This window comes from Capsicum annuum, chromosome 10 (genome assembly GCF_002878395.1).
Source record: "Capsicum annuum cultivar UCD-10X-F1 chromosome 10, UCD10Xv1.1, whole genome shotgun sequence".
NCBI lineage: Eukaryota > Viridiplantae > Streptophyta > Magnoliopsida > Solanales > Solanaceae > Capsicum > Capsicum annuum.
In genome coordinates, this window is record NC_061120.1 from 93039206 (window position 1) to 93111294 (window position 72089).

General features: G+C 34.8%; 1 long non-coding RNA gene across 2 annotated transcripts; it reads right to left on the reverse strand.

Moving 5' to 3' along the window:
* Positions 1-34833: 34833 nt before the first annotated feature.
* On the reverse strand, positions 34834-43203 carry LOC124887931. Of its 2 annotated transcripts, none has more exons than XR_007045573.1 (3): positions 43063-43203; positions 38201-38258; positions 34834-35201 (listed from the first exon to the last, which is right to left on the reverse strand). It is a non-coding gene; the product is annotated as an uncharacterized LOC124887931 (long non-coding RNA). The 2 variants fall into 2 exon arrangements; XR_007045572.1 differs by having other exon boundaries at positions 42842-43203.
* Positions 43204-72089: the final 28886 nt, after the last annotated feature.

The window sequence follows — 72089 nt, forward strand, 5'->3', positions numbered from 1 at the left end:
CACTAAAACTTGATGGATTCAAGAACTCTTAGCTTGTATTACCTCAAGTGACTCATATGAACATGCTTAATGCATCATAAGCTATCCTATCACTAGGATATTCGTTGTAAGTCATGTACTCAAGTATGAATCATAGGATAAGAGATTTCATACGTAGGAATACTTATTCACTTCCTAGCTTAGAAACATGCGGGGTATTACATAGGACAAGCCCCCAACTAAATGTACTGAGTTACTAAAATAACTGAAATAATCAATCCTACCCTAAATGATTGAGGACTTACCAATACTACTTCTAATTATGCTAACTTTCTAAGTGCGGTCAAGAAATTAAGCATCTGAATTTATGATATAAGACAGCATAGCATAAAGTAAAGTATACGATCAATACTTTGAATGAACTGGTATATGAGATGAGGACATGGCTGAAATACATGGGGTAACTGTGCATGAATCTGTTATGTTACTGAGATAATATGTAATCTAAAAGACTGAATGTTGTAAAATTGAGTATCTGAAAGTATGTACACTTAGTTAAGCAAACCTGAACTAAAGATACACTGAATATTGCACTGAGACTGTGAGAGCTAGCTATAATTGACATGCCCCAATCTGAGCTTCGGGGTCAAGTCTATAACCCTAGTTAGAAGGGTGTTGGTACCTTTCCAAGGGTACTAACACCGACTAACGATGTGGATAAACAAGGCAGATGTCCCGTAGGATAAGGGTGTCATACCTAAATGATGGGGGACCCCTCAAAATCTATAATAGTGTTGTAGTTTTGAAAAATAGGGACTGTTACTAGTGCCTCATGCCTAACTGACGGGGGAGACACCATACCTATGTTCACTCAGTGCTAAGGGTTACTCCCAACTTAATGACACAAATACTGGACGGAACTAAATTAAACTTAACTAAACATGATTTCATAACTTATAATATTCATCATGATTACATCAATTGAGTAAATAATAAAATTTGTGGTTTAACTGAATCATGATTGAAATGATATGAATTCATGTAAAAACACTTAGGTATCATGTATTTATAACCCACCAGCACAGAATGATCACTAAATGAACTAACAAGCTTAAAACTATAGTAAAGTATTATGGTTCAAAACCCATAAGCATAGACATTCCATCAAACAAGTGGGGATCATGAATTTAAACTTGTGAATACTTTAAATAGGGGAAAACAACATGATCACATGACTGAAGTCATAAACTTATGGATTTAACATGGAATTCACTTGAATAAAGCAAGGGAAACTCGAATTCATAGCATGAGGAATTCAAAATCTTTCATGGAATCATACATGAGCTGAATTGAATTAAAATTACAATGAAAACATGAATTTAAACCCATCTAAAGCAATATAAAATACCATAGCAATAGAAAAATCCATTCTTTAATTGAAAAGAGAGTTTTTGGTCTCCATGGGTGAAAGGAACCCATGAATGAACACCCAACATACCTTAAACTTTTAACTAGAAAGATAAACACTAATCTTGATGATTTTTTGAAAGTTCTTGAAATTAGGGAACTTGAATTCTTGATTTCTTGGGAATAAAGGAATTGAATTTGTGTTCTTAAGGAAAGGGAATGGTTTTCTTGGGGGGATAATTGGAGAAGAATGATAAAATTATGCCCCAACTGATGCCCAAGTCGTGTTATGAATGATTGGGTTGAGGGGGAAAAGACCTAGTTGTCCCTCTGACATTAAAATTCATAACTGGACATAACAAACTTACTATGACACAGTCTTATCATGGTAGTGCATTTTCCTTACCTCGACATGGTCTACATGCCATCGAGACTAATGTCATGTCGTAGGATTATCACGGTAACCCACTAGTTTCAAGATCCAAACATGACCCAAACCCCATCCAAAAAAATCCAAAACTTCTCCAATATATGCTCCTTACATCCCTAAACATCAATTAACTCAAAATCCAATATCTCAGGGTCGGGAAGACCAAGTTAAAAATCCTCCAAGTTTAGAAGCCTAAAAAATGACTAAGTCCCCAACACTTAGTGAAAATTTTGGGCCTTAATCCCCTTATACATACAACTAGAACCTAAACTGAGCTAAGAATAGTATGGGGTATTACAATACCTCTCTAAATCAAACACAACTAAGACCAACAAAAGAAGTATCATAGTAAACTACAAACCCCTCTGTACTGTCTGGCAAAGTCAAGACTAGGGATGAAGTCAGTCGAGTCTCCACCTTCTTAAAACTCTTCTCACGTGAATTTGACCACTGAAATTTTACTTTCTTCTAAGTGAATCGATACATGAGGGATGTAATAGAAGAAAACCCTTCAACAAACCATCTATAATAGATAGCCAAACCAAAGAAACTCCTAATATTTGATAGTGAGATAGGTCTGGTCTAGTTTCTCACTACTTCGGTGTTTTAAGAGTAACTCAAATGCCATCGATAACAAAAATATAGCCAAGGAAAGCTACTAATCTTAGCCAAAATTTGCACTTACTAAACTTGGCGAACAACTGATGGGCTCTAAGTGTCTGCAATACAATTATAAGATAGTCTTCATTAGCATTCTCAGGTATGAGAATAGATAAGAATATCATCAATGAAGACTATGATGAATATGTCCAAGTACTGCTTAAACACTCTATTCATCAGATCCATTAAAGTTGTTGGGGAATTCAATAGTCCAAAATACATAACTAGGAATTTGAAGTGACCGTACCAAATTCTGAAAGTTGTCTTTGAAATGTCACATTCTCTGACTCTGAGCTGATGCTAAACTGATCTAAGGCCTGTCTTAGAGAAGTAACTGGCACCCTAAAGTTGGTCAAACAAGTCATCAATCCTAGGGAGTGGATACTTATTCTTGATTGTGACTTTGTTCAACTGGCGTTAATCGATGCACATAGAGAATCGTCTTTCTTACGCACGAAAAAAATTGGAGCACCCCATGGGGAAATACTAGGCCTGATGAATCCCTTATGTAAGTGATATTTCAACTGTTCTTTCAATTCCCTAAGCTCGGATGGAGCCATTCTATAGGGAGGAATAGATATGGGATGGGTAACTAGAAGATCTAGTCTGAAGCATCTTTCTTATGCACGAAAAAAATTGGAGCACCCCATGGGGAAATACTAGGCCTGATGAATCCCTTATGTAAGTGATATTTCAGCTGTTCTTTCAATTCCCTAAGCTCGGATGGATTCATTCTATAGGGCGGAATAGAGATGGGATGGGTAACTAGAAGAAGATCTATTCTAAAGTCAATTTCCCTTTCGGGAGGAACTGTGGGGAGGCCTTTAAGGAACACATTAGAAAATTCTCTTACTACTGAAACTGACTTAAGTCTTGGAGTCTTAGTACTAGAGTCTTTAACTCAGACAAGATGGTACATTCACCCTTTAGATATCATTTTTCTTGCTTTTAGGTAAGAAACAATCTGACCCCTAAGAACTAAAGTATACCCCTCCATTCAATGACTGGTTCATTAGGAAACTAAAATTGAATGACTCTATTTCTATAATCAACTAAGGAATAATAGGAGTGGAGAAAATCCATGCTGAGAGTGACATCAAAATCTATCATCTATAACTCTACAAGATCTACTAATATGATTTTCTAAGATACTGTGATCGGGTAATTTTTATATACTCATCTGGATATAATAGATTTACCCACTGGGTAGACATTGAGAAAGGCTCTGTTAATGATTTAGGACTGACACCAAAAGTTAATACAAAGGAGAGTAAAGCTCCAAAGTCTAACATTGCATAAACATAAAGATGAAAAACCTATAACGTACCCGTAACCACATCAAGAGAATTCTTCTGATCCTGTCGAGTCTGAAGGGCATATAACCTATTTTGGTGTAGCCTACTGGCAGTAGTAGAAGTAGTGCCTCTGTGTAGGATGACTTTCTGGTGTTGCTTATGATTTAGTCTGACCCTGCTGGCGATCATTCCTACCTTTCTACATACCTACAGAACACTCCCTTATCCTGTGGTCTGGCTTACCATATCTAAAACACACATCACTGCCAGCCCTGTTTTTACCTGGATGATTTCTACCATATTTTTGACAAAGAAAATTAGTATGACCTCTATTCACACTACCTTGGGACTTAGAGCCTAGCGTTCTATCCCAACTATCCTTCCTGAACTTTGGCACTGGTGCACTAGCTGAAAATCGAGCTGGGGCTGAAAATTGCTAACAAAACTAAGAACAATTACCACCCTCTAACCTCGATTGAAAAAAGTTGAAACTATTTATTCTGGCCTTCTTATTCTCTCTTTCTCTTTCTTCTTAAGCTTCTCCTCCTCAATTTGCTGAGCATGAACCATAAGCCTAGATAAGTCTATCTATTTAATAAACATGGTAGTCCTACACTCCTTAAACATACTATCAGCTACACCAGACACAAACTTACTCATTCAAGGCCTATTATCAGTACTATCGAAGGAGCATACCTCGCCAACTGAGTAAACTTAAGCAAGTACTCCACACTTATACTGCCTTGCTTTTAAATTTATGAACTCCTTCACTTTATCTTCTCTCAAATCTAATGGGAAGAATCTATTTAAGAAAGTTGTGGTGAACTCCTCCTACTCTACAGGCCCGACATCATCACCACGGTCCTCCTTCCACTACTTGAACCAAGTGTGATCCAATCCTGCAACTGATAAGCAGCTATTTATGGATGCTTACTTGACGTAACCACCATATATCTGTTACCTTCTAAACTATATAAAAAAATTCCAATAGATCATCCTCAGACTGGGATCCCTAAAATGAAGGGGGATTCATCCAGGTGAAATCTCGAATCCTCACTGCAGCTATATTTACCATTGGATTATTGGGTCAATAGCTTGCTAGTTGTTCTAAGCCACTAATGAATGAGCTAAAGTAGTAAAACTAGCTCTGATCTAGGTGTAAGAGACATGTTCATTTAGGGGATCTCCTGAACAGGCAGAGGTATAGGTTGGTCCTCATTCCTTCTTTCCTTATTTGTTCTGGGAGGCAAAGTCTGTAAAAAAAATAAAGGATGAGTCAGAAAGAGAGTTTAGATATAGCTTATGCTTATTCGCACGACATGAATACTAAAAGAAAGGAAACTTTTCTTTAAATGTCTTATAACCTCTTGTCCATTAGTGTGGCACGCTTTACGACACTATATAAGAATCCATAATACATGGAATTCAGACTCCCTAGGATACCTTATAACCTTATACTCTAATACTAAGTTTTATCATGACCCGAGTCTACACCCTAGTCGCAACAATAGTGTTTATGGTCATAAATGACCACAAGCTAACCCATGAGCTAGTACCTACTGTGAGCAGTGAATAAAATAACAATAGTACATATGTGCAGAAGAATTTGCTAAATTAATACTAATCTAAATACTGAAAATAAGGTTCAACCACAATCAGATGAAAATACTGAAAATCTAACTATCTATTTAAAATACATGCAAACTCTGAAAAGACTGATAAGCTAGAAAATGTCTAACTGACTGTTTAATTGTCTGAAAAGACTATAAGACTAACTGAGGAGTTAATGGGAAAATCCCTCAACTAACTCTGACTGACAAAATATATTGAGCTACTAGAATAAGTGAAGTAATCAATCCTGCCCTCAATGGATGAGGACTCACCACTACTGCTGCTGAGTATGCTGAACTTTCTAAGGGCGGTTAGGAAACTACGCGTCCAAACCTATGATATAAGACATTATTGCGAAAAGAAGAATATAAGATCAACACTTTGAATGTACTAGTATATGAGATAAGGAAATGGCTAAAATACATGGGGTAATTGTGCATGAATGCATGAACATGTAAAAATCTGAGAATGGAAGACTACGTGTATATCTATTATTTTACTGAGATAATCTATAATCAGAAAGATGTAATATTGTAAAACTAAATATCTGAAAGTTTGTACACTTAGGCAAGTAAATCTAAACTGAAGATACACTAAATACTATACTGAGACTATAGGAATAGCTATAACTGATATGCCCCAATCTGAGCTATCGGGGTCCAACCTGTAACCCTAGTTAGAAGGGTGTTGGTACCTTACCAATGGTACTAACACTAACTAACGATGTGGATCCATAAGGCTGATGTCCCCTAGGACGAGGGTGTCATGCCTAACTAGTGAGGGACCCCTCAAAATCTATGGTGGTGTCATAAGTCTTGTACTTAGAGAGTGCTACTAGTGCCTCATATATAACTGATGGGGGAGACACTATCCCTACGTTCACTTGATTCTAAGGGATACTCCAAAATGAATGACACTGATACTAGACTAGACTGAATTAAACTTAACTAAATATGATTTAATAACATATATTATTTATCATAATTACATAAATTGAGTAAATAATAGAATTCATGGTTTAGAATCATGACTGAAATGATCTAAATTCATGTAAAAACACTTAGATATCGGGTATTCATAACCCACCAGCATTGAATGACCACTAAATAAAATAACAAGCTTAAAACTATAGTAAAGGATTATAGTTCAAAACCCATGAGCATAGAAATTTCATAAAACATGTGGGGATTATGAATTTAAACATGGGAATGCTTTAAATATGGGAAAACAACATGATTACATGACTGAATACATAAGGTTGCAGATTTAATGTGGAATTCACTTGAATAAAGCATGGGAAACTCAAATTCATAGCATGAGGAATTCAAAATCTTGATTTAAATAATACATGAGTTGAATTGGATTAAAATCACCATGACAACATGAATTTAAACCAATCTTAAGCAATATAAAATACTATAATAATAAAAAAATCTATTTTTTAATTGAAAAGATGTTTTTTTTTTGCTCCATGGGTAAAAGGGACCCATGAATAAATACCCCACATACCTTAAACTTTTAACTTGAAAGAGAAACACCAATATTGATGCTTTCTTGAAGGTTCTTGAACTTTGGGAACTTTAATTCTTGATTTCTTAGGGATAAAGGAATTGAATTTGTGCTATTGGGAAAAGGGAATGGTTTTCTTCTTAGGATAATTGGAGCAGAAGGGAAAAACTATGCCATAACTGATGCCCAAGTCATGTTAGGAACTATTAGGTTTAGGGTGAAAGGACCCAATTTCCTCTCAAATGTTTAAATTCGTTACTGGATGTAACAAGCTTACCGCAACATTGTCTTATCACGGTAGTGCATTTACTCACCACGATGCGATCTGTATGCCATCAGGAATAACACTGCAAAATGAGTTTATCACATTAACTCACTAGTTTTAAGATCCAAACATAACCCAATCCCTGTCTGAAAAAATCCAAAACTTCTCTGAGACATGCTCCTTACATCCCTGATCATGAAATAACTCAAAAGCCAGCATCTCAAGGTCAGAAAGACCAAGTCAAAAATCCTCCAAGTTTAAAATCCTTAAAAATAACTAAGATTAGAAGATGAACTAAGCTAAGAATAGTATAGGGTATTACAGTTACTCTTTCCCAAATCTTATTTTATGAAAAACAAGTGTTTAAATGGTTTGTTTGTATGGATTTAAATGTGGGTTTTGACATGGCTTGAGGGTTTTGGAATGGATAATTCTTGAATTATTTTCCCATAGTTTTATGAGTTGTCCATGCTTTAAATTGAATGTTTTGATCAAATGGGGTGCATAGGTGTTGGAATTAGAATGGGGGTCGAGGTAATCCCCCAAATTGATATTTTGAACTTAAAATTGGTTTTGAATAATTGTGTTTCCTCAAACCACTTATGTAAATGCCTTTGAATTATGGAAATTATCACTGGGTTTGACTTATTCACCTATATTATTGCATTGCTTAAATGGTTAAACAATGAAGATGGATTTTGAAGACCACGTTGGCTATGTTTTGATTTGATGATCAAGGGGGGTCAAGGAATTCCCCCTAATTGATTTGATAAACCTAAAGAAGGTTGAGGAATTCCTATAACTTGATTTAATGAACAAAAGGGATCGAGGCATTCCCCCAAGTTAATGGAATTGTAATGACATACTTATGTGCTTGCAATGTAAATGGTATGATGATACCTGTGATGTGCCTTGGTGTATAATTCATTGGTTAATGAATGAGTTGTGTGAAATTTGTTTTAATTAGGTTTAATAGGGGTTAAGTATCTAATCCGTGAAGGTATGGGTCTCGAATGACTTATATAATAAACTCACAATTGCCAACATGAGATTTGTCTTGATGGCTGTGTGCATGGTTTACACTATTGATATATTTGTATCTAGAATTGACATAGGGTTGGGGCATTTCTTGGTCTTTATTGATACCTCTGGTTTTTTTTACTAATATGCACTAGGGCCCTTTCAGTGGGGGGATGAACCCATATAGCCCATGGGTGCCCATTTATGATGGTTGAGCTACATAGTCCTGGATAATATTTTATTATTATGCTAAGCCTTGTCCCCTACCCCGGAATATATTATATATTTGTATGTATATATGTGAACATGTACGGTGAGTTTGGTATTATACCTTTGATTGACATTATTTTATCCTTATCTTGAGCTACATGCTAGTGCTCACCCCACTAATCATATTCGAACATTGTATCCCTACGTGATGAAGGGTCCTAAGGCACTTCTATTTTTCTTGGACAGTGATAGGTGATCTCAGAGATGGTTGTTTGCAGTGAAGTGGTGAGATTTTATTCTCCAAAAGACTTGATCATTCATTAGATTTTATTTCATAAATTAGAACTGAAGACTTCACATTTACATTGTCATTGTCACTGTCATTGACAGAATCAAGGCCTTGTCCCAACGTAGGTTATTTTTTTGGTGTAGAGTCTTTGTAGATATTACTGTGGATTGGGTATTAATTTTAACACTCTTAGATTTATTTGAACTTATTACTTTATATCTTTTTATATGTTTAGAATTTATCCATTGTCAGGTGTTTTATGTTCTGTTTAGCTAGGCGTAAAGGGAGTGATCTCTGGTCCTTAGTAGACTTGAGATATCTGTCATGGCTAGGACCTAGTTCAAGTTATAACAAGTGGTATAAGGAGTAGAGGCAGTTAGGGGGTGATGATGTCGAGCCAACATTATAGGATTAGTTTTTTGGTGTTTTTTTTGGGTATTTTCTTACCTCAATAGTTGAGGAAGGCAAAGGCTGATTAGTTTGTGAATTTAAAGTAAGGCCGAAACACCTTGGCTTTTGACCCTTAGAATTTTCCTGAGTTTGAGCTATTTGATCATTATACGACTCATATTTACTTATCGTATGATGTGGGTACGATTTAGGGGTTTTGGTCATATGTTACTTAGTGTAGGTTTGGTTGTTTTCTATAGAAGGTAATGTTGATGGTACGAGATAGGAGAGCCACTCATATGTTTCTCAGTGTGTCAAACCATTGGTTGATTTCCTAGGGTATGGTTCTAGGGTACTAATCATATATTATGGATATAAGTTGGTCTATGAAGTCATATGTTGGACAAGATTGGAGTCCAACTTTTTATCTAGGGTACGAGTAATGGGTACCACTTGTATATTGTGTGTACGAGTTAGGGGGCTAGTCGTACCCTCATGCGCATATTTTCAGTTTTTAAGTGAAGGATATTTTAGACATTCCCCACCTCAAAACCTTAATATCCCATATCCTATAACACTAATTGGTCTCTTAATACTCACTTTACAAGATCAAAACTCTCTTAAAATCCTCTCTAAACTCTTTCTTGAAGATTGGACTAGGGCTTTTACAAGGTGTTTATCTAGAAGCTTAAAGACCAAAATTTTTCTGTGGATCTTCGTGAATAAGGCATGTAACTCTTCCATCATTGTAATTTCATGAAAAATCATGTGGTTAAATCTTTGATTATGAATCATTAGTGGTGGTTTGAAAATCAATGTTGAGGTTTTTGTTGCATATTGTTGAGTATTGTTTACTCTTGGTTTCAATTGTGTTTATACCTATTTTAATGATAGTTTTGCACATATGGATTCTTGGTAATTGTGTTTTAACAATTGGGTCATGGTTAACCCTAAACTTGATGGTTTTTACTTTGGTTTTAGTCTTGGTAATGGTATGCCCTTAATGTGTTTGCAAAAATCTCTAAGAAAATAAGCTAGTCACATGTTGAATTATGTTTTGAACTAAGGCATTGGCCTAAATTTTGTGAATCACTAGTAATCGGTTTTGTGAATGCCTTGTTGGCTATACATTGATTTGAGTTGTAACCTTGGTGTTTTGATTGGTTAAACGGGTTTGAGTCACAACACATTGAATTGAGTTTATGTCTTTGTTAGACTATGGGTTTGAGTCCCAAATGAACAATTGACTATAACGGTAATGGAATGTGGTACGCTTGCAAGTGATATTTTTATGATGATACTAATAGGATGCCTTGGTAATAATTGGTTTAATAGTTGTGCATATGGAATGGATGTTTTAATTGGGATTTAAAGCAGGATGTATAGTCGGGTTGTGAACGTGGGAGTCCAAAAGACTAACACTAGAAACCACACTAGCTGGTGTGGATGTATTTGTGACCGGGTGGTTCAAGTCTCCCAAATGAATATATAAATAGGAGGTTCGAGTCCCTTATAACACATGTATTGGTGCCTAAGTCACCTTGATTATGCTGGGAGGTTTGAGTCCCCATATAGGCATATGCGGTTATGGATATTCTCTTGTTTATGTGGCTATACTCACTGGGGCCCTTCCATCTTGGAAGAGTTGGTCCTATACATCCCGTGGGTGTCTTAATATATGATGGCTTTGCTACATCGTCCAGGTCAATATTTTCAAAGTTCATGCTAATCTTGTTTCCTATCCTGGTTTAGTATATATATATATATGTATGAATTGCATCAGTTATATGTACTGGTTGATTTGTTTTAAATTATTGGCATTATATTATCCTTATCCTTGAGTTACATGCTAGAGCTTCAACCGTTAACCATCTTCAAATGTTGTATCCCCATGCAATCACAACTCTGGCTCAGTGACTTGGATCTAGGGATAACTTGCATTGACTTGGAGTGGTGAGCTTTCCTATTTTGAAAGGTTCTATTTCTCTTTTTGAGTTTTCTTATGTCTTTATTGGATTAGACTTGGATAATGGTTTTGGCTATGGTCGCAGAAATATCCTGACCTGATATTCTTGGATTGTTTTAGAGGCTTTGTATGGACAAATGATAGACTTGGGTATGTTATGGAATGAATATAGATTTGGTTATTATTCTATGTTTGTTGTTTTGGTTTGGACGATTGACTTGGTTAGGTTGGTCTTGGTTATAGACCTATCCCAAAGTCATTTACATTCTAAATGATCTTCATCTTGTTACATGTTCAGAATTCTTCTGACTCAGGGTATATGTTGGTTGGTTGGATTGGGTATTAGGGGTGATTTCCGATCCTTGTTGGACTTGAGAAGCCCATTACAACAAGGCCTTGGTTTGGGTTGTGTCAAGTCAAAATTAGAGCCTAGGTTCATGGTCAGTTGAATGTCCACAAAGCCGTATATAGTAGAGTCTCTTTTATGGGTTTGTAACGTGCCACACTTATAAGAGAATGGCTATGAGACATTTAGGAATGTTTTCCTTTCTTGTTGTCTTAATTTTGAGCTATAGAGTCTAAGGTATTGGATTCCTCTAAATCCTGCTTGTTCACTTTTCAGATCATGCCTCCAAGATGATCTAAAGCTCATGGGAATTCTGCTGTTCCACTTGGGAACACTGATTATAGGACATGTTCTACTTATGGGATTCAGACTCGGTCTTGGGGTTTATATCCAGATTGTCCCAAAGTTCCACAGGTTACCTCTAGTCCATCTCAAACTCCTTAGGCTGAAGTGATGAATGCCAAGTTTCATCGATTTATTCATATGTTTGCACAGTTGGTAACTACTCAGTCTGGGCGTTGTGTTCATGTTACTCTATTTTCTGAGGCCACAAGGTTTGCCCAGTTCATGAGGTTGAACTCTTCGACTTTTACTGGTGTTAAGGTTGAGGAGGATCCTCAAGGTTTTCTCGATGATATGGAAAAGATCTTTCGTGTTTTGCATGCCACTAATGTGGAGGGCGTGGAGTTTGCCACCTACCAATCAAAGGATGTGGCGTACCAATGGTACGAGGAATGGGATCAGGCAAGGGGTAATAGTGCTGATTCATCTTTCTAGGAAGATTTTTCTAATGTATTTCTGGACCGCTTCTTTCCTCAGGAGTTGAGAGAAGCTAAGTAGGAAGAGTTTGTTAATCTAAGGCAAGGCAGGATGTCTATCAGTAGTATGCCTTAAAGTTTTACAAGTTGTCTCAGTATGCTTTAGAGTTGGTTTCTAGCATGAGGTCTAGAATGAGAAAGTTCACTTCGGGATTGTCTTGTGAGTTGATCCTTGAGAGTAAGGCTTAATATGAATCCCTCAGAGACTTGTGTTAAACAAATATCAAATTCTAGTTTTACTATTGAGATGAAATTGGTGCAAACGTAACCAGAAAGTTTTGAAAGTTTATAAACTAAAAGTAAACTAAAATAATGCAAAAAAGTAAAGACTTTGGACAGTCAATGGATGAAAACTCAGGGTTAAAGCACTACAAAAAATCATAATACTCTATTGAACTTCATTATTTAGATTACTTATCTTGGTTGTTGATTCGCACGGTTTATCATACTACTAGAAATTACTCCTATGGTGACGGTAGCAAAAACCAATGAAATAGACAACAAAACCATTGCCATAGCTCAACCGTAATGGTTCAGCAACCATTCTATAGGTGGGCATTAAGATAGGTCTATGGCAATGGTTTATGCGATGGTTGTCTGAACTATCGCCATAGGTTAAGCTATGGCGATGGTTTCAGACAACCGTCGCCATAGCTTAACCAATGGTGATGGTTATTTTTTGAATTATTGAGATGCCTATTTTCATCTAATGCAACGGTTGCGAACCGTTACAATAGAATATATTGCAACGACATTAAACCGTTGCAACATCCTCTATTGCGATGCTTTTGTTATTCTATTGTAACGCTTTTTGAGTACGTATTACAACTATTTCATTACTTATTGGGATGCCTATTCTCATCTATTACAACGATTACTAACCGTTGCAATAGATTCTATTGCAATAACTTTAAATCATTGCAATAACATCTATTGTGATGCTTTTGTTATTCTGTTGCAATGGTTTTTGACTATCTATTGCAATGGTTTATTGATCTATTGCAATAATTATTGTCACATGTTATTAAATTAAAACGATTTATATAAATAGTCACTCAGATTATTGTAAATTTGTATTTAAATACATAATAAATTATAACACAATATATACATATCACAAAACAAAATCATTCATTAATAATCTCATAATTCAAAATATGCAACAAGCTTATACATTAGATGCGGTGAACTTCATCTCACTACCAGCCCATGAGAGCTGCTCATTGGGATTCTGCAACCTCTATGCATCCCTGATGTGGTGAAATCCAACTTCATATCTTGTTGCTAAACAATTAGGTTCAATTTTTCCTACCTACTCATTAAAGCAAAAGAGTATAATTTACTTACACATTAGATAAAAGAGAGGTTTCAAGCTTGAAGAAGAAGCACCTTTTCCAAGAATTTAGCAGAGTTCCTATGATCAATCATCAAGTAATAAGCATTAGCTAGATTTGTCCAAATGTGTGCTACTTTCGAGTCTGCTTTCAAAGCTGCTAGTAAACACTCTTTGGCATAATTAGCTGCAGTGATTTTATCTGCAGAGGTTACATAAAGAGAATTTGCTCCTGCACCTAAAATTAACAGCTAATGATTATTGGTTGGTCTCTGTTTTCTTTTTTTTTCTTTTTATATCCATATTAGAAAACAACTAATGAGCACTACTGGTCCTCAGGGATTTCTCAATTTGAAAAAAAAAACATTGCAGAGACTGAATAGGGGAATCATAGCTTTATTAGAAAAAGCAAGTTAAGGGATGACACGTTAAAATATGTACAAAGTTAAAAGTGGATTTCTTTCTCCTTTTGCCGCCTAGATTAGACATCATATGAATCAAACATCAGGATTTAAAGAATTCCATAGCAGAACCTACATCAAGTAACTCTATTTACAGGGAAGAAAAAACAAATATCAATGTGTTTCCAGGGACTGATAGTTTCACAATGGCGTGTTGATCAACGTGATTCCCACATTTGCCATCCAATGCAGCCAACTCATTTAAGTAATAAGGTGTACGCGATAAAAAGTGTATGATTCTGAAAAAAGTCATCACAGGAAGAAAACGTACCAGGCAATTTCTTTCGTTTTCTCAAAGGGACAAACTTTGCCCCTATCGCCAAAGGAATTGGTGGACCAAATATAAATCCTCGAGCCTCTATTCCTAGAGATATTGAAACAATGAAGTTAAGATCAAGTCAGCTAAAAGATAATAAAGAAATAAACATTTACAAGTTACTCACTAAAGCAGGATTGATTATAATAGTATGGGAATACACATGACAAAGAGTTACATCATTAGGTCACTCAAAAACAACATATTAAAGGAAATACTTCAGATTGAGGAATAAAATCCCGAAGGAAAGGAAATAAGTCACAATGATATCTCAATAATATGACAAAAGCAATTAAACATATGACCAAAAGAATCATCTATGGGAATTGATTATTCAAAAAAAAAGATGTATAACATCTGAACAAGAAGAATTGATTATTCAAAAAAAAGATGTATAACATCTGAACAAGAACACTGAGCAAGTTGAGAACAAATAACTAATAAACCTTTAACATAAGAAATATAAAAGGTCATAAAGCAGTCATATGACCCTTGCTAGTCGTTATCCATCTCGAAATATGGTTTTCTTTTCTCTACATGCTGGATAGAGTCAAAGCACGTAAGATACATCAGGATCTTACCAGCAAGACCCTCTTCAAATGAGGATCAATCCACTAAAGAAACATTTCTGATATGCCTTGTCCTTACAGTAATTTGCTTACTATATCCTTGGTAAGAAGAGCAAACCATCGTATTATATTTCTTTGATATTCTCTAACCCCCTCACAGGATCCTACATACTTCAACCATTTCCATAAGTTGTCTGAATATTATTTGATATTCACAGCTAGTAGTTGTATAAATATGATACATTTGTATGGCAAAAATTGCAAGAGGAGATGCTCATATAAGTCATGAGGCTCTTCGTGTCCATAGAACAAAAAGGTAAAGTCTTTATGTACCTTATACCTTTAGATCTTTTCCTTATTTATGCCAGCAAAATACCTATTCACATCCCTAGTCTTTTTTGGAAACTACAACTTCTTTGATGCAATATGCTGCTCTAAACTAGCCAAACCTACAATTTTATAATGCTTAGAGGCATGATTTAGACATATAGGAGAATATTTTAACTATAATCCATCTCTCATGCTTATTTTCTTCTTTTTCCAAGGCGATATATTGCTCTGATTAGGACACTAGCAATTTTTACAAATTGCAGTTGCACTCCAATTTTTGTATCCACATGGAACTCCTGCTGACTGTAGGCTTACTTGTTCCAATCTATTTAGTCTCTTTTAATCCTCTCTCATATGACCATACACGATAAAAAAAGAAAACAATAATATGGTATAGAAGAGAGTCTTAACACATCTGGTGGTAAGAAAGAAACAACAAATGTAGAAAGACAAATGCCAGGAATCACAATCTTCTCCATGTTAAACCATAAATAAAGTTCCATTATATCCATATGATGGAAGAAAATATTAGGTGGAACCAGGAACAAGCCAGAGTAGCATAGGATTTCATATGAGTAATAAATAGAAACAAATATAATTTCCCACACATAAGATCATCAGTTTGGACTACCACGTCCTAGACATAGTTAGGCCCGACTTAAGAATTTCAGGAATACATTGACATTGCTTTACCTAATAGACTGATACACCAAGACCAAGTAGTAGGATATATGATGTAGCCAATGGTTTATCAAATCATAAAAATCACCAGATACTCATAAATTATCTAACAAAGTAAGTTTTATATCTAAAATCATTATAACTAAAGAAAAAGAAAAGGCAAAGAAATATAGTGGAATGATAGACTACTTGCATATAGTAACAGTATACTATAATTAGGTGAATACACATAAAAGAAACTACAGCTTCATTGACCGAATTGACTGTCAACCCTACCTTGAAGTGCTATTTAAATAAAATCATCTTGTTTGGTGAATTTCCTTGCATTTTGTTCACTAGTCAACATTTAGAAACCTATTAACTTGTCCAACAACCCTGATATAACTTTACAGGCTTATAATCATTCCATAAATTGCCGAGGGTCTTTTGGCAACAGCCTCTCTCTACCTGACAAGGTAGGGATAGGGTTTGCGTATGCTCAAGTTAGCTCAACCATCCCTAGACCCCACTTATGGGATTATACTAGGTATGTTGTGTAGAATTATTCATCGGATATATCATAAAAATCTTTTTGTAATACTAGTACAGGAAAAAACAAAAAACATATGAAAAGGATTAGAAGTACCTACAACATAAACACTTCTTATTATGGTTTGTAATACCTAGAGGTTCTCCCATTTATTATGGTGGAATAACTAGGTTACTTCCTAAAAATGGTCTCCCTGCCTACAACATAAACACTTCTCTCTTAATGGAATGACCATGACTGCCATTAGAATACAATATACTTTTTAAGCGCCCAAAAAATGTGACCAAGTGGTCATCGAAGTGGGAGAACTATGAGGTCTCAGGTTCAAATCCTAGAAACATGTGATTTTTCCAATCTGCCTAAGCCTCATCTACCAGAGTTACCAGGTACTTATCCTGATAGGAGGAAAAAGGTGTCGGGGAATACTCGAGGTGCAAAGAATCTAGGCCAAACACCACCGTCATAATAAAAAGTATTTTTTTTAGAAATCTAAGATACGCATACTTTGTTTTTGAGTGGTAAGTTTCTAACAATATCATCTTCAAACCTCATCTTTCTAAAGCCATTGCATTATTTTTGCCATTGATGCAATAGAGTGAGCAGCTAAGAGCCACATTACCAGGTTGGAAAAGCTTAGGCACATTTTATATAATCTCAACATAGTATGAGTTGATTAACCTTTTCTCTCTGTTTTATAGACATACTGGGTAGGATTTTTTTAAGCTTGAAGAAACATTGGTAAACCTAATTTAATTTGGAACTTTCAAGCCTTCACAACTCAAATTTCATTCTTCACAAGACTTAAATAAGACGGGATACTAAAGACTCCATTGTTTCTAATGAAAGGGAGAAGTTCCAGCGGCCAATTTGAATCATCAGTAGATATGATCAAATGTACAGGACTTAAAAGGAAAAGATAAATCCAGTGACATATACATGCTTGTTCACCGTTTTGTGATTATTTGTGCAACCCATAGGGTTTTTACCACGTGAGGTCCCCTTAGAGAATTTTAATTCAAAATGAAAAGGAAAGGAAAACAATAAGTTTCACAGTTAATAAACAAGTAACAAAGACTTACACATCACTAAAAGGAATAGTATAACATAGTTTTTCGTGAATAAAAGAGGATTCTAAGTGAATTTTTTCCAATATACACTCAATTCCAACTAAGGGTAAAGTCCATATGCTGCATACTATAATGATGCATCAACAGTCTTTCAGCCAAAAATAAACTAATCTCCCGACAAGTGATTCACATAAAAGTTATATTTTTCTTTCTTTCCGGTTGCAACATTAATAGAAACATCAGTTCATCACACAGCAGATATGATATTATTTCTCTTTTCCCTTTTCCAGCACGTAAGTACAAAGTGTTTCTCCTCCTTTCCAATTGCTTTTAGCTTCTACATCAATCTACTTTTTATTAGTCTAATTTGATTAAACACAAGAATATTGGAATGATGACATTAATATAAGTTGTGAATAGTACAGTAAGTAGCCTAAAAACTGCAAGAATTAATGTCCCTTTATACCTCTAGAAACAATCAATTCCAAGATTACCAAGGTAATCTAAGTTGTATGGGGAAATGTCCAACAAAGTTGAGAAGACTGATATAGCACTCTACAGAAACCATAAGTGTCAAAAGATAATCAAAGAAAGTTCCAAGTATGTAAATGAGTACGAACCAATATATTAACATAGTTGCACCTACAAATGACCAGTTCTGAGAAGTATGATGCCAAAAGTGTTCCATATAGACACCTGCCTAACATCAGATTTCACAGCCTCCTAAAGTTTAGCAAGAATATTTTCAAGCTCTTCAGGGTCTAATTCCTCATCTGAACTTAAAGAAACATAGCACTCGCCATACAAAAGGTTGAATCAATTAATTAGAAGGATACAGTAACTTTAAAATCACCAAATTAAAGAAGAAAATCCCAAATTTGCTTGGAAATTGAAGTACAAATTGAGAGCTGAAATTGAAGTGGTTGTAAGAGTAGTAAAGAAGTTGATTTCTGGTCTGAGCACTGGTGGTCGATTGGTGGTAATTATGGTCACATACTGGTGGTGTGTGGTCGGAGTGTACTGTTGGTATGTGGTCAGAGTATACTAGCGGTATATGGTGTGTGATGTGTGGATGAAACATACTGGCAGTGTGTGGTGATGGAGATGGGGGAGGCTTCATTAACAGGGGAGAAGAAGGTGAATCATCATGTTGCTAGAAAACATTGCAAAATTATGGTAACGGTTCATGCAACCATTGCTATAAGTCACCCTATTACAACGGTTATCCATCAATAGCAATGCTTATAGCACAAAATAGTTCAACTAAAATAATTTTTTTGCAATGATCGAAAGCGTTGCAATATATGCTCTATAGCAATGCTTTTGGAACCATTGCCAAAAGGCTCATTGCAATAGGGGTAATTTCTAGTAGTGTCATATGCTCATGGTCTCCCGACCTCTAATCTTCTACCTAACTGGACATTGCAACTGCATCATTGAGCGGGGATGCAATAATCCATTTAGATGCATTAAGATATCATCCTGAAAGTCAACCAAGCAAGGCTTCTAGGTATATCCCTATCCTAGACACTAATTCAAATTCCTTATTTTATAAAAAAATAAGAACCTTACTCTACTTATCCCCATTTTCTATCTTCTTATTCCCCCTCTTGGGCTTACAAAGTTAACCATATATGTATTCTAAGGGTTGAAAATCCTTAAAATAGTAAAAAAAGAGGATAAATAAACAACCTAATATTATAAGGAATCCAAACAAACTCAATTCAAAGCAATAGTAATTATTTTCTTGGCCTTAACCTCAGAAAATGGGGTGTTTAGCCGCTAATGGACATATCGTAATCAAGATCAATGAATATATGATATAATCCATAAATTAACTAAATTAAATGAATAAAAATCATATTTGAAGTGTTTTCCATCCCCTCACAAAGCCTCTAAGACGTCCAAGGTGTTTAAAAATGAGTACAAGTGTCCTATTTATAGGATACAAGTTTGGCCGTGTATAAATAAAAGTCACGGTGCATTTCTTACTCTATGGGAGTAAGGAGTGAGGCTTATTGCATTTGACATCTACACTTTGCTTTGTGCATTTGCCTTCCATCCCAAGACTTGTGGCGTTTTTGCACTTGATTTCCAGCTTGTATATCCTTAATACATCATAAAAATAAACTCACAAAGCATACTATAACATCAAACACCACGTATTATATCTCAAAACAACACAATATCAAGAACGGTGAACTAGAAACTCAAGCTAAGAACTAGTGTCGATTAATCTTTAGCTTAGTGTTTTGACTCTTGGCTTGATTCAATTGAACTTTAAAAATTATAAATAAGTTTTAAACACATAATTACATTATAATACCATTACAAACTCATTACTCACATTAGAATCTATCGAGATTAACTAGAACAACACCTAACTCAAGCTAGTAACAATAGTTTTCTCGTTTGAAATATAAGTGACCAAATTAAGTAAAAACTTATTTGAAAGACACCTTAAACATTGTGATCAAGTACTTAAACCCTTAGATTCTCAATTATATCATCATTAACATATTAAATACATGAGAAGTCCTCCAAAAAAGGCTCAATAAGCAAGGATAGCACACTAAGGTGCGTAAAACCACCTCAGATAACCACCCCACACTTAAAGCCATGTTCGTCCTCAAACAACTATTTACTCTACATATCATAAGCTGAGGAGACTCTACACCTCTACTATAAGTAAGACACTCAAGCTAGTACTACAATGACAACACAGAATGCAAGTTTCTACACTAAACATGTTATGTACACAATTGAAAGTTCAAGAATACTACTTCAAAACATCCTAACCTCAAGAATTGATATACCTAATTGGAAACTCTTACCTATTTTTCAATCGCAGACATCATATGATTCCCCCAACTATCACAAAAAATGTGCCCTCACCATAAGAGAATTACCCATAATCAGTTACACAAATGCAATTTATAATAGAATGGGTACGAGAATCAAATTGTGCTCACTTTCACAAGGATTTCACAAGTTATACAAGATTAATCATAGGCTTTTCCTTAGTGTAGTACTTAAATAATATCATAATGATGAAGCTTAGGATCAAGTAGGTCTTTAAGGGTTGTAATGTAGACTAAGTAATGGGTAGGAACTATTCTTGCCAGTAATAGTGACTATCTTCCTTAAGCGCTTTAATACATCTACTTTCATTCAATTCACCTTTAACGACCCATTTACACTACTTCTATCTACCCATATCTTTTGTTTTGCCCTATTTCTTTAAGCTTATTCACATACACTATGATGGGAGTATTATATATTAATTCATAAATAAATTTTACCGTTCTTCTTACCCACTTTATGTTACACACCCCTATGATAGCCACCCTCAACATAAGATATTTTCCTTAGTTGAGGTGCACAATGTCCAAGGAGGACCAGGGCCAAAATAGGTTCATTGTAACACAAATGGGCTAAGAATAGGCATTTCTTTAGCTTAAATTTCTTTAATTCCCAACCACAACACATAAACTATACACACCAATAACTATTACTTTGGCTCTTCACTTTTACCTTTATCCTACTTGAATTTCCAACTTCTTAACTCAATTAATTTTTTACACTAAAGCACTTAGGAGATTTGGATCAAATTAAGGTCTATCAAAGAAGGGGATACAAGCTACATATGAGGCTACCAAAGAAAATAAGCTAAAGTCTCAATGGGATTAACTAAGATTATGCACAAAGGTAGGTCAAAAGAAGGTATGAAACATGGATATCAAAGAAATGCCTATATCATCTCCTAAACCCATACTCTTTATTTTACTTTGCATACATACCAGGCAAGTTCTAGGCATCAAGTACAACAAGGAATAGACAAACAACCTTACACACACATGCCACATTCTCAACTCAAGTAGGATCATTGTAGGCTCTTAATCAAACATCACACGAATTCAACATTAAGCCAACAAGTACGAGAGTCATTATCATGAGCCTAAGAGTCTTAAAAGTAGTAATTCACACAATCAACATGCTTTTTACATTTAAAATACTTGCATCATCCATTCAAATATAGCACCAACAAGAACATCTCACTTATTCCTCACATAAACATTTTAAAATTACTCCTAAAAGTGGGAATTTCCCCACCCCATACTTAAAAATCTACTTTATCCCTAAATTGTACTTAAAAGTAGAGATAGAAATACTTCCTGAGGCATATAGGCCTAGCTAGTAGAATCTTCATACATCACGGGGTTCTGGGGACCCTATACTTAGTCTTCTCCATGCTCGCTAGCTTAGGTTTTCCGGTACTCAAACTTTCCATCAACTTGTGACTCAACAAAATCAAAAACTAGTGAAGTAAAAACTAAAAATACTGAAAATAAAACATACCTTAACTTTGGGTGCCTCCCAAACAGTGCCTAATTTAGTGTTGCGGAACGACCCAATCTTCAAGTCATATTTTTTCTTTTTCCTCTTCCTCATACTTGGATGCCATTTCCTTATTCATTTTATACCTCTTAAGTGTGAACTTTCATGGTCAATGACTCTCTCAACAATAGCCTTTTTGGGATCATCAATCTGCATCATTTCAGGTTGTGTTAATTGTGTCTTAGGCTCCTCAATAAGGAAGTTCGAAGAAGTGTTTGGTGATTAAACTCCACCACCCTATACTTATCCCCTTTAATCACTATAATCATGTACAAATCTTTATAGTGGGAGAGTATTTTAAGAAGTTTGTACACTTTGAATACCACCACTTTATCATCAAGCCTCATTATGAGTGTGCCCTCTTTCACATCGATCAATGTTACTCCTGTCGCCAAGAATGAATGTTCTAAGATGATTGGCACTCTATCATCTGTCTTAAAATCTAAAATAGTAAAATCAGCAGGAATAAAAAACTTACCAACTTTGATGAGAAAATCATCTATGATTCTTTTTAGATGGGTTGTGGTCCGGTATGCCAATTGGGGTAACACAAAGCTCGATTATATCTTCCCCAAGACCAATGTGCTAAACAAGGAAAGGGGCATCAAGTTGATACCTACCCCCAAATCACTAAGTGTGTAAACCACCCCACTACTCTCAATTTAAATAGGAAGCGTGAAACTCTAGGGTCTTTGAGCTTATTAAGAATCTTCTGCATCACCACAGAACTATAATCCTAAGTAAGTGCTACTATCTCAATATCCTATAGCTTAACTTTGATGGTAACCGTGTCCTTTAAGTACTTGGCGTACTTCGTCATTTCCTGCGAAATATCTAAAAGAGGAAGGTTAATGTAAAGATCTCTAAATGTGTCAACGAACTTCTTGAAGCACACATTTTCCTTCACTTTTCTAAGCCTCTGTGGTAAAGGTGGTGGTGGTCTGTCCTACACCTATTCAACAAATTTTTCTTTTGAGTACTCAGACTTTCTCAAATTTTTAGCAACTTTGTCATCTAACTACAGAGCTATCTAGTATCTACCTCCTAAGTTGGTTTTGGAGGTTTTTTATTCAGCTCTTTACCACTCCTCAACTTGATTGCCATTACTTGTTTAGGATTTTCAATATTACTTGGCACACCACCTTGAGGCCTGGCATTTTGTGCTTGCTGTATTTACCCAACTTGCATCTCTAAGTTCTTTTTAGCCACTTGATAGCTCTTTATATCTGCTCATTGTCTCTTTATATCTACTGGCAATTGTGCTTGAGCAGCTAAAATTTATTCAGCATCTCTTTGCAATATTTTTAGTGGCCTGATTTCCTTAAACCTGCGGCTACTAAAACTATTGTTGTTGGTTGTTCCATGATGTATTTGGTGGCTAAGTCTGCTACTTTAGATTGTATGTGTTCCCATGATTTGGTCTTTGATCATTACCCATAAAAATCACTGATTTAGGATTTACACCACACATGGCAGTAGAATGACCACTGTTGCCACAAATCTCGCACCAAGTACTCATCTGATGAATTAAATTAACTATTGCTACAAGCTGTGTAACCCCTAATTTCATATTACTGAGTTGAGTAGTCAACTAATTTTATGATGCAATAATTTGAGAAGATATGATAGTAAATAGGTCCACCTCCAATACACTTGCAAACTTCTTTATAGCATTTCTTGAGTTGGAATACCACTCAGGATTCCCTTTTGCAATCTAGTTCAACAAGGTATATAGATCATCATACTTCAATTCCAATGTTTGACCACCTATAGCTGAATACTACAAAGTTTTTGTGTTGTGATCAAGTGCCTCAACAAAAGTATTAGCTAGTACCTCATTGGACTATTGATGATATGGACAGTTCCAAAGAAGAGCTTTGAAACTCTTCCACATGTGATATAAGTTCTCATCTAACTTCTGTTTGAAGCTCACAATCTCACTGTGTCGTCTCACAGTCTTGCCAGATGGAAAGAATCAAATGATGAATTTCTGAGATAAGTCATCCTAGATTGTGATTGAACTTTTCATCTCAGCATTCAACCACTTCTTCTCTTCCCCCAACAGTGAAAAGGGGAAAAGTGCCAGCCTAACATAGTCAGTTGACACACTCGTAGGGATAAATGTGTCACTAATCTCAAGGAAGTTCTGCAGATGGACTTATGGATCTTCATGTGAAAGCCCCATAAATTATCCACTGCTGATCAAAAGTTGCGCCATGTTCTGTTTCAGCTTAAAGTTACTTCCAACAATCGATTTCTGAAAAGAGGAGGTCAAATTTTTCAGAAGTGAGATTGCCACTTCACGAACTATCCTGCGGGCTGGTTGATCTTCATCCATAAGAGTAGGATTGTCTTATTTCTCTTGAATTTGTGGGATACTATGGAGAAGGACTACTTCTCTACTCAACTAGTGAAACCGTTGATTAGGTTTAGGTCTTGGTTTAACTAATTCCAATCCCTTGGCATCTTATTAGTCTGTAAACCTATTTTCTGCAAATTCAATACCAAGAACAAATGTAAAGCACCAAACAAATTAAAAAAGTAAAACTAAAACTAAAACAGTTGTCAGTTAACAAGTCCTTGGCAGCGGTGCCAAAAACATGTTGCGCCCAAGCGCACACACAAGTGTACGTGGTCTCATCAAGTAATACAGTGGTATCAAATAAAGCTGAATATCGATCCCTTAGAGACTTGTGTTATAAACTATCCAATTCTAGTTTGACTATTGAGATGAAATTGGTTCAAATGTAACCAAAAGAGTTTTAAAAGTTTATAAACTAAGAGTAAACTAAAATAATGCAAAAAAGTAAGGACTTTGGACAATCAATGGATGAAAATCTAGGGTTAAAGCACTATGAACAATCATACTATGCTATTAAACTTCATTAGTCAGATTACTTATCTTGGTTTTGATTTGCAGGGTTTATCATATGGTCATGGTCCCCCGACCTCTAACCTTTTACCTAATGGGACCTTACAACTACATTGTTGAGCGGTAATTTAATAATCCATTTAGATGCATTAAGATATAATCCTACAAGTGAACCAAGCAATGTTTCTAGGTATATCCATATCATAGATGCTAATTCAAATTCCTTATTTTATAAAATAATAAGAGTCATACTCTACTTATTCCCATGTTCTATCTTCTTATTCCCACTCCTAGGCTCACAAAGTTGACAATATATGTATTCTAAGTGTTATGAATCCTTAAAATAGTTATAACAAGGATAAATAAACAACCAAATATGATAAGAAATCCAAACAAACTCAATTCAAAGCACTAGCAATCATATTTCCTTAACCCCGGAAAGGAGGCGTTTAACCGCTAATGGACATAATTGTAATCAAGATCAATAAATACATGATATAATCAATAAATCAACTAACCTAAAATAATAAAATCCCTATTTTAAGTGTTTTCCATCCCCTCTCAAAGCCTCCAATACGACCAAGGTAAACAATTAGAATAAGTGTCCTATTTATAGGATACAAGTTTGGTCATGTGGGAATAAGGGTTGTGGCGCGTTGCTTGCTCCATGGGAGTAAGGAGTGAGGAATGTTTCTTGATACACTAGATTAAAGGGTCTGGCATGTTTCTTGCTCCACTATACTAAGGGGTGTGTTGCCCCTCTATCATGAGGCTTCACTGGAAATTACATTTGACGTCTACACTTTGCCTTGTGCATTTGCCTTCCATCCCAAGCCTTGTGGTGATATTTTGACTTAATTTAAAGCTTTTATATCCACCATATATAATAAAAATCAACTCACCAAGTATCTTATAACATCAAACATCACAGATTAGAGCTTCAAACAACACAATATCAAGAACGGTGAACTAGAAACTCAAACTAAGAACTAGTGTCGTCCTATTAATCTTTAGCTTAGTGTTTCGATTCTTAGCTTGACCCAATTGAACTCTAAATATTATAAGCAAGTTTTTCCATACATAACTACACAATAATACCATTAGGAACTCATTACACAGATTAGAATCCATTGAGATCAACTAGAACAACACCTAGCTCAAGCTAGTAACAATATTTTTCTCATTTGAACTCTATGTGACAAAATTAAGTACAAAATTGTTTGAAAGAAACCTTAAACATTGTAATCAAGTACTTAAATACATAGATGCTCAATTGTATCATAATTAACATATTTAACACATGAGAAGTCCTCAAAACAAGGATCAATAAGCTAGGATTACACACTAAGGTGCGTAAAACCACCTTAAATCAACATGCAACAGGTAGGGGAAGAGAAAAAGAAGTAGGATGAGTTTAGTGAGAGGCAAGGGAATAAATTTATGCCTTTTGAGAAAAGTAGTAGAGATAGTGGTAAGTGGGTAAAGAAGAAGTGGGAGAGTTCTGGTTCTTTTTCTACGACTAGTGCTCCTTACCCGAATTTTTTGGGTGATCATCGATCTCAGCATGATGGTGGGTTCCATGCATAGGGTACCCAATCTCATGCTAGTGCAGCTCAGTCAGCTCCATCCTACCCTCCGTATAGATTTCGTAGGCGGTTGCACTGTGGGTTCTGTGAGAAAGGGAAGAACAATTTGCTTACTGTGGTCAGATTGGTCATATCCAATGTGACAGTCATTCTAGAATGGCTTCTGGGTCTAACAAGTTTCCTGTTGCCTCTTCATCTGTTCCTGTACCAAAGGGTGTTGTTTCTATATTTATTTTTGCTTCTGGTACCGGCAATGGTCGAAATCGGTTATATGCTCTGGTATCTTTCCAGGATTATGAGGCATCTCCCGATGTCATTACTGGTATGTTGAAACTTTTCTCCCATGACCTTTACTATTTACTTGATCCAAGGTCCACTTTTTCCTATGTTACCCCATTTGTGGCTATGCATTTTGGTTTTGGCCTTAAATTTATTTTGGACCTTTTTATGTTTCTACCCCAGTAGGTAACTCTATGATAACTCTCAACTTACATGTCAATTTGAGTGCAAGGCGGTTGCCATCAATATATTTACCCAACTTTTGATTTGGGGTGAAATCTATGAGAAACAATGTGAATGCAATCAAATTAATTCGAAACGATAGATACAAGTTGAATTCAAACAAATGGTATGAAAAGATAAAATGGGGGAAATAGTCTCTTACACTAATATAACTTTTTGGTTTCTTCTAATATAAATTTAGGTCTATGAATAATTAGAGTTTTAAAAAATATGCACAGATCTTGAAATTATGCATTACTAAGGGAGTGACATGTGGGAGTTAGTCATCAACATCGATTTAGTAATTCAAATATGGGTTGGGTTGGTTATAGATTTTGGTTCTAGTCAATCGACAAAACACCAAACTTTCACCCATTTATTCTTTTGAATACCTAATAGGTGTGTTCAACAATTGTTAACCACAACCGTAATCTAGGCATCCCTATTTCTAGGATGATACCCATGGCATAGTCAACCTCACATTCATCCTTATTTCTAAGATGGTGAGAATTTAGCAAACTACACACATAATTTCCTATCATTTCTTTGGTCTTCATATCCCTCTATCAAGGATGATATGGATTCCTACACTTCACCCAAAACCCTTCTTTCGAATATGGCCTCGAGCTTTCTAGAGATTGGAGCTTTCACTCATCAAACCCATGTGGGTTTTTGGAGCTTTCACCCATCAAATCCCAACAAAGTTATCATAGCAATGATAGAACCCATAAACATGGTCTACCAAATATATTCTAATAATAACAACCCACACACACTTCAACCCTTATTCACACATAACCACAAGAGGGAGATTTAGCTATACATAAGATAAATAAGCATAGATATACCCATATCTCCATTGAAATAGCTTGTTGAATATTTAAGTGAATGTTACTTAAAACTTGGCTCTCCCAAATTCCTTAACAATGGAAGTGAGCAAACCCTCCACTTGGAAAGTCTCCAATATATTTTTCACGAAAAATTTATACAATATTTTTTTTCTCCAAAAATGAAGGCTATAAAGTCTAGAGATAAAACCTAGAAAATTAGGGAAGAATGAGTGTGATATAATTATTGATACATGAAACTAGGGTTTGAGTCTTTTTGTTCAAATTAGAATCAGAATGTGCAATTACAGTTTTGCCCTTGGGCTGAACATTTCTGCAAAGTCGTGATCGCGCAAGTCTGGCTGCGACTGCAACTACGATTAGCTTCTGTGGTGTGGTTGATTGACCATCTTGACTAACCGAAACCGCGACCAATGAGTCATGATCGCGGTACCTGAGGCTCTTTTGCTGTAGGTTTTTAGCTGCACTTTTTCTGCTCCTTTTTGATTATTTTGAGCTCCAATCCACATCCTTCTAACACTTTAGCTTTCTGTCTGCAAGAAGTGGACATTAGTGCATCTAATCTCAATTATATCTCATTTCTTCATCCATAAAAAGGTAATGTACATGAATGATGAGTGTGGTTGAGTGGTAAACTCACCACTCATCGGCACCCCCAACTTGAAGCATTTGTTTGTCCTCAAGCAACACTACCTCTTATCATGAGACACAATCATTTAAGTCCAACCTTTATTCCTTAAAGATCACAATGACCTCAACTTTAATCAGAACCACAAATAGCTCATTGCACATGGGCTAAGCTAACTTAGCCACACCCCTCCTTCTAAAATAATAAAACAAAGGTTACATAGGACTTCAAAGAGCAACCAAGCAACAAAAACCAACACTCTAGAAGTGACTCTCTTTTGACAACAACAAGGTTATACTCCATTTGCCTCATTGTCGGAAAGTGACAAGATCACCCACCTCAACTGGATTCACGTGTTATCCTCACAAGAAAGATAACCCCTCATATCAAGCTACAAAATATGAAATATGTAATTTGAAGTACACAAACTCTCTCTCAAATCTCAATTCAACAAGTGTTATACCATAGGCTTGCCCCTATTTTCAATCGTCACTACAAAGAAAGTAAATGGTTAGAGATCTCAAAGGGCTTTCTAAGCATTTAATGTAGGTTTGGGTTAGAGTAGGATATTTTTTGGGGACAACATGGCTACTCCCTTTCTTAAACTTCTACATCATACTTTCCAATCTTTCTTTTTGACTATTGGCCACTCTTTTTTGTTTCTTTTCTTTGTTTCGGAAAGCCTATCTTTTGTTTCCTTTCGTCACCACTATTCTTCCATTTTTCTTTCCTTGCACTTTTGTATAATTCATTCTTTTATAGGATCCTTTCTTTTTCTAAACATTGATTTTCCATACTTAAGCACATTTGGCATTTCACTAATACTTCGTGGCTTCAAACTTCCTTCCGTTACTTTCACCACCCCCAACTTAGGATTTTAGCCTTAAGATGCATTTTTAAGTTCAAGGAGGGTATGCTTAAAAAGAAGGATAAAAAGAATGGTTCACGACTTGTAATGCATTTTCCAAAGAAAGGTCCACAGGATCAAAGTAGGTAACTAGGGATTACAATTATGCATAGGAAGGCTTTTTAGGATAGAGTGGATTCCAAAATCATAAGGATGGCCTAAGATTATTTCCCTAACCAAATACAATAAACATTAGCTTTGAACCACTAATAGGGAAATTTGTAGATAACACAAGTATAAAAGAGATGAATGCAAAATGCTCACCACACATGGCATGCAAAATTCGCCAAGGGGGCTCCAATGTCCCTCCCACTAGAGACAAAATTGGAGTATTTACATTATTTACAAGTCATCAATATGCAGAGCCACAAAAAGAGAAAAGTATTTGTTACAAAGTCGCCCACGCCCATGCTCTTGATTTTTTTGAAAAATTTTGGATGGAGGGAGTTATTTGTTTTACGTCAGCACCATGCTCAATTTGCTAGACTGTAGCTGCAACCAAAGCCTTAATCTCAAATTCAGGTTCAGCAAGGGCAAACTAACCAAATGGCTACTCAAACTTCACCAATGTTGTATAAAGTGACCCCAATTTTAACAAAATAAAATGCCACAAGTACTCAGACTTCCCTTGAATTCTTTACATTTGTGCTACGGGTACTTAGAATTCCCCTGCATCTATGCTTCAAACCCAAAAATGATGCTTTACCCTTAAGATTATTGTAGTCACTCAATTCTTCATATGGAAAAGCTAGTCGTGCATCAACACGATCAAAATTAAATTAAATCAAAAGAATACTAAAAAAGAAGTCAAGCATGATAATCCGTAAAACTTTGGCACTATCAGAGTGCATTAACAATCTAGCATCCCCAAAGACAAAATAAAAAATAGTATCCACAACATCATCCAAAAATCATAGTAAATATCCAGGGGCACCCCCAACCATAGGGATGCAGCGTCCTCACTACAAGTGCAATCAAGTGAAAGTAAAAGGGTCTCCTTGAATATGCATCATGAGTCGCTTTCTCCTGCTAACTCTGTACCATCACCATTAGCATCATCATCTGACCAATCGATAGGGGCCTCGTCTTCACTGTCCAACCTCAATAAAGGTGTTCGGTCATTAGGCTTGAGCACCTTAAAGATACATTTTACCCCCTTCCACAGCTTCTTGAAGAATTTATTTTTTTTTCTCTCTCTTCACCATTTTATCATATGAGTCCTTGAGGTCCCTATGTTATCCTGCCAAAGATGAGTAGGCTTTCTCTAAATTGGTAACCGTAGCTCCCTACTTCTTCTGCTCCTCACAATATTTATCTCCGACCGATACACATATGCATGGCGAGTGGTGGATGGATCTCCTGGTCCTTGAGGAAATCTGAATGCTATCTCCCTAACCTCCCTCATTTATCCTAAGAGGTCATCGAGTCGGTCGGTTGACGAAGGTCTAAAAGAATTTATGTCCTATTGGATTGCTTTGCTCGTGTCCGCTTCCCTTTTTTTACTCTAACATGGGGAACCCTTACCTCTGAATTTGAGTGAATAGATGAAGAAACCTGGCCACACCCAAGTATTTGCATCATACTCTTTTACTCCTGCTCTTTTACACAGCTCAGTTATAAGAAAGGGAAAGAGAAGATAAGTACCTCCATGGGTTTGAAAGTACTGCTATTCTAATTCACAATCTCTCCTACATTCAAAGCGATGCCTAATAGAATACATTCCACCATACGAGCCCGGGAGTCTATGACAATGTTCATATGAGTTCAAGGAGAAACCCTGCTACAAATGGTATTCAGCCATAGCCTTACTTCAGCCTTGAAGTCATTTAGTGGAATTTTTTTTTTGGTGATGGCCCAGGGAACTGCCTTTCCTGGACATAGGACATCAGCCATCCATGACCCTGGCTCACATCCCTTAGCATGAAATTTCCCCATGTCGGCATTTGGGAGCCCATACACTATATTAACCTGCTCAACTTCGAAGTTCACCTTCTTACCCCAAATTATCATTACCTGGTTTATAAGTGGAACTACACTGAGGTCTTCATAGAACTCACGCACCCACTGTCATTTGTATGGCATGATTTTGGGTCAAAACATATCCACTAGGTAGTAGTGAGCCTGGCATGAAATTCTAGTAACTTCTCCTCTACTTTTACTAAGGTTATACCCCTTTTAATAAGTAGCTCTATCCTATGGTAATCATCATAGTAGGAGTGCTGACATTGGGCGGCCATGAATCAAGTAGTGTCAAAATCTCCCATTATTAAGTTTGAGAACCTGGAAGCAATACAGTTTATGCTAACATTAGTGGTATTACATAAAAATATTCTAGAAAAAATATGTAAGTTCATGCAGTGGTGTTATAAAAAGTTTTGGGGCAGCTAAGGGCTGGTAGAAATTTTGTTGTTTGTAAGAACTAGCCCTTAGGTATGGCAATCATGGAGATTTGACCACGATTGCGGTGATGTGACTGTGGTCATCAGGACTGAGATTGCGGTACCTAAGACCGAGTTGACAGTTTCTGCATAGTACTACAAATGCAGTTTTAACCTTCATTCCTCTATTTTGACTAGGCATAACAACATTCTAAATAATATATGAAAGCCCAGAATGTATGGTTACAACCCCTAAACTCAAAAGAATTAGAACTGGATTCTTCGGGGCCTTAAATCGAATGCATTTTGTACACAATTTCTTCAACCATTTAAAGCAAAATTTTGGGTACTCAAGACTTCCCCATTATCATGTACACCAATTACAACAACCAACCACACCAATTACGATAATTAAGCATATATCTAGCAGTGAAAAGAACACTTAGTCCTTTATCTATACTGTAAGTTCTAAGCATAAAATGATGAAATTTAGACAAATAACCATGTTAGATGATCCAAAGGATAAATTGGTACTTAAAAATAAAATGCAAAGCCACAAATTCTTAGAGGATTTTGAGAGAATTTAGAAAGAGATTTTGAGGGAATTGTGGGAGAATGGGTAAGTTGGACGATTTTAAACTAAATTAACAATGATTGTGGTCCTAGTTATGCATTCGCTGTCATGCGGCCTTTGCGATTACAGTGGAACGTACCTCGGTTACGGTAACTAAGACCTATCAATCAGGTTTATGACATATTTTTACTCAGCCCAAACTCACCAATTTCTCACGTTTCTTTTTCAAATTCGGTCAAAATATCTCATAGAGCCACATTTTATGGATTATGCATGCATAAACACAAAAATTTATTCTACTCTAAAATGCATAGAATGGAAAGGATACGTGCCACTTTTTGTGGCATGACGGGCTGGCCCCCATCAAGAGCTTAGTTTAACATTGTTGTCTGACGCTTTCACTACTTTCTTTTATGTCTTCACTTAGAAGATTTGAATCTTGTCCCAACTTTTGTTCATCATGCATTGAGCGGCAGAGGGACAAAAGATCCAAATCTTCCAAGATGAAACTTGGAAGATATGAGGAAATGGCAAACAAGCTTCGAGCTTACCATTCTAAAGACTTGAATCTTTTGTCCAACTTTATATCACTCTTCTGGATTCACTCCTTGGGTAAAAGTAAGCACATCAATAGGCCGTTCCTTGTACTTTGGAAGTTGAGCATCTTGGCCTTTGATGGATGCGGCTTTATGTGCTCCAAAAGGCAAGAGTCAGACTTCAACTCCCCAGAATCCTATATTTGGTCAAAATGATGGATCCTCATCACATCCTCTATTCCCAATGTTGAAAAGTGTGTTATGAGATCCAATACCTAAATTTAGGTTAGCTTTCTCCAAAGAATTAACACCCCCAAAATGAGTTAGAGTCACATAAGAGGTTTGCTTTGATTTTTCACTTGAATCTAGGCTCATTTTTTTAATTTGGGCTTCTTCTCCCTCATATGATTCAGATAAATGGAAAGTCATTGGGGAGTCTTCACTATCAAGCTCATTATCATAGCTTGGTTTCTCTTCTTGACCAAAATCCTCTTAGACCATGGGCAAGGTGATGATAGTTTTAAGCTTTTCTTCTTTGCCCAATGCCTTCTCCGTGACACTTATCCATTCATTAAGTATGCATTCTAGGTACTCCCCCATTACATCTAACCAATCCTAAATGGCTAATAACCTTGGGTCACAACTGTCGGATGCAGTATCTTGCTCTTCCTTCTTCTCATCAGAAAACCTATTAACCTCATACGAAGAACTAGCAATTTAATTAGTATAATAGAGGGGCATATAGACACTCATCCCAATGTCCTTGTTGACGTCCACACATAAACAACCATACTCGCAATAGGATTGGGATGGTGATTACATCCCTCTCCGAGAAGCATAGTTACAATCTCTCTTGAAGTGTGGTCCATCACACTATGAAATGGGAGTCACGATATGACTTCCCACTATCCAACCCATACTTATTAGAAGATTCCATAAAGAAAAGTAAAAATAAAATATAATCTACCTACAAAGAAAAATCACAAACACATATATACAAGCTTGAGTTCAAGCAAGTAAGCTAACATTCCAAACTAACTTCATACGTAAAATTGTTCCCCGGCAACAGTGGCATTTTTGATAGTGCTCAAATTACACATCAATTTAAGTGCAAGGCGGTCATCGTCAATATATTTACCCAACTTTGGAGTCAGTGTCGAATCCACAAGGAACAATGTGAATGGTGATCAAATTAATTCAAAATGATAGATACAAGTTGAATGAAAACAAATGGCACAAAAATATAAAATGGGGGAAATAGGCTCCTACACTAATATTTTTTTTTGGGTTTTTCTAGTATAAATTTGGGGCTACGAATAATTAGAGTTTTAGAGAATATGCACGGATCTTGGAATCATGCATTACTAAGGGAGTGACATACGGGAGTTAGTCATCAAAATCAATTTAGTAATTCAAATATGGGTAGGCTTGGTTATAGATTTTGGTGCTAGACTTTCAACAAAACACCAAACTTTTACCCAGTGATTCTTTCAAATACCTAATAGGTGTGTTCAACAATTGGTAACCACAACCTCAATCTAGGCATGCCTATTACTAGGATGATACATATGGATAGTCAACCTCACATTCACTATTATTTCTATGATAGTGAAAATTTAGAAAACTACACATATAATTGCCTATCATTGCTTTGGTCTCCACATCCCTCTTTCGAGGATGATATGGATTCCTACACTTCACCCAAAACCCTTCTTTCGAAGATGGCCTCGATCTTTCTAGAGCTTGGAGCTTTCACTCATCAAATCCATGTGGGTATTTGGAGCTTTTAATGATCAAATACCAACTAAGTAAGCATAGCAATGATAGAAACCATAAACATGAACTACCAAATAGATGCTAACAATAACAACCCACACATATTTTAACCCATATTAACACATAACCCTAAGAGGGAGATTTACCTACACATAAGATAAATAAGCATAGATATACCCATAATCTCCATTGAAATGGCTTTTTGAAGATTTAAGTTAATGTTACTTCAAACTTGTCTCTCACACAATCCTTAACAATGGAAGTGAGCTAACCCTTCACTTGGAAAGTCTCCAATATATTTTTTACCCAAAATTTATACAATATTTTACTCTCTAAAAATTATGGCTATAAATCTAGAGCTAAAACCTAGAAAATTAGAAAAGAAGGAGTGTAATAGAATTATTGATACATGAAACTAGGATTTGAGTCTTTTTGTTCAAATTTGGATCAACACGTGCAATTACAGTTTTTCCCTTTGGCCGAATATTTTTGCCAAGCCACAATCACAAGTCTGGTTGTGATCACAACTACACGACTATGATTAACTTTTGCGGTCGCGGTTGATTGACGATCTTAACTGACCGCAACCATGACAAATGGACTGCTACCTCGGTACCTGAGGCTCTTTTGCTGCAGGTCTTAAGCTGTACTTTTTCTTCTCTTTTTTTATCATTTTGATCTCCAATCTGTATCCTTCTAACCCCTTTGCTTTATATCTGCAAGAAATGGACATTAGTACATTTAATCGCAATTATGTCTTATTTATTCATCCATAGCAAAGTAATGTGCAAGAATAATAAGTGTGATTGTGTGGTAAAATCACCACTCACCACTCTATGATTTCTAGAAGAATCTATAGGGGGTGTCATATCTGCTAGTGGTATAGAAACTCTTGTGGATTTGATACAGGTAGATATGGTTGACTTTGATGTCATATTGGGTAAAGATTAGTTGCATTTGTTCTATGATTCTTTAGATTATCGAACCTGTAAGGTCATGTTTAAATTCCCTAATGAGCTGGTAATTGTAAGGAAATGGGGTTCTTTTAGTGCCTAAGAGAAGGTTCATCACATATCTTAGAGCCCGAAAGTTGATTTCCAATGGGATTTCGTATCACTTGGTTCAGTTTAAAGATTTTAACTCGAAAGTTCCTTCTCTAGAATCCTTTCCTTTGGTTAATGTGTTTCCTAAAGTTTTTCCTGATGATCTTCATGGTGTTCCCCCAATAGGAAAATTAATTTTGGGATTGATCTTGTTTCGAACACTTGTCCTATCTCTATCCCCCTTTATAGAATGGATCTAGTTGAGTTAAAGGAGCTTAAGGAGTAATTGAAGGATCTCATAGATAAAGATTTTATTCATCCTAGTGTGTCTCCTTGGGGCACTCCTATGTTGTTCGTGCATAAAAAGGATGGTTGCCTTTAGATTTATATTGATTACCGTCAGCTGAATAAGGTAACTATAAAGAAGAAGTATCCTTTTCCTAGGATCGTTGATTGGTTTGATCAGCTTTAAGGTGCGAAGTATTTCTCTAAGATTTATCTTAGGTCGGTTTATCATCACTTAAGATTAGGAAAGTGGATATCCCTAAGACTGTCTTTAGGACTCGGTATGGTCATTATGAGTTCCTAGTTATGTCTTTTGGGTTGACCAATGCTCTGGTAGTGTTTATGGATTTGATGAATAGGATCTTTTGTTAGTTCTTGGATTTATTTGTCATCGTGTTCATAGATGATATTTTGGAGTAATGTAAGAGTAAGGCGAATCATGTCGATCACCTCCGTGTTGTGTTGCAGACCTTGAAGGATCAATATTTGTATTCTAAGTTCTCAAAGTAAGAGTTTTGGTTGAACGCTGTGACTTTTATTGGCCATATTATCTCTAGTGAAGGGACCATGGTGCATTCACAAGAGATTGTAGTGGTTAAGAAGTGCCTAGATCATGACTCCAACCGATGTTCAAAGCTTTTTAGGTTTAACTGGCTACTATAGGAGAATTGGGGGAAGTTTTTCTACTATAGCTGCCCCATTGACTAGGTTGACCTAGAAAAAAGTGAAGTTCTTGTGGTCCGGTGCCTGTGAGGGAAGTTTTGAGAAGTTGAAGGATAAGTTGACTTCAACTCCAGTTTTGACCCTACCCAAGGGTAGTGATATTCATAGTGTATTGTAATACTTCTTATGTTAGGCTTGGTTGTGTATTGATGCAGCATGGTAGGATGGTGTCCTATGCTTCTAGGTAGTTAAAAGTTAATGAGAAGAACTACCCTAATCATGATTTGGAGTTATTGGCGATGGTATTTGCATTGAAGATTTGGCATCACTATCTCTATGAGGTTTATGTTGACATCTTTTGTGACTATAAGAGCCTACAGTATGTGTTTACTTTGAAAGAGTTAAATCTCAGGCAAATGAGGTGGCTTGAGTAGTTGAAGAACTATTATATGAGTCTCTATTACTATCCATGTAAAGCTAACGTAGTTGTTGGTGCTCTTAGTAGGTTATCTATGGAGTGTCTAGCTTATGTGGATAAGGATAAGTGTGAATTGGTGAAGGACATTCACTATTTGGCTAATCTTATAGTTTATCTCATGGACTCTAAGGATGGGATATGTTTGTGCATCAGGTATTGAAGTCATCTATTGTTGAGATAAAGGAAAAACAGATGTTGGATTCTGACTTAATGAAGATTAAGAGTAATGTCGTTCAGTAGAACGTTGTTGACTTTTTGATTAGTGGTGATGGTATCTTAAAGTACCAAGGTAGTTTATTTGTCCACGATGTTGATGGATTGAGGGAAATGATTATGCACAAAGCTCATAGATCACATTATGCTATTCATCTTGGTTCTGCAAGGATATATCATGGTCTTAAGGAGTTCTATTAGTCAAATAATATGAAGAGAGATGTGGCTAATTACGTGGCTCTTCCCAAATTTGGACCCCACTAAGAACAATCATATAAATGATCAAAGTATGTGAAAGTATGCAGAAAATTATCAAATATGTTCAATATAACAAAGGAACAATCCTAGGGTATTTGTAGTATCTCAAAATAATCAAAGAATCCTAATAAACTTGGGATAGGAAAATTAAGTCGACAGTGGTCGCGCTTCTGGTAACGAGTCGTTATGTCTCCTTACGACTCGTCGCCTACAGTCGTAACTCCATTTTTCTATTTAGTGGCTACGACTCATATGGTCACATTATGAGTCGTATATTGCAAGTTTTCATTACTCCAGTATCTCTTCTACCTAAATACACTTGATTTTGTTGTCTTTATGACTACTCGCTATGAGTCGTTATCAAACTTTACAATGCATAGTCTTCACTCGTACTCACTGGAGCCTCTATCTCTAAAATAGTCAAACACTTGTTACCTTGTGACTTTAGGCTGCGATTCGTAGTCTGTCTTCGCCCCTCATACCCTTTAATTACTTGGTTTCCTCAGATTTACCGTAGCCACTATTGTCTATGCAATTTGGGCTACGAGTCATAAGGTGACATAACAACTTGTAGCCTGACCAATATTCTAATTCTTGGGAGCATTATCTTATCTTTTTTAGTCCTATCAACTTCCTACCTAATTTTCTTGCAAAAAACATAAAACACACATCACATCCGACGAAACAACTTAAATCAATGCAAAATTTCACCATTTTACGTATCGAATGTGCCATGTTTCCACGACACATCAGATGCCTGAAAATCATCAACTACCTTGAAAGCTCCAATAATCGCCTGATTCAAGCAATGTGGGGTGCATCCAAACCTGAATCTGCACCAAAATTGTACAGTAGGAGTGACTACGATCCACTTTTACACAGTAGGTATCATAGGCCAACCGAGCAAAGTAGAAAACAAAGCATTAAAAATACACACTAAGGGCATACCTGCAATCAGAAAATGGCTCACAACGGTATCCTACACCGCTTGCACTAATAGTTCTAATATATCACAATTAATATAACAACACAATATGTAGAACACAAATATACATTTTATCACATGCAAGTAGAAACAGAGAAGAACATGTATATGCAAGATGGTCAAGTATAAAAAATAGGACATAGAGCAAGTAGATATATAATAAGTCAATATTGCAATCCAATCACAATAAAGAAAATACGATGTATAAGATGATGATAACAAAGATGATGATGCACTAGGTTGACACACAACCTTAAGGTTGACACACAGTCATTGCGTCTTCTCCGGCATAATCATTCGGAGAAGTTTTATAATATCTAATATTCGATATCAATATTTAGTATTTTTTAAGTTTTCTATATTTCCAGTGTTTTCAAAGCACAAACATAACTTAAGACACAAATCAAGTACACATACATGACAACAAGTAAATATAAAGCAATAAAAAAACAAGTGAAATGATGTGTATGGTGACATGAGAATGATGATGAAATGTTCACAACTATTCAAAAATGGGTATTTCCACAACCAATCAACAAAGTGTATTTCCACGACCAATCCATGTAATTTATTTCCACAACCAACCACAATGTTATAATTTCACAACCATATGAGCCAATATCAATTCACTATTCCCACTATCCATGAATTTTTTACATGATTAATATGTCCACAAATTATGGATATATCACAATATTGCAAAGATACCACAATAGACATTTCTAACATCACAATACCATTATTCACATGTATTCCAGGCTATCGACATCACATAAGACCCCGCACGGTCACATATATCACATGATATCTTAGATTCAATAATTACATCACTTTTGGCCCCCACACGGGCGCAATAAATAGATAGCCATATTTCATGATTAGTTCCCACCTTTAAGATGCATTTTGGTGTACAAATTAACTATCCAGCCCAGACTGAAGAGTTAAGCCACAACCTACCTCGAATGCCAGATTCGGTCTACTACACTTTGATTCTAAATTCCTACTCCACACGAATAATCCCAAAATCACTTAAAACAAATAAATATAGAATCGATGCGTCAAAACAAATTCAACGATTATCTATATTGCCTACTTTTGGTTCAGAAGTAAAATAGACACCCAAATTATTTTTCAAAAAAGAAGGGCAAAATTAGAACTTCATAATAATAATAATGTATTTTCCATATTTTTAGAAATTTATAGATGAAAACCCAATTCAAATAGAGTAAAAAATGAGGTTAAAATCGAAAAAAAAACTATTTTTATGTTTTACAGGGTAAAACCTTTGAACTCCGTATTAATATCAAGAATTGAAGTTACTTTAAAGATGAAATTGAAGAAAAACAAGTGATTATAGGATTAGGAACATTATTCAAGTGAAAAGAAGAGAAAAATGGAGATAAATTAAGTAATAAGGTTATTAGGGTTTTGAACAATTAAATTAAGAATTAAAGTAAGAAAAGGATGAAATCTCACCTTAAATCCGTAAAAGAATCAAGAAATAAACGTTAATCTAGCTTTTCAAGCTCCCATAAACTTTAATTTTAAGCTCTCACACTATTTTAAGATTTAACTCTCAAGAGGCAAGGTGAAACAATGAGCAAAATCTAGCAAAGGGGGTTATTTATACTCAGCCCAGATTACCATGCATTTAAAGCATAAATTGGCCTCCCCAAATGAGTTTTACCCAAGAAAAATGAGTTTTACCCTTTATTTTCCAGGTTGCACCAGATTTTTAAGTCCCAAAACGGACTTCAACGGGGTGTCCGAGATTTTCTTGGAGTTTGATATATGCAAACAAACTATGTAACCACACTAATTGGACGCTCTAGACTCAATGGCGATATCAAAATTTAAAAAAAATATGGTTTTCACAAAGTTGACGCCCAAAACTCGAAATCATAATTTTCCAAATTGAGGATCAAAGTGAGTTTTAAAAGCCATAAAACCACACAAAATATGTTACCACCCTGAAATCAATATTTTGGATCTGTTGGTACAGACCGTCGAGTTATCCATATTACGGATCAAAAGATAACTACAAAAATCCAAAATACGGCTTTTGAAGCCTCCAAAAATCACAATATTGCACAAAAGGCACCAAAATGCATCAAAAATTATGTTAATCACCCCTCTCCCATCATACCCCAAAAATACCACAATGTAATTATACAGAGGGGTAAAATAGTCAAATCACACAAAAACACATGTTTCACATCTTTCATCAAATTTTTAGGTCGTTACAATTTTAAATTCCTATGAGGAATGTTTGATTGTTTGTCCTTCTTTTGTGTTTGTAAATTATGGATTCAAGGATGAATTATTTTGAAGAAAGGGAGGATGATATGAACATGATTATCTTGGGTCAGATTAGGAGGGCTTCCATAGATGGATGATAGCTTGGAGTCCGAAGAAAGGCATGAAGAAACAAATACACTAGGTAATGAGCAATCAAGATGTCATTTGGGTAGTCCAGAAGGTCCCTTGTGGGTTATTTGTAAATATTCACTTTTGGGCTATTTTTATAATAAGTTATTTTTTAAAAGACAATGATTATAAATAGTTGTCTTAGCCATTTTCATTACTCAGATTTTGATGATTGGATTGTCTTGAATAGACTTGATATTATTTACTCAAGGTTAGTGTTCTAATTGGGTTCAAGTCTAATTATTATCTTAGATTGAGTAATTAGGGCGGATTCCCAAATTGTTTGTCTTATCTTCTTCGCTTGATTGATCCTCGAGTTATCGTATTGTGGATCAATTTAATTTCTTGTGAATTTCATTGACTTTTCTTTCTCCATTGGTTTAGTTGTTAAATTAAGCATTTAAATAAGTTCTCTTTTGCCCTTGGTTTAGTTGTTAAATTAAGCATTTAAATAAGTTCTCTTTTACCCTTGGTTTAGTTGTTGTTGGATTAAGTCTTTCTTTTTTCACTTCTCGTATCCTATTTCTTAACTATCATTTAATTTTGTTATTTATTCCGAATTTCCGATATCTATTCTAGTTGTCTGATTAGGATCATTATTAGTACTTTACTTATGGTGGACTCATATAAGCCAATAATAGTAAATGTCGTGCTACCAAAAATGGTGGGACAATAGCTATTTGTACTCATAAAACACGTAATCCAGATACTGAAGATTTCATACTAGATAGTATTAGAGAAGAGATGAATCACGCGATCCTAAATACGCTATCATGACAAAAGATTGTTCACTCTCCTCAAAGGCCTCCGAATCTAGCACAAACAAAAAATCAGACACTAAAGTCGGAAACCTTTGAGAGAGAGTGAACAAATACTGTCATGCATGCCAAACTAATTAGCATGATAGAAAATATCATTTTCTCCGTCTCAATTTATATGACATTATTTGACCTAATATAAAATATAAGAAGGAAAGAATTTTTTTGAAATGTGTGGTTTAAAATAGTTTTTAGACATTTATGTTACTATAAATCATTTCATTAAAGAAAAATTATTCTTTTAAGTTAAATTCTTTCTAATAATAGATGTGACATTCTTGATGAGGCAGACTAAAAAGAAAAGTTGGCCGCAGAGAGGGGAACTATGTCTCGCGTCTGCAAGTGCTCCTTCCCATCATGCTTCAACTTTACTATGCTAAATCTTAATGTTATGAACAAGCATAAAAGAAGCCCTTGAGGGAGTGACAAGAAGTTAGCAATGCCTAGGTTGCTAAAATTATAATAATAGTAATATGCTCCTATGCACTTTTAGTTGCCTGTCTGAGTTATTTAGAAGTACAATAGAGCAACCTGTTTACAGGCAACAAAGACAGGTTGCTCTAGAATAGATGATACTACTAATGTGATTGCATAGGCTAAAGCTATCTTACAAGCAGCTAAACATGCTAATGCAACACAAACAAGCAAGTTAATCATCCAAACAGATTCAATATTGATGCAGAAAGTTCTAAGTAGGGAATAAAATTGTCCCTGACATATTGCAGATTATGTAGAGCAAATTTGGAAGCTAATGCAGCACAAACATGTTCAATATCAGCACATACTAAGGGAGAGAAAACAATTGGCTGACTATCTAACTAATTTTGCAATTTACAGTGGAGATGTTGTTTACACAAGTTTTTAGCAATTGCAAACACAGGAAAGAAGGATAGTGAACAGTGATAAGTCTCAATGTCCATACATCAAGATAAGAGTATTGAGAGAGTAACACAACAAATAAAGTTAAGGTTTGCACGAAGATACAGGGAAATACATAGAATTCAAGATTTCAGTAATGAACTTTCCAGATTCAAATCTGACAGTTATAATGAAGGACAAACCTAGTTTTCACATGAATCTAACCTTCTTTGGAAGTTCATTACTGCAACAATTACAAAGAGAGGGTGAATTGAAACTAGAGGAAGATAAGATGAATGGTTGAGGAAGATCTTAGATGTGTACTCACTCATTTTTCAAAAGAATCTGTGGATGATTCAGAACAACATATTAAAAAGGTCTTAGCTCTCATATAAGCGATTACAGCTGCAAACATAGTGAAAACAACAGGCAAGCTATAGCCTAATCAGCAGAGATCCCAGCGGTATCAGCACATAAGTGAAAAAGGAGCACTCAAGAAAGAAGAAGAGTTTAGCAGTAAGCAAATCAAAGGAAGGACCAAAAGTTTACTTCTGAAAGATGAATTTGAACCATTTATTAAACACCCAGGGAACGGAGTTGATGATCTAACATTGGAGCATGATGATTTGAGAATTCAACAACAGATGTGCCAATTTTCACCTAAAACTTTGAAGGAGAGGCGGAGATTTAGGAAACAGGATGGATTTAGAAACCCTACAGTAGTATATGTATGTTTTAAGCATTTAGGTCGGGCCGGGTACTTTGCAGATCAGTTTGGGCAAGGGCCCGGATTTCTTTTGGATTTAAGATGGGTTGGTCCATCTATGTAGAAACAATTATGTTTTTGATTTTTCAATATTAAGAAAATCCAAAAATTAAACCAAAAAAAAAATTGCAGGCAACAAAGAAAGATTTATCAAAGGGTATTAAAAGAAATCTGTTGGGACCTTAATATCTTTGTCACTTCATATACATATTTCCGTTTGACTTTAGGCAGACTTTTTGAAGTTGGAGTTGGAGATTTGGGATTGTGTTTGCCATAATATTTGAATTTAATATTTAGAATTTAAATGTATTTCAATGTTTTCAATAATTCGATTTCTTTTAATTATGTTAATTGATTATTTTTATAATAATATCGATGATGTTCGATTATGTAAATATTATAATTTGATAGAATCATAGATTTGTATTTCCGAAAAGATATTTTTTCTGCAGTCATGATTTTTGGTGTTACCAACTGTTTTTACATCAAACATTGTTTTCGCACGAAGAGGAGAGAAAGAGTTAAAAGATCTAAAAAGGAGAAACAATCTGAACTTTTTAAACTGATAAGCGTGTATCTGTTAATTAGTTAAATCATGGTTTGGATTTTAGTTTGCTTAATAAATTTTAATTATTAATTTTAACTCATGTCATTTGTCTCTCATCTAAGTAAGAATATAAAAAAAATGAAAATGGAGAGGAGCCTAATCCCTCTTATAACCATTTATAAGAAGAGAAGAAAATTATCATTTCAATTATTTTATCTGTAAAAATAAAAATCTCTTATTTATAAGATAGATCTCCAATAAAAATGATGCAAAATTAAAATTAAATTTATAAAGAGCTACAAAGGAAATCTATCGTGACAACTGGATCCATTTGATATTATATTCACCATAAAGCAAAATTAAAGTAGATAATGAGTTTTTCTTTTTTTTTTTGGTTAAAGATAATGAGTTTTGTCTCGCAGAAGAAAGAAGTCCTTGAGAATACAGAATAAGTATCTCATTCTCATCCTATATGTATTATAGGGTAAGACGCCGAAGGGTTCGTGCCAGCACAGGCTCAATATATATAATTTTTTAATCTTTGACACAAATAAAATTTAGAAAAATTAATTATATTTTTAGATTTTTTTAAGTTATTAACTATTTTAATTTATAATATTTTTTATGTAGTTTTTAAATAAGATATGATACTCTCCTTGTCCAAACTTTTGTGGCATTGATAGTGAATTATATTTTTAAAATAATTTAAAATTTTAATTATTGTGATTTATAATACTTTTCTTTCTTATTCCAATTTAAGTGGCACTGGTATAATTTCTACAGTCAGGAAAATATTTTATATCTTTTAAAAATTTTAAGTTGTTAATTATTGTGATTTATAGCATTTTTTACATTTTTTTTTTGAAATATATGACAGATAATATTTTTTTAGATATTTTAAGTTGTTAACTATTATAATTTATAATAGTTTTGATGTAATTTTCAAATAATATATGTTACTCTCCTTGTCCAAACTTTTGTGGCATTGATAGTCAATTATATATATTTTTAAATAATTTAAGTTTCTTACTTTTGTGATTTATAATATTTTTTCTTCTATTCCAATTTAAGTGGTACAACGTTTAGATGACCATAATATTAATTTTTAATGCTTAGCTGACTTATAATAATTACTTAGGGGTGATGTAGTAAAAATATTGTTGAAGTAGCTGAAGTGAACATGTCATAAATGTCTATTTCACCTTTTTTAATTAAATATTATTAATTTTTTATTACTTAGATGACTTATAATAATTAATTAGGGATGATATTTAATAACATTACGATTGACATAGTTAAATAAGATATGCCATAAATGTTTATTTTTTAATTAAATATTATTAATTTTTTAATGTATAAATAATTTATAATAATTCGGAATGATATAGTAAAATTACAAAGCAAATAGTAAATGAATAATGAAATGCTATGAAAGAGGATGAATGATGATGATTGATGATATAAGCAAGAGGGTAAAATGGTCCAAACATGCAAAAGTTAACGTTGAAGCTACCGCAAAGTTCGTTTATGGTCAATAATATTGTGTTGTTATTGTCATATTTACAAAGATATCTTTATTGGGCCATGTTGTAAAAAGGTAGGACAATGTTGACAATAAGAAAAAGTTAATGAGTAGTTTGGTCATTTGAAGTTCTCCATCAAACATTGAAGCCAAACGTTCAAACAAGATATTGCATAAAACTTTAACTAAAATAACCAAAAAGCTCTCAACAATAAAGTTATTACTATAAGCACACAGGTTGAAGAGGTGTGTGCTTATCCCTACTTATTATATAGTAAATCATATATTTAACGGATTCCCAGTGAATAAGAATAAGCAAATAATATCAAACGATAAAAATAAAATACTAGTGAATAAGAATAAGAAAATAATATCAAACGATAGTTTAAAAACGAATAGGGAAAGCAGATATAAGCAGGTTTAAAAAGGAATTTGTCAACTATGATGTAAAATCCTACTCAGTATTCCCTCCTTCGTTGTCCTTAGTTATGTGTAATAGTGAAATTATCAAAATTAAAGTATGTTTTCTCCCAAAAACACTTTTAATTTTATTTTATACACCATTTATCTCTTTCTCTCCAGGTTTAGGTATTTAGTAATCCCTTCTTTAATCACACCCTGAGACAACACAACAGTCCTTTCAAATCTTTGTCGGACTTTCAATTACCTAGGAATTTACAGATTAATCCATCGTTTTTGCTAAACATTGAGAGACTAACCATATACTAGGGGTATATTCAAAAAATAATTTACAACCAATTTACAGATATCATATTGAACATCACAAACGTAATTTACATATAAGGGAGAAAATTGCAGTGATCTTAATAACTACTTACATGTCTTAGGACGAAGTGAGGTTCCCCTTTCGGGAGTCCCCTAAAAACTTACAAATGCTGGTAGAAGAAAACTATACACACTCTTTTTTTCACAAACTCTGAATAAATTGAGAAAATAAAGATTTTATGCTTACTACTTCTCTATAATCTCTCTTCTTTCTCTCTCTCGCTCTTCTATTCTCTTGCTCAGTCTTGGTAAGTCTTGAGGTTCTAACATTTATAGGCATCTGCAGATTTCAAATACATACTTCAAAATGTGTTGAAGAATCTTTTAGCATGCCGTGTACACTTTGTGGGTTCCATCATCACATGGTCAAGTTTCTTATTTAATTAATAAATGTCCATCTATCTTTCACTTGACACCAATTATTTATTTCTTGCATCATTGCTTAAGTCTATGGTCCTTTGTAAATATCATCATTGCTTACGTATAAAGATTGTATAAAGCTGTCGGAGAAAAATTCATTCCCGAGTCATCGTTCGCATTAGGATCTTGAGCAAATTGATCTATCGCAGGATCATAGTCTTTATCATCTGAATATGAAAGTCTTGGTCATGTCTTTGGATTTGGTGTTAAAGAAATGTTGGGCCTTAATTTTGGCTTTGGATTTTCAGAAATCATTTCTTTAGTTTGTTCCTCTAATAATTTTTTGATTGTGTCTACTACTATTTGTTGTATATTTCTCTTATCATTTTCCTTTCTTCATAGTTAAAAACCCTTTTTACTTTTTTTCTTGAGTAGAAATACCTTCTTCCTGTGGCTTAGCGATCTGAAAACTAGCTGAGATAATTTTTCCTATACTTTTTGGCAAAGTGTCAGCCACCAACGAATTTACTTTGTCTTTAGCAGTTACTATTTGAACTGAACTAGTTGTATCTTTACCCTATACAGTGGGTCTTTTTGCATTCATTGGGGAATGCACACCCATCTTATCCATTTTTTAAGGAGATGGAGAACTCCTTGGAACCATTTATTAAGTCTCATTGGTCTATTGAGATAACTTATAATGAAGGATTTTAATGTGATCTTGTAAAATATTTATATATTTTGCCAGTTGTTTTTTTTCATTTACAAGGATTTTGTTTTCTTGTATCAAAGTCTCATTAGCATGATTCAGTCTTTTGAAAGCTTCGGTCATTTCCAAACAATGATTGCATAAAATGATTTTATCGGTGTCTTTTCTTATATTTTATTGAGGAACTTCTTTTATGTTAGATCTTAGTGCTGTAGAAATATAGTAATTTGGCCCCAAGTTTCCTCGCACATAATTCAATGCTTCACTGAGGTTGTTGAAACCTTTAAAAAGAGATGTTGTCTGGTTTTTAATAGAGTCTATTACTGTTGTTCAAGTCTAGAATACTCCTTGTGTCTATCCTCTAATAAAAACATAGTATATGAATCTGTTAGTTGAATTCTTTTCAGTGAAATAATAGCTTAAAGCACTAAGAACTGAAATAAAATAGTTATTGTCTCTGGGTATCTTATTATAAGACATCCACAGGTTGTCTATTAAACATATTTGCTACTTGTCTACTTTTAGTTTGAAAGTCAGATTAGATGACTCATAACTTATCAAGCTGTGTGGTCCAAAAATCATTCTTTCCAATTTTGCATGCTCTAACAATGTATGTGGTCTGAAATGAGTATTATTAACAAAGTCCTTAGATATTTGTCTTGAGAAGGCGAGGCCTCAGCCTTGCCTTTTCCTTTACCTACATGCATACTGAAACAAGAATCGTTAGTTGGTTCATATAATAAGTCTACTAAGCTGATCTGTTAAGTTATTATCTTTACCTTTAATATGTTCTAACACAATGTTATAAATTGAAGTGGCATCTAGGAAATTTCAACCACCTTCGTTTACTACTATTCTTTTCTTTTATTTTCTGATAGAATTTTACTATAGCCTCACAGTCTATCCTTACTAATATTTCAGGCTTGTTCAATATGTAAAGTTTAAAATTGTTTAGACTGTAGATTATCGCTTGTGTCTCTGTGTCTATACTACACATACTGCCTTTTTCTTTATACTTACCACTTTGATAAGTACAAACTTTTTCATCTTTTTAATCTCTGTGTTTATTAGGTTTTTCCTTTAACATTTCCCCTATCCCTCGAGGCTTCCATCCATTTTAAAAATTAGATAATTTATTTCTAACGGCATGGACAAGTCTGGGATATCTTGTATCATGCGTTTAAGTTTTTGTACCAAATTTTATGTCTTTAGTATTAAAAGTTTTTTGGCCCGTAGATCCTGTTTTATAGTGGCCCTGCTACTTTCCTCAAATCTTTAATGAATTTTTTAGCATAATTTAGTAATCCTAAAACCTTTTGTAAATCCTTAGTTTTATCTAATTTGTCTGGCATTTCTATAACTTTTTTAGCTATATGTGGTTGTAACTTTATTTTGTCGTCTCCAATGACTACTCCTAGAAAATTAATACTATCTTTACATAGTTTCATTTTCTTTTAACTTATTATTATTCTAATATCTACAAATAATTAAAGACTTGTTGTAAATGTCCTAAATGTTCTCGCATATTATTACTGAAAACTAGAATATCATCTACATAAACTAGTATAAAGTTTTATATTTTTCAAAAATACTATCCAATTTTCTTTGAAAAATTGGTGGTGTTGTCTTTTTCTCAAATGGCATAACTATCCATTCAAAATGTCCTTCTAGGCATGTGAAGGTTGTCCGTTTTATACTATCCTCATGCATTTTAATTTGCCAGTATCCAGACTTACAAGCGAACTTATTGAATACCTTTCTTTCTTATATTCTATTTATTAGTTCTGTTTTGTCTGATAACTTATATCCATCCATGGTATTATTTTCATTAAGTCTTTTATAATTTATTATCATTTTTGTCTTTCCTCGTATTATTTCACTATAGTTCCTTACCATAAAAATTGCTGATCTATGTCTTGATTTAGAGCTTCTAATTATTCCTAAGTCTAATAGTTCTTTGATTTGTATTTCAAAATTCTTAAGATCTTCATTTGTGCTTTCTATATATGTGGTTTTTATGGTATACTCTGGATTGATTATTTCTAATTTACAGGTGATTTGGTTGGAGTTCCAGTGCTGCAAGGTTTTTTCTTCAATTATTTCTAATTTTTCTAGACTTTGTATTATTTTTTCTAGGTCCTTCTGATTTTTTATCACTCCAATCTGTTGCATTCCTTTCTTAAAGTTGTATAAATCTGTATTTATTTCTATTAAAATGGATTCCTTTTCTAATTGATTAGAATTTCCTAAGTCTTGTAGTTCTTCATACTTTGTTACCTTTTATTGTCTTCGCATGTGCAGTTTTTTCCTTTATCATATTCTAGTGATTTATCGGATTTTATTCTATTTAATTTATTCAAGTTATTCAGGTTATCTTCTTTTGATCCATCCTTAAGATATCTGTATTTAGTTAATGTAGGTTTTGTTATTACCAATGGCTAAGTGATATTGCTAGCAAAAACTATCCAATCTCTAGTGGCCAGACAACCTCCATTATTTTGTACCATAAAATCTAATCCTAACACTAAATTTTCCCTAATATTCAAGTCTCTTACTAGTATTCCATCAAGTTTGTATGTTGGTGGGTAGAATTTTTCGCAAGTGTTAACAACACTTATTTTTGCTCTAAGTATATATTTTGTGTAAGTGTTAAAGGTTCCATCCATTTGCATGAATTCTTCTGGCTTTGGTAATTCGTTAATTACTTTAGGTGGTAAAATTCTGTTGTTTAATATACTTTTTGTACATCCTAAATCTACTATAGCTAATGTTTCTACTTCATAATCTTGAATTTTTATTCTTGATACTAATATTTTTATTCTCATTACATATCATTCCTTCGAACGATATGTTCATTAATTTTTTCTTTTTGTCTTTATTATCTATTATCCCTTCAAATGACCTATTCAATAGTTCTAGTTCTAATTCTTCCTCTTCTTTAACTACTCTTTTTTGTTTCTCAATTGTATTTATTCTTATTTCTAGCTTACTTATTCTTTCTTCTAATTGTAGCAATTTTTCTTTTGTTAAATTAGTCATTGGCTCATGTCTATTTAAATTTTCTATAACTACATCATTTTTTGGCATTTGTACTTCTAAGATCTTTTCTATACAAGCTATGCATCCTTCTATATAACATTTTTTGCATTTTTCTCTTTTATTTTTACTCGAAAATCATCTTCATTTAAACAATAGTTACTATCTAGTCCTTTACCTTTTTCAAACTCATGTTCGCAATCTTGTATAGTATTTACTAATCCATGATTGTCTAAATTTATTTTTTCTATTCCTATCTCATTCATAAATTCTTCACCTTCAGAATCTGAAGAATCTTGTCTATCTTCTTCAAATGCTTCCATGCTCATTATGGAATATATACTTTCATTATCTAACATAAATTCATCTACATTTATTAAATTTTCATTTACATCTTCTATTAACTGTGTATTTTTTGACCTACTATTATTTCTTTTTGGGCAAGTATTTGCTAAATGGTCTATACTTCCGCAAGTAAAACATTCTAGTCTATTTTTATATGTTCTCTTTGTATTATATTTTCCTACATGTTTCTGCCTATTTAGATATGATTTCTTTGCTTCTGATTTTCTTAAGTAATACTTTTTCCTAGGACATTAATCTTTTGAATGATAATCTCTTCTGAATGGTTTCTTATACGGTTTCTTTTTATAATCTTGATCAAACTATTGTGTGATATATATACTTTTACAAAAATATGTATCACTTCTTTTCAATTGTTTTTGTATTTGTATATTTGTATATTTCTCTTGTGTTACTTTCATTACTTGTTGTATTCTCTATCCTACTAACCATTTTGTGTCTGGGTTTTATGCTACTCCTTCTCTTTTTTACCATTTTTCTTTTATTTCTCTTCCTAAAGCTCTAGATAATTTATTAAACAGTCTTTTTCTTAATGTCTGATCAAACGAATTTCCACTAATTGTACAATAGTAGAAATAATCGTTTAAAACTTTTTTGATCCTGGACCAATTATTTATACTTAATTATTCTAATTTTATTAAAGCATTTTACTGTAACACTATTAGACCACTATTGGGGTCTTCTCTTGTTAGTAAACTATGTACTTTATTAGTAAAATTGTATGGGTTAGCTCCCATATTGATTAATCCCTGAAAGTCTTCGGGGAATTCTTTCTTATATGCTTCCCATACAACTTTGGTAGTTTCTCCTAGAAATGTTTCTAGATATCGATAAGTGTTTTCCACGTCTGGTTCATTATTAGCTTGTATATAATCTGCTACAACTATTTCTTTTCATATATCTATAATGGCATTCCACATCTGGGGGTCATGAGCCGCCATATTTAAGATTTTTTCTCTATTACCACCTTCTTGTAATCTAATGGGTTCTTCTAATGGGATTCTTCTACCTCTAGGTTTTATATTTTGTTCTATTTTTTCTTCAGGATTTATTCTGTACACTCTATGTTTTGGTAAGTTGTCTGTAGTTATTTGTACTCGGTGCATATCAATTTTTCTTTGGAAAAGACTTGAAGTGCTTGTTGCACTTTTCATAAATTCTTTTATACTTTTTGTAGACACCTAATTTTACCCCTTCCAAAAACCCAATTCATCCATTTTACCTCACGTTATCATACACCCTCACCCATGTGATTATACCCCCAAAAAATACAAAAATAGCAAAATTCCAATAAATTCCTAACAAATTAAATCTCTAATATTCTCTTATCCTAACAAACTTTATCTCAACCAACTCACACTCCTTACCTAACCACCCTACCCCCATCTCACCACCCCTACCCCCATCTCACCACCCCTACCCTTACCCCTACCTCACCATCCCCATTCCTACTACGCTTTATTCACAAAGGCTGCGTATACAAAGGGGACTGGAATTTTCCATATATAGGCAGGAGAGGACACACACAAAATGGGGATAAAGAAATAGAATACAGAGGGCATATACCATTCCAGAGAAGACACCAAAAAAGAAATAGTAAACTAGAGAAGATACCAAAAAGAAGATAACCCTTGATCTCGTCCATTCTTCATGATCTCATAGAAAAAGAGCAAATAATAGCCGAGAATTGCTCAAAACAGTGAATCCGACATTATTCACCGTTGAGATCCGACCCGTGTCCCTCATTTTCTGGATGCCATTTCATCTTATCGGAGCTCTGGCATCTTAATTTATTTTTGAATTTTTCATTCTTGTTCGTTCTTAGACTGATTCCATCGAGGTCATGCCAGGAATTATACAGTTTTCTTGGTTTTTTTGTCAGAATTTCCATTTGGGTTGTCTGTTTGTATTTTGGACTTCTGTTTGACTCAGATTCTGGGGCTTATCAATGTTTTAAACTGGTTTTAGTCAATTTGTGAATTTGGGGTCAAGGTTGTTCCATTCGGGGTTCCACATCTGGACTTCGTTAAACATTATTATCAATAAGAATCAATTATTGCAAGGTCCATTTCTTTAATCCGTTCTCTCTTCTTTAATTCATTCTTTCTTCTTTATCTTAATTTGTTAAATTGGTTATGATTAGGTGTTTGTTTATTATGATTGTTTGATTTCATTGACGTTTATGCGCTTGATGATTGAGATTGGGTGAATTGATGGATGTTTGATGTCATTCATGTGAAATTTGTATGTTTACCATGCTTTAATTGTCGTTATGTCTATGTTGTTGATATTGGATTTTGAGTTAAAAATTAAATTGTTAATTGGAGAGTTAGGTTAATCATTCATGTTTTCTCAACATAAGGAAGCACCAATCAGTGTTTCGCATTTTCAGATTGTTGAGGATGATTGGTGCATTCACTTTCCATGGGGAAAGGTCACATTTGAAAAGTTAATGAGTTCCTGGCAGCAGGATTTCAATACTGTGAAGCAGTTATATTCATTGGGTGGAATGCTGCACATTCTAAGTATTTGGATGTTTGAGTGCTACTCCGAGGTAGAATCAAAAACTGTTGTCCGTCAGAGAAACGCTATTCCTAGAATACTAAACTGGTCGGTGTAGTGTATAAGGCCTAAGTACGAATATTTTATGTCTGGAATGTTCAGTAAGGTAGTTGTTTAACTTTGTACTTATTTTGTTTATTCAAGTCGTTTTATTTATGTGCAAATATTTTATTTTGAAATTATTCTTTCCAGCATTCTTACAAGAATATAGAACCTACAATCGAGAAAGTTAGTAGGTTGGATTTATCCTTTTCAAAAGATTTTCTGACATGTAATTCAACAACTTATGCTTCAACATCCGATTCTGGAAAGTTGAAAAAGATAGCAGCTGAACTTGAACAGTGTGTTGGTACCATTGCTGAAGAATTTGGTGATTTCATCCCTATACCGCCGTGGGAAACCTTATAAGGCTGGTTTTACATCACTTGTATAACCTAACCAACTTTTCAAGAAAAGAAAGACTGTCATGCTCGAGCACGATAATCAAGCGGTGATGGATAATGATACATATGGACATGGTCATGCAGTACATCATGGGTCTGGTTTGTATCGTGAAATTCATAAGGATGCAGCAGACAAGGGAGAAATTGGTGTGCCTGAAATTCAAATCATCATCATGGAGAAATTGAGGTGTCTCCTCAGAGTCACCAGCACAAGTTTGTTCCTTCATCCTCCACACAGCCTGAAGGGACTTCTAAATCAAGTTTAGATGGTGATGAAATAAAGAATTACATCAACAAATGTGTAATTTTAGTTTCTTTATCATACATTTTTTCTGAATAGCATGATGTGTTTCTACTATCTTTTTTTTCATTACGTGATAAGTTTTCTAAAAAGATGGAAGAACTAGTTACACTAATATCAAAAATACCTGCTGAGGTTGTCAAAGCATTGAAGAATGAAGCAAATAAGCAATCACAGGTATAACAATTTAATTTCATTATATTTTGCATAACGTTGATGAAATGTTCATACATTCAGATTGTTCGTGTTATATAGGAGGACAAAATTGATGAATAACAACAAAGTTAAGAAGATGGATCCAACAAAGAGGAGAGACCACATAAGGAGAATATGCAGGTACTTTTTGTCAATTATGTTGTTCATTTACTATAAATCTACATAATTACCTTATAAAAAACAAATGTTGTTTCTTTTTAATACAGCATGAAGATTACGATAAGGGATCACTCAACGATATGGAAGTGTCTCGTGATGAAGAATCTAATAAGCCTCACATTCTTAAAGAGCAACAGTTGCTGGTATTTTTTCCCTTAATACTTGTTACGTACTAAATTTGGGCAGTTTAATTTTTCATCATACATTAACTTGAATGTATAATGATCAGTTATACGTTAAACTTACTACTTTTTCCTTCATCAAAATACATGTTATTTATAAATCTCTTCATAAATATGCATGTCATTTACAATTACTTAAACAACATCATTCTAGAATCACCTAAAACAAGTTTATGAATAACTATTCATTAAAGCGACTTGTTATTTAATTTAGGTTGTGAATGCGGCCGATAAAGAGGCAAGTCATGAGGATGACTTTGAAAATGAGGACTGTTCTAATTTGCAAGCTTTGGAGGTATCTTTCTGTACATCAAATTTATTTTTTTCCTAAAATATATGTCTATATAAATGTAGCTTCTGTTATTGGTTAAAAAAGGATATTAACCTTATCGGCTGAATATAAAGTTGTATCGATCTTGACGCTTTCAATATTTTGCACATTCTTTAACAGTTGTCTTAATAAATACAAATTTTTGTTTTCATGCAACTTGGATGATGATAATTATCACATAAATAATAGGATGAGATTATGGCATATGAAGAAGAATGTAGCAATGAAGAATTGAAAAAAAAGAACATTCCAGATGTAGAAAATTTACCGGTATTTTTATGCCCCTAATATTGTTTGATTACTACTATAAGTTTCAATACACATGTAGTTTCTTCTAACTTCTTCATATTAGGACAGTTAAATGTACATAAAACATTCAATAGAATGTATTATGAAGAGTCATACATTTAACATACAAATATTTTCATAAACATAAAGCTTGTAGTTTATGATTACCATCAAACATATTTATGATATTAATGCTATAAAATCGTTTGTGGATAACATATGACATCGTTTGTTGTTACTGATATATTTATATATTCATATGCACCCATTACAGATAGAAATTTCTTATCACGGGTGTAAAACTTGATCTCAATCTTTTATATTATACTTTGAATAAATGTTAATACACGACTATCTTGATTTAATATAGGATGTGAATCTAACCGCTAAAGAAGATGCTAATGAAGTGAATTTGAAAAATCAAAAATCTACTGATGTGATAGATGTGCAGGTATTTTTTTGTCCCTAATACTTTTTTTTTCAAAAATATATCTATCTACGAGTTCAACATTATAAAAGTACGTACTGGGACTTATGTTATTTCTCTGTTGCATATCTAATTTTTTTCGTGGATTTGAACCAACTGGAATGTATTGATTTTTTTCTTTGCAGCATATCAAATTTTACTAATATTGATTTTGTCATGATTTCTAACATAAATGTCGTAAGCAATAATATAGTTACACATTCAGATATTGTATGTATACATTACAAATCCTTATGTGTTCACGTAGGATGAAGTTAGTGGGATAGTAACTGATTTAATACAAGCTGCTGTAGATACAATTTTATTTGGTCTGTGAACATCTTCGACTACAAAGTCAGTAGATATTGGTGCTTTAAATAAAATGACCGAAAGACACTAGGACCTTCCAGACAGTCAGATTCCACCTGACTTCCCTGATGCTCAGGTTCGAGAGCTTCAAGCCTCAAAAGAAAAAGGACCTGCCAAATGAGAAACAAAGAAGTCCAGGGTTTTAATGTCACCATATATTTCAAAGAATGGTTCTAGCTTTAAGGATGTGGTTGATTTCGATAAAAAAGAGAAGTTGAAGTATGCTTTTGATGGGTACACCATTAATCAAGATTTGCCAAACGAATTGATGATTGATTACTCCCAGTGGATTGCCGTAGGATTACTAAAAACTCATTCTGCCAAGTAAGAAATTTAGTATTATCTTTTTGCCTAACAATACTATTCCATCTTAAACTAAACGGTTATTGTTATGTGTAATCAATGATGTTTTTCCATGAAAGAAACAGAAAACCACTATCGAGTAAATGTTTCTGGGTTAGGCTACAGAAAATTAGACTTTGTCGTTACATACCCACAATCCAAGAATTGGTTTTACTTGATGTCCAAACGCAAGACATGCTGGAACGATGAGGTAAATTATTCTAAATATTATTCATATCATAATTTCTTTTGCTGATAATATACTACAACACCATAACATAGCATACATGTAAACCAATGTTTAATAACATATTTTACATGTTAGCCGATGTATAATAACATATCATCCATGCAGTATTTTTCTTTATCATTTTTTCAACTTTAATTAACGTGTCATGTATAATAACATGTAACTCCAGCATAGTTGTATATCATAAATCTAATAAACAAGTAAGGTCAAAGCTACTGATTTCTGTCATTCATTTTTACTATTTTACCCTATTTTCACTTGTAGCATTTAGATATGATCTTCTACCACTTGAGAAAGAAATCAAAGATTTAGCTGGGTGATAATTATAGATATACAATGATAAGCCACTTTTTAAAAACATATGTTGAAAAGACACATACTCGCTATTATCCAGCGGAACCGGCAATTGAGCTATCGACGCAACAAGACTATGCAGAATTAATTGTGGTGGCTAGGAATGAAGATGCTATTGCTAATATAATTCATGAATTCTGTATGTCTATTGTATTACCATGGTATATGGTTGATGAGGTATATGTTCCAATTAACTGCGGTAAAGAATTTTATTGGGTATTGATTGTGATTGTCTTTAAGGAAAGATTGATACATGTGTATGGCTCACTGACAAGTAAAAGGAAAAAAGAACCTCCAATTGAAATACAAAAGCTTGCAGTTATGCTTCCTACTTACTTGTTAGACAATGGCTTTTATGATAAGACTGAGCGAACTGACTGGCCATCATTTGAAGCGTACAAGGGGAAGATTACTCAGCAAATTGGTCTCATAAATGAAATCCCATTTGATGTTGACTATGTGCAAAACATCCCTCAACAAGCGTCTGATAGTTTGTAAGTAAATTATAGTTTATTTTTCATGTATAATAATGTTATAATTGATGTACTGATTATTATTTCATTTTTTTTGGAAATCAGGAACTGTGGCATCTTTGTGTGTGCCTATGCAGAAATTTTAAGTGAAGGACTGCAAGTTCATTCATGTGGGTTTGATGCTGCAAGTCAACGTGCACACTATGCTTCCTTATTGTGGCATTACAGAGTAGAAAAGGTAATGAAGGGTACACGAGTGATAATGGAGATCTGCCTCAACCAAGAAAAAGTGTTATCGAAGAAATTGATGCAAGTGCAATTGTTACTTTGGAGTAGCAATGTTTTCTAATTGTTGGCATTTAATGAACTATTTTCTTATTTTCGTGGTTAATGTTACACATTTCCAGGATTACTTTCTTAATGTTAATGAACATTTTATGGATGTCTTCTTTTTTTTGAAATAATTAATTTGTAGTTTCTAACACAATACTGTAATTATACAAACTATTTCTTGGTCGATATTGAGTTTGCCTTTTTATTTTTTTTTATGACGTGTATAAACAAAATAAAAATATACTAACATTGCATTTGAACACATTATATTTTTAATGTAACGTACATTTTCTTATAAGTTAAAACTACATTGCACTAATATTAATACGTTAAATATATGTAACCCATAACATACATGTTGTCGCACTTTTTTTTTCTGAAATAAAATTTACAAATAGAGTTCACCACAATCACTTTTATAAAGTATTACACTATTTCATACAATGATACAAATGTATAATCTAATTTATACATTTGTAACTGAACAAAATATACTTTAAATGAACGTATAATGTGTAAACAGTAAGAGTCATTAAAATGGCATTTTTTCCTGTATAACATAATTCACCAACAAAAAGTATAACGCTACATCATACATGTCTTGCAACATTTTTTTAAGTGAATGATATATTTCCTAGGTTACATAATACATATAACAATTAGTTGTAACTTACATTAATATGGTTACGAAATATGATAAACAAAAAATTACACAAACTATTCTTATACTATTAAATATTAATTGAACAAGTGAAACTCAAATAGCAACCAAAAATCTTAATATTAATTGTTCCAGCACTCCAACAAAATCTAATTAAAATTATTATATGTAACACCCCGATTTGTTGAACCGGAATGCTACACGGTTCTCATGACCTCAAAGGACCACAAGCTAACCCATGACTGATATCTGTGCCTGTATACTGCATAAAATATTGAATAATGTGGAAACATGCACTGAAAGGCCATAAGGTTTAATACTAAACATAACATGGATGAGATAATATCAGTTGGGTAATACAATACCTAAAACAAAACTGTAAACACTGAAGTCTGAAACATAGTAGTCTGCATCTAGTCTAAAAGCCTCTACTGTCTGAATAATCTGAATAAGAAGTTGATGAGACATGTCCCTAACTAACTCTAACGAATAACTAATCAATGAAATAGTGGAGAAATAATCATATCCTCAAAGGATAAGGACTCGCTTCAATTCTGACTGCTAAGATAGGAATCTACTGCTGATCTGGAACTCGTGTCTCTGAACCTATGTTGTAACATAAAAAGAAAGAACCATAGCGCAAATATGTTAGTGCAATATAATGTACTGAGTATACATGTGAGGTAGGCTAATGCAAGGGTTAACATGCATGAATAATGCTAACTGACTGTCTAACATGAATACGAGAATGCATACATAATTACGTAATTATAACTGACACTGTGATATCATGATTACTGAATTTGAATACTGATAATATGACATACTAATAAATGATATAACTGATAGATAAGTAGTTGTATCTGAATGTAACTGATAACATGGGTGACTATATCTGACAGTCCTGAATCTGATGGAACTATCTGAGTTCTTTACTATATCTAATTCGACTATGTCTGATAGTCTTAAATCTGAAGAACTATCTGAGTTTTTTTACTGAGACTAATACTGAAACTGTGGGAGGTAGTATTTAATCGACATGCCCCTGATACGCTAATATAGCTGAGTTGGGGTCCAATCTGTAACCCTAATTAGAAAGGTGTCAATACCGCTCCACTGTTAAGGAAAAGTTGTGGGTGACCCTTATCTGATAGTGTCCCCAAAAGAGAATGGTGGGGCCATTATCTGACAGTGCTTAACCATCTCATCAACCCTCCTCAGATAGTGTTGATATCTCAACCTACGATGGCTAATTAGTTTTGGAATGCAATGATGACTTCTAAAGGTCACAACCTTATCTGATAGTGTGTGTCCCCATCCTTAGGTTCACTCAGTGATAATTACTACTACCATCTGAATAGGCATGAAACATAATTTACTGAACTGAACATGAGCTGAGTTACTAAGTTCCGTTGACTGATGAAATACTACTGATATCTGACAGTTGACTGAGCCATGAGATCATAGAGATTTTTCCTGAGTCATAAGACTATCTGAAGTCTAAGGATTCATAGATTCACTGAGAGTATCGTGAAAAAATGACCTGGCTCTAGGTACACAACTAATGTTTCGGGTACAAGTGCCCCCAGGACTCGATAGAAAAAAGCTGACAAAGCATGACTTACTTGAATACATAATAATTATCATAATACATTTACTAAAGCATTTCATCAAACATGTGATAGGAATAAGCTTGTACGTACATGGTGATTTCATGATATCAAGCTAATTAGACACTTTCCCTTCATCTAGGCATTCAACTAAACATATAGTAGGCATAGAGTGTGTAAACAACATCTTACAACAATTAACTATCGTGATTCAATTCCAATTTAATCATTCAAGGGTTTAGTCCTAGGGTTTCATGAATCTATACCGATACAAATCAACCCATATGGAATTTAACACTTACTCATGGAATACAATTCAATTACTTATTATCAACATGAACAAAAGCAGCCCAATCATAAAATTCATAAGAAAATCCATAACTTGAATTTAGAAAAGGGATTCTTGGGCTTCATGGATGAAAGGAGTCCATGAATGAACATTATGCATACCTTAGTTCGTGATTTTCTGAAGATTGATGGTGAAACCTTCTTGAATTTGAATCTCCAATAGAAACCTAGCTTGTTCTTGAGAGAAACTTGAGAGAAAATAGTATATTTTGGGTGAAGAATAGCTAAATCACGTGTTATTGGATTTAAATAGGGGTAGGAAATTAGCAATTTTAACCTTGGACACATCATTTGATTTCAGTAAAATTTTCTCGAACTAGGCCCCTGGCGCAACGCGGAGTTATCACACCGTGTCACTGGAAATTGACAATTGGAAAATTGAGAGATGGAGCGACACAGTGCCATCGCGTTGCCCCTTTCTTCGTGACCTGGAACTTTGGTGCAACGCAGGGGAAATCGCGCTGAGATACTGGAAAAAGGACAATTCTAAATTTGAGTGTTGGCACGATGCGTCATAATCATGGACACCTACTGGAAATTGCCAAATGCCATTTCCTCTTGTGGCGCGGTGCGGCACTGACTAATATGGCGCTGTTTTACGACAGAAACTTGAAATAGTCACAACTTCTTACCCGGTTATCGGATTTAAGTGAATCATATATCGATGGAAATCTTATTGAATTTTCCACAAGACAAAATATGAAAATCTTGATTATTCCTCATGGAATAATTTTCCTTTACTTTAAAAGCTAATACTAGGCATTCTTGTGACGAAATTTGCTAGAAATCTTTGGGGAATTACAATATCTCCCTCTTGAGAACATTCGTCCTCGAATGAGATTGACTGAGAGGGGAAACAATAAGCTAAACTTGAACTGAACATGAATAACTAGAACATGATCTCATGACTGACAAGCTGAACATAACATACCGAACATGTATATTTGATGCATGTGTAATTGATTCATTAATGCATGACTGAATGATCTGAAGAACTAAGTTTCTCACAATGAGAATGCATTTCTGATGCATAAATAAATATGCAATGGTACTTGATACCAAGTTTATACTAGCACATGAACATGAAACTGAATACCAAGTTCATGATGAAACTGAGTAAGCTTAAGGATACTTGGTACGCATATCTGCTTCTGCTTCCTAAGTAGCTCCCTCGACGGACTGATTTCACCAAAGAACTTTAACTGGAGGGACTTCCTTGTTCCTCAATATACGAGTCTAATAGTCTAAGATTTTGACTGGAATCTCTTCATAAGAGAGACTGTTCTGAACATCAATGCTCTGAATAGGGACTACGACTGGTGGGTCACCTATACACTTCTTGAGCAAAGAGACATGGAAGACTGGATAAACTGAGGCTATATCTAAAGGCAATTCGAGCTCATAAGTTACCTTGCCAAAATAATTGAGAATCTTGAAGGGACAGACATATCAGGAACTGAGCTTTCCCTTCTTGCACAATTTCTTCACTCCCTTCGTGGGAGAGATCTTTAGATAGACATGATCACCAACCTCAAACTCAAGATCTTTTCTAAGAACATCTGCATAAGACTTCTGTCGGCTCTGAGCAGCCTGGGAGTCTTTCTCTGATTAATTGGACATTTTCTAAGGCGTCAAATACTAAGTCAAGACCTATAACTGAGGCCTCACTAAATTTAAACCAACCAATTGGAGATCTATATATCCTACCATAGAGAGCTTCGAATGGAGCCATTGGAATACTGGAATAATAGCTTTTGTTGTATGCAAACTCAATCAAAGGAAAGTGGTCATCCTAACTTTCCTTGAAATCAATTGCACATGCCCTTAGCATATCTTCTAAAGTCTGAATGGTCCTTTCTACTTGACCATCTATCTAAGGATGGAAGGCTGTACTGAGATAAACTTGGGTACCAAGACCCTTTTGGAATGTTTACTAAAAATAAGAGGTAAACTGGGTACCTCTGTCTGAGATAATGGACAACGGAACATCGTGCAATCTGACCAACTCCTTGATATAGAGTTTGGCATAATCCTCGACTAAATAAGAGGTATGAACTGGAAGAAAATGAGTTGATTTGGTCATTATATCTATAATAACCCAGATTGAATCATGTTGATGACGAGTTTGAGGTGAACCCATCACGAAATCCATGTTAACAACTTCCCACTTCCAAGTAAAAATACTGAACTCGTGCATGGACCCACTAGGCTTCTGATGCTCTATCTTAACTTGCTGACATGTAGAGCACTTAGCCATAAACTCTGGAATGTCTCTCTTCATCCTATTCCACTAATAGATTTGCTGCAAGTCGTGGTACATCTTTGTGGCCCCTGGATGAATAGAGTATCTCCCACCATGTGCTTCTGCAAGAATTCTCTACCTTAAGTCGTCTACACCTGGAACATAGAGACGACCCTGACAACGCAAAAAACCATCACCCCCTTGGGATAAAACCTCTACTTTCTAATCCTGAACTGACTTTTTCAACTTGACCAGGCTGGGATCTTTATCTTTCTTTTCTTTCACCTCGGAAACTAGAGATGATTCTGAACTACTCTGAACACATACACCACCCTCTGAAGAATTGACTAACTGAACGCCTAGTCTATCAAGCTGATGGACTTCTTGAGATAACTTCTTCTTACTATCCACCATATGAGATACACTACCCATGGATAGCCTACTGAGAGCGTTGGCCACTAGGTTGGCCTTGCCCGAATGATAGAGGAAACTCATGTCATAGTCTTTCAAGAGCTTTAACAACCTTCTCTGATGAAGATTGAGATATTTTTAAGAAAATACATACTGAGGACTCTTATGATTGGTGAAGACATCTACATGAACTCCATAGAGATAATGCCTCTAAATCTTTAAGGCAAAGACTATGGCAGCTAACTTAAGGTCATGAGTAGGATAATTCCTCTTATGGGGTTTAAGCTGTCTGGAGACATAGGATATGACCTTACCATGCTGGAAGAGGACACAACCCAAACTTACTCATCACAATACACCACGAACCCATCTGAACCATCTGGAAAAGCTAAAACTGGGCCTGAGCTAAGTCGAGTCTTTAACTCCTGAAAACTCTTCTCCTAAGGGTCTGCCTATTGAAGCTTGACTTTCTTCTAAGTCAATCTAGACATAGGGGATGCAATAGATGAAAATACTTTAACAAACTGTCTATAATAGCCAGCGAAACCCAAGAAACTCCTAATATGTAATAGAGAGACAGGTCTTGGCTAGTTTTTTACTTCTTTGGTGTTTTGAGAATCAACTCTAATGCCATCACCGGAAATAATGTGACCAAGGAATACTATTGACCTTAGCCAAAATTCACACTTACTAAATTTGGTGAATAGCTGATGATCTTTGAGAGTATGAAGTACTATTCTGGGATGGTTTGCATGATCGTGTTTAGTGCGAGAATAGACTAGAATATCATCTATGAAGACTATGATGAACATGTCCAAGTACTGCTTGAACACGCGGTTCATCAAGTCCATGAAATCTACTGGGGCATTGGTAATACCAAATGACATGAATAAGAATTCAAAGTGACCATACCGAGTACGGAAAGCTATTTTCAAAACGTCACTTTCTCTAACTCTAAGCTGATGATAGCCGGATCTGAGGTCTATCTTAGAGAAATAGCTGGCACCCTAAAGTTGGTTAAATAAGTCATCAATTCTGGTAAGAGGCTACTTGTTATTAACCATGACCTTATTGAGTAGACGGTAATCAATTCACATTCTGAGAGAACCGTCTTTTTTACACACGAATAAGACTAGTGCACCCCACGGAGAAATACTGGGTCTGATGAATCCTTTATCTAAGAGATTCTTCAACTGTTATTTCAATTCTCTGGGTTTTACTGGTGCCATTCTGTATGGCAGAATAGAGATAGAATGAGTATCTGGAAGAAGATCAATGCCGAAGTCTATTTCCCTTTTGGGAGAAATTCCTAGAAGATCTTCGGGAAAGATATCTGAATATTTATTCACTACTAGGACTGAGTCAATTCTAGGAGTTTCAAAACTAGAGTCCTTATCTCAAACAAAATGATAGGAACATCCTTTAGATATCATTTTCCTTTCCCAAAGGTAAGAAATAAGTTGGCCCCTGAAAGCGGATACACTACCCTTTTACTCAAGGACGGGTTTATTTGGAAACTAAAACTGGACTATTCTATTTCTGCATTTGGCTGTGGCATAGCAGGAATGAAGCCAATCCATACCAAGAATGACATCAAAATCAGTCATCTCTAATTCGACTGACTTTCTAAAATATCATAATCGGGCAGTTCCTGTATACTCGCCAGGCTATGATGGTTTTGCCTACTGGGGTAGAGACTGAGAAGGTCTCTGCTAGAATTTTGGGATAGATTTCGATATCAACTGCTATATAGGGAGTAACAAAAGACAAAGAAGCTCTTGGATCTAGCAGAGCATAAACATGCACATGAAAGATCTGTAACATACCAGTAACTACATCAGGAGAATTTTCCTGATCTTATCGGGTCTGAAAAGTATATAGTCTATTTGGGTATTGCCCACTAGTAGCACTGGTGGTAGTACCCTACTGATTCGGGCGACCGAACTGAGCTGAGTAGAGTAGATGACTCTGATAACCTGACTGAAGGCAGTCTCTGACTCTGTGGCCTGGCTTTCCACAACCAAACAGACATCACTGTCAGCTCTACAAGCACCCTTGTGGTTCTTACCACAAGTCTAACAAAGGAGATTAGTTCGAGCATTGCTAACACTACCTTGAGACTTAGAGCCCAGCACTCTAACTATGAACTTAGGAGCTGGAGCACTGGCTAAAGAAGGAGTAGGAACTGATGATTTAGGATTTTACTGAGAACGGTTTCCATCTTCTGATTTAGGCTGACTAAAATTAAAGCTACCTATCCTAGTTTTCTTATTCTGCTTTCCCTCTTCTTAATCTTCTGCTCTTCTATCTACTGATCATGGGTCATAAGTCTGGCTAAAGTCATGTCACTATTTAGCATGGCGGATCTGCACTCATTAACCACACTATCATTTACCCTTGAAGAGAACTTACTCATCTTGGCTCTGCCGTTTGCAACTATATGAGGGGCATATCCAGCTAATTAAGTAAACTTTAGAGAATACTCTTTCACCTTCATATTGCCCTGCCTGAGGTTGATGAATTCTAGCACCTTAGCCTCTCTAAGCTCTTGGAGAAACTATCTGTCTAAGAATATAGTGACAAACTCGTCCCACTCTATAAGACCTACATCATCTGACCTTTCTGACTTCCACTGTTTGAACTAAGTATGAGCCATATCCTGCAACTGGTATGCGGCTAACTCAATACTCTCAATAGTAGTCACCCCCATGATGCTTGTCATATTTTGAACTTGATCAATAAATTCCTAAGGGTCTTCATCTACTTTAAACCAGTGGAAGGACAGAGGATTCATTCGGGTGAAGTCCCGAATCCTAGCTGCAGCTGAGTTGGTCACAGGGTTGGCTGAAATAATAGTTGGTCGCTCATTATGGGCAGCTATTGACTGAACAAGAGTGGTAAATACAGTCTTAAACTCTACATGAGAAACATGATCACCCAAACGTTCTTCAGGCTGAGGGGCTGACTGATTTCTTCTCTTAGGAGGCATATTCTGAAATAAAGAGAAGAAACAGATTTAGCTGAGAGATTGACTTGTGATATTCTCACTGGCACGACATGAATTTTGAAAGAAGAGAAATTGTGCCTAAACATCTCATAACCTTTTGCACATAACTATGGGCCGCAACACACCCATGTACAAGACTCTACTAGATACGGCTTTTAGATTTCCTAGGACTCTATTAAACCCTAGGCTCTGATACTAAATCTTTAACACCCCGATTTACTAAACCGGAATGATACACAGTGCTCATGACTCCGAAGGACCACAAGCTAACCCATGACTGATATTCGTACCTATATACTGTATAAAATACTAAATAAGGCAGAAACATGCACTGAAAGGCCATAAGATTCAATACTGAACATAAAATGGATGAGATAACATCTGCAGGGTAATATAATACCCAAAACAAAACTGTAAACACTGAAGTTTGAAACATAATAGTCTGCATTTAGTCTAAAAGCCTCTACTGTCTGAATAATCTGAATAAAGAGTTGATGGGACATGTCCCCAACTAACTCTAACTAATAATTAATCAATGAAATAGTGGAGAAATAATCATGTCCTCCAAGGATGAGGACTCACTTCTATTCTGACTGTTGAGACTGGAATCTATTGCTGATCTAGAACTCGTGTCTCTGAACCTATAGTGTAACATAAAAAGAAAGAACCATAGTGCAAATGCGTCAGTACAATGGAATGTACTGAGTATACATGTGAGGTAGGCTAATGAATGGGTTAACATGCATGAATAATGCTAGCTAACTATCTAACATGAATGCGAGAATGCATACATAATTACGTAACTATAACTGACACTGTGATATCGTGATTAATGAATCTGAATACTGATGACATGACATACTAATAACTGAAATAACTGATAGCATAAATAGATATATCTGAATGTAACTGATAACATGGGTGACTATATCTGATAGTCCTAAATCTGATGGAACTAGCTGAGTTTCTTATTGTATCTGAGTCAACTGTATCTGACAGTCATGAATCTGAAGAACTATCTGAGTTCTTTTACTGAGACTGGTACTAAAACTGTGGGAGGTAGTATTTAACCTATATGCCCCTGATACTCCATTATGGCTAAGTTGGGGTCCAATCTGTAACCCCAATTGGAAGGGTGTCAATACCATGCCACTAGTAAAGATAAGCTATGGGTGACCCTTATCTAATAGTGTTCCCAAAAAAGAATGGTGGGGCCCTTATCTGACAGCTCTTATCTATCTCATCAACCTTTATCGGACAGTGTTGATGTCTCAACCTATGCTGGCTACATAGTTCTAGAACGCAAGGATGACTTCTAAGGGTCACAACCTTATCTGATAGTATGTGTACCCGTCCTTGGGTTCACTCGGTGCTAATTACTACTCCCATCTGAATAGACACGGAATATGATTTACTGAACTAAACATGAGTTGAGTTACTAAGTTCCATTCACTGATGGAATACTACTGATATCTGATAACTGATTGAGTCATGATATTATGAAGATTTTTCCTGAGTCTTAAGGCTCTCTGAAGTCTAAGAATTCGTAGTTTGATTGAGAGTATCGTGAAAACATGACATGGCTCTAGGTACACAACTAATGTTTTAGGTACAAGTACCCCCAGGACTCGATGGAAGGATACTGACAAAACATGACTTACTTGAATACATAATAATCATCATATTACATTTACTGAAGCATTTAATCAAACATGTGATAGGCATAAGCTTGTACATACATGGTGATTTCATGATATCATGCTAATTAGACACTTTCCCTTCATCTAGGCATTCAACCAAATATATAGTAGGCATAGAGTGTGTAAACAACATCATACAACAATTAACTGTCCTGATTTAATTCCAATTTAATCATTTAAGGGTTTAGTCCTCGGGTTTCATGAATCTATACCGATACAAATCAACCCATATGGAATTTAACACTCATTCATGAAATACAATTCAATTACTCATTATCAACATGAACAAAAGCAACCAAATTATAAAATTCATAAGAAAATCCATAACTTGAATTTAGAAAAGGGATTCTTAGGCTTTATGGACGAAAGGAGTCCATGAATGAACACTATGCCTACCTTAGTTCATGATTTCGTGAAGATTGATGGTGAAACCTTCTTGAATTTGAATCTCCAATAGAAACCCTTACTTGTTCTTGAGAGAAACTTGAGAGAAAATAGTATATTTTGGTGAAAATAGCTAAATCACATGTTATTGGGTTTAAATAGGGGTAGAAAATTGACCCTTTTAACCCTGGACACGTCATTTAATTTCAGTAAATTTTTCCCGAACTGGACCCCTGGTAAGACGTAGCATTATCGCGCCGTGTCACTAGAAATTGACAATTGGAAAATTGAGGGATGGTGCGATGTGGAGCCATCGCGTTGCCCCTTCCTTCGTGACCTGGAACTTTGGTGCGATGCGGGAGAAATCACGCTGAGATACTGGGAAAAGGACAATTCTGAATTTGAGTGTTGGCGCAACGTGCCATAATTATGGACACTTACTGGAAATTGTCAAATGCCATTTTCTCTTGTGGTGTGGCATGCCACTGATTAATATTACGTTGTTTTACGATGGGAATCATATATCGATGGAAATATTATTGAATTTTTCACTTGACAAAAAGTGAAAATCTTGATTATTCCTCATAGAATAATTATCCTTCACTTTAGAAGCTAATTCTAGGCATTCTTGGGATGAAATTTGCTAGAAATATTTGGGGTATTACATTATACTACTAAAACCAATCAAACCATCAGCATGTACAAAAACATATTATCTTCATCATGATTCATTTGGAAAGAAACCGCAAGTCCTACGGTTGTGACTGGCTCGTCCACATTTACCACAGCGGTTCAAATTTGAAGACAATAAATCACTTGATTTCAGATGCCTTTCTTTTTTGGCCTACCAGGAGGTCTTCGATATTTAGGAAGCAAAAATTCTTCATCATCAACAAAACTAGGAACATTCCAATCCTTCTTGTCTAGCATTGGAACTATCGGGAGTTCATATGTCTTCACTATGGTTTGTGGCCTGTACAATTCAGAGCAATAACGACCATAATCCTTTACATCCATATTTTTACTTTTTAATACGGCAATTCCATATGGATAAGGTATTTCATCAATTTGATACCAGCCACAATTACATATGCCACACTCAATATCTACAATGTACCTTTATCTCGAATCATAAACATAATAATGATAACTCTTTGCTGGCTTAACCAGTTACCAAAAATCATAATATGTTTCAAATATAAAAATATTAATATACAATCAATGTAAAACAAAGTTTCTATTCCATAATTATTCAAATACATACCGTCATTCGCAAAGCTTTAACACCATTATAAGTTAGAATTTCTTCAAATCTTCTGCCAAGAGTTGTATTGGTGTATGATGTAATTTTGTTGTTCTTACAATTCCATGCAACAAATAAGATTGTAAATTCTTCTAGTAAACCTAGAATAGGAAGTTTTCTATCCTCAACCAAATATCCATTAATACATTCAGCTATATTTGAAGTCATCATTCTACCTCTACTCACAGGAGAGTGACACCGAGCCCATTTTTTATACCCAACTTCCTCCAGATATTCCTTAATTCTTTGATCAACCTTAGAAACCTTTGACATAATATATTTGAAATCTTCTTTTTTATAAGATTTAGCTATGGAATAATATAGGTCACTAAGTCTATCTTTGCTTTTCCGAAAATGGGTGCAAACATTTTTCCATAAATGCTATATACAAGCTAGATGAGGGACATTAGGATAAACAATGCTTATACCATTTATGATACGTTTATTTCTATCTGAAATAACACATATGTTGTCTTTTTCACCAAATTCCTCTCTAAACTATTGAAAAAAATAAATCCACGCGTTGTTATTCTCCGAATCAACAACACCGTAAGCTAATAGCAGAATGCAACCTACATATAAATTAAACAAGGCAATCATTGTAAAACAAAAATTAGTAAGCTATAAAGGTGCTAATTTTAGCATCTTTATGAATCATTATAAATAAAACATCAATGTATAAGCTAATATAATATATAGTAAATAACAAAACAAAAAAAAGAGTACAAAAAAACATGAACGCACAGTACTTGCACCATCTAATGTGCTTGCCGATATAAATGTTCCTTCATATGGACCGCTTAAATGTGCCCCTTCAAAAACTACAACAGGTTTACAAAATTCAAAACCACTTATCATCAGACGCAATGCAATAAGCAAGTATTTAAACTTGTTATCTACTGATTTATGCATTCGAATGTGCGATTATGGATATACTTGGTTCAACATATAGATATAACGGGGCATTTTTCTATATCCATCTGTTGGTCCACCTCTAACATCACAATCGCATTCTCTTTTGTACGCCATGCTTTTATGTAGTTAATGTTGATGTGGCGTATTCAAGGAGAGGTGCCTTGGTGTATGCTTTTTGTAGATGCTGTAGTTTTGATTAATGAGACGCGGGGGTGTGTGAATGATAAATTAGAAGTGTGGAGACAAACTCTTGAGTCTAAAGGGTTCAGGTTGAGTAGGAGCAAGACAGAGTATTTGGAATGCAATTTTAATGACATGAGGCTGGAGAATGAGATGGTAGTGAAGTTGGAATCACAGGTGGTATGTAAAAGGGATAGTTTCAAGTATCTTAGGTCCATGATTCAGGGTAATGGTGAGATAGACGAGGATGTCTCACATTGTATTAGGGCGGGATGGATGAAGTGGAAGCTTGCTTCGGGGGTGTTGTGTTATAAGAAGGTGCCACCCAAGCTTAAAGGCAAATTTTACAGGGTGGCAATCCGTCCGGCCATGTTGTATGGAGCGGATATTGGTCAGTTAAGAACTCCCACATTCAAAAAATTAAAGTGGCAGAAATGCGGATGTTGCATTGGATGTGTGGGCTGACTAGGGGGGATACAGTTCGGAATGAGTATCAGGGAGAAATTTGGTGTGACTCCAATGCAGAATAAGATATGGGAAGTCTGATTGAGATGGTTCAGACACGTGATGAGGAGGGGCATGGATGCCCCAGTTCATAAGTGTGAGAGGCTAGCTTTGGGTGGTTTTAGGCGGGGTAGGGGTAGGCCGAAGAAGTACTGGGGAGAGGTGATTAGGTGGGACATGGAGCAGTTACAGCTCACTGAGGACATGACCCTAGATAGGAAGATCTGGAAGATGCGAATTAGGGCAGAAGGCTAGGGTCAGTTTGGGTCGCTAGTGTAGGGAATTACTTGGTGGGGGTATTATTCTTGTTATAATACCTTGTTTAATGCTTTATTATGAAACTGTTTACTTTTCCCTATTTACTATTACTTTTGGGTGTCGTATTTATGTTATGCCATCTTGTTCCATACTTTACTATGAATTTGCTTAGTATTTCGTGTCTCGAGTTGGGGGTCTATCGAAAATAGTCTTTCTACTTCTTTAGAGGTAGAGGTATGGACTGCGTACATCTTACCCTCCCCAGACCTCAATATGTGGGAATACACTGGGTTTGTTGTTGTTGTTGCTTTCATGTAGTTAATGTCGACTCCATAAACAACCTTCATCTCTTCGATAATGTCCGCGAGGGTGTATATTCTTTTGTGATTGATTAATTTTAGAGCAGTAAATTCAATCACAAAATTAGTTGTCACAACCACATTAATTAGCACTCGGTCCCTAAGACTGCAACTATGTTCTGAAACAAATATTTTAATCACAAACAATTTCGATTCATTCATACAAGACGCCTTCATGACCCACTTGCAATCTTTTTTACGTCAAATCAGTACATAGCTGCATCAAAATATAAAAACTTAGTCATTTTATGAAATAAAAGTATTAAACTTGAAAATAGAAACAAAAAATATTTATTCCAGCGACTTCCCCAGTTATATTATACATATATCTGAATGTATAATCTACATTATACATATGTTTTTAAACTTATAAAAATAATTCATAAAACACATTAAATTTCAAAAGTCTGTATTCATGTTATCAATACATATCTGCATCACCAAATAAAAACTTAATAAATGTATAAAATAGTAATATTAAAAATTAAAATAGCAATAACAAAAAAGAAATACTTTCACTGCTTTAGTTATATTAT